Below are 72,089 nucleotides of genomic sequence, written 5' to 3'. Positions count from 1 at the left end.
AGGTTGGTGTGGGTGAATCCTGACTAGTTATGATTTTCGAGTGAACGGCCTGGAAGAGAGTGGTTAAGCCTTTTCTTCTATTCCTGAAGGGGCAGAAGAAGGATCTTCCGATTTCAGTATCAGAAACATCATTCAATAGGCTCCTAGGCTTTACAAGAGAAAATGTGGACTATTTTTCTCTCTGCTTTAAAAGAGATGGGGAAAAACAGGTATCCATCGGGTAGATTATACAACGTTGGCGAAACTAGTCTAAGAATCGTGCAGAGAAAAGTTGCCCCTGTCATTGGAAGAAAGTGAAAGCGACAACTTTCAGCCACTCCTCTGCCGAGAGGGGTTCACTTGTGACCGCTGTCCCCCACGTGTGTGTTACAGGAAATGTTGTCCCGCCGATGACGATATTCCCTTGTAAGAAGCTCAGTAGTCTGCAAATGACAGGTGCTGCACCTCGGTCCATTATTGAGTTTCATCCCTCTGTGTGGATTCAAAGCGAGCTCTTCATTGATTGGTTTCAACATTTCCAGTCAAAGGCGAAGCCAACACCAGAATCACCGGTGCTTCTAATTCTTGGTGGGCATTATAGCTATTCCAGAAATGTGGATGTTACATACGAAAAGCATGTCAGCATATTCCGTCTGCCCCCTTATACCTGCCACAAGATGCAGCCGCTGGATAGAATTTTCATGAGTCGTTTGAAAGCCTATTGCTCTTAGCGGGTACGCGTATGGATGAGAACACTGCCGAACTCTTTGGGAAGGCCTACAGCAAGTACTACACAGAAGATATGGCCGTAAATACGTTCTGGGTAACTGCAATATACCCGTTAAACCCTCATATTTTCACGGATGCAGATTTCATTGCCAACAGTGAAGGGACAATTGAGGATTGACGTAGCGATCCAGGCAATGAATCATCGGCACGAGCTGTCGCACCTAAAAATGGAAAGGCTGATATCGAAGTCTAGGCGGGACCATCTTCCACCTCATCTGAAATTACACCTTGGAAAATCTAGCGCGTTCCACAAATACGAGTAAATCAGAGGCCAAGCACGAAGGGAAGAAAAGCAAGTCCTTCAGCATTCTTAACCTTGTCTCCATACAGTAGATCTCTTGGAGCAGCAACGACAGCAACATATAAACTGTAGAAGAGGAAGGAGTGGCCACCAAAGCATACGAATAAAGAATCATCTGATTCTGAGGATGACATTTTTCGTGTGTGCAATGTCATGTTGACCCTCAGTGTACCGGACAACAGCGCATCCAGCAATGAAGATGTCAAAAATGGTTCAAATGGCTCTGAGCACTATGGGACTCAACTTCTGAGGTCATTAGTCCCCTAGAACTTAGAACTAGTTAAACCTAACTAACCTAAGGACATCACACACATCCATACCCGAGGCAGGATTCGAACCTGCGACCGTAGCGGTCTCGCGGTTCCAGACTGCAGCGCCTAGAACCGCACCGCCACTTCGGCCGGCAATGAAGATGTCGATGGCCTCTTTTGTTCAGGTACATTTTCTCACGACAAGACAGGGGAAGAAAGGGTAATGTCTAATGCGTGAAATGTGGGCTCACAATGAATGTGCAGGCTACGATATAGCATATGAGTGTCACCTCTACAGATGAAATCACTTAGAGTATGGAGTTTAATAGCCGAACATGATATATTTTTTTGTTTTTGTGTTTTATAATTGACACACAGAGTGGTTACGGTTACTACAAGTCACACCACAAGTTGGGGAACGGGGCCAAATTTCTAATAGTTTACTGTCGAGTTGAGATTTTCACAAATGTTTTATTCGTTTCTTACGGAAACTAGCAGTACCGCAATAAACAGTCTTTTAAACACGCCGCTAACGGCAATCAAGTAATTTATAGCAATACAACAATTTAAATTAAAAAAAAACATGCAGAAGCTAGCAGTACGGCAATAAACTACCTTTTAAAACACGCCGCTAACGCCAATCAAAGTAATTTATAGCAATACAACAATTTAAAAAACTTTAAAGAACATTAGTAAACAGGCTACTAAAGTAAATACAGAACTTGGTTAATAAAGTACGGTGAGGTAGTGAAGCTACCAATACCGCCATTTAAAAAATTAAACAGGTCTCAGCCAACACACGATTATTGGCAATAAAAGGAATTTACGAACTTGGAGGAATTTTAAAAAAATTTTAAACGAAACTGTCCTGGAATATCATTAGAACATAACAGGTATGACGGACCCGTGTAAGGCGGCCGCAAATCACCCACTCAGTGATGCTCAGGCTCGACAGAATACTGACCAATTTAAATACGCCCGTAAACACAATTGCCACTCTAAGGCTGGTCACTGCACCGACTTTTAGCCAGCGAAAACTTGTTATAACATGGCTTAACTTGCTGACAGAATTAGAGCTAACCTGGTGCAAGGAAACATTACACCACACAGTCCTGAATGAGTGACCACATGATCAACCAAGAAGAAGCATGAATTTACTCATAACACACGACAGAATAGCGAAACAATTAAACTTCCAAAACTACACCTCCCATCGGACAGTAACGAGAGGAGGAGGAAAGATCACTGTCTTCACTTACACCGGTGCCAGGGACAGGAAACCCGGTCGCCGGAGGCCACAAGGCAGAAGATACGCTGGTTACACAAATTTTTACTTTATGATTAGACCTTCCACGAACGTAACTTGCAATTATGCTCCAACAGGCAGTACACGACCTCCGATGGCAAGGATCCACACATCCGACCGTGCACGCTCGCCAGCGTACCCAACACGCCACGGTCACGCGACAACACGCTCTGTCACCGGAGTTCACGTCTTCTCTGCAACGTTGACTGGTATTGACCGCCCCTTCAAGTTAGGTGTCTCCTTTTAAACTCCAGTGTTAGAACGGAGGATTTAAAGAAGCTTGTTAACGTCCCACCAAGGCGAAATGAACAGCAACTACTCGATGGGCGATTCTGTATACAACCAACACGCGGGGAGCTCTTCCGTCGACCCGCTCGTTACACACACACGACATACATCACGTGGCGACTCGGTACAACCGACCACGCCTGCTTCGCGCTGCAGAGCCACACTGCCCTCCCGTGTCCACCACACTCTCTCTGCGCTACAACCGGTCAAAGATCTCACTTCCTCCATAGTAGTTTCCCGGAAGCAAAAACGCAGATATCGGTAGCAGAGGGAAAAGACAACCAAGCAGCCACTTAATGACAGACAGCATATAAAGCAAACATGTCAGGGGAAGAAAAGGAAAACCAATGCAATCTAAACACAAGGTGTAGCACGAGTCGATACACGGCTCAATAATGTTTTCTTTGATAACGAATTGATAGATTTTTGTATTTTGTGCTTTAATCATAACACACTTGAAAAGAATGAACTCTTTCTTATTTATATCACATAATCTGAAGTCAAAAATGTCAAGTCTAATTTAGAAATCTTCCTAACGTATGCATTCCTAATTATAGGAAGTATTGAAACGCATCTCATAGCATGTTCTACAGATATTTTGTTTGCATAATATGAAAAAAAATGAGAAATTTATGATCAGAAAACATTTGTACCTTCCCTCTTTGTGTGCCGTTCTGTCGGTGCGTTATCACATACCTTCCTGCGCCACTCTTCTAGTAGTGTATTTTGTTTACTGTGTTTTGTTTAGTTGTAGCGGATTAGTATCACATTCTATCGTGTATCTTCTTTTCTCAAGCCGGCCGCTGTGACCGAGCGGTTCTAGGCGCTTCAATCCGGAAGCGTGCTGCTGCTACGGTCGCAGGCTCGAATTCTGCCTCTGCCATGGATGTGTGTGATGTCCTTAGGTTAGTTAGCTTTAAGTAGTTCTAAGTCTAGGGGACTGCTGACCTCAGATGTTAAGTCCCATAGTAGTTAGAGCCATTTGAACCACTTTCTTTTCTCCCATATTGCTGACACACTAGGGTATTGCCTTTCCTATGCATTTGTGTTTAGATCACGAACTACGCTGCAGTTTATCCATAAACGTAGTGTTTATCATTTTTTCCCCTGATGTGACTTTCTGCCTGTCGGGAAGAAAGTGATTAATGAATGAAATTATAACTGCGTATCTGCCTTACACTCCCTATCCTGATCGCTTCTGAAACTGTTAATCTTCTAGGCCCAGATGAGAAAACAGGGGTTTAATATTGAAATCCTCTTAAAAATGCAATGGCTCATTACACTGATGGCCTATTTTAATTACCCGATTGCATAGGAACTAAGGTTCATTCTTGCACACAATCTAAAATTTTCAGTTCTTTCGGAATATTATGAGTTCCAATTAGTAAATGTTTTCCACTTTTCGTAATTGCTTTCAAATAAAGTTAAATGCTTCATAGAATGTTAACCAATAAATTAAAGTTCAAGTTCTACAAACACTTGTCTTTAAACAATACAAATATTGCGCCTCGTTTGTGCATAACTATCTTTAGCAGCTCGAGTAATTCAAATTCAATTTCAATTCGGTCAAAGCCGTCCTGCCGCAAAACTAACGATCGACGTCAGTCTATCAAGAATAAAACACAATCACTGACTGCACGCAATTTGATTTTTTTACATTTTTTGTTTCTTATTCTGCAGTAGTGACAGGCCGACGTTCTTTGGCTGCCGGAATATTGTCGCTCCGCTATCGTTGCTCAAAAAGCCGATTGCCACCTAATTTCATGTTCCCCAGCACCTCTGGATACTGCGTAGCGTAGTCATAATAAATAATTTCTGGAACACAATTTTACAAATATTGTCGCTCGTAAGTTCCCCACTTGTAGTTTCGCCTGTATGTTCTTTAGCATTATTTAATTCAATCTCCTATCTGAATGATTCGTCCGAGGATTACATTGACGTACTGACGATCGTCACAGGCGAACCGTCGCGATGTCCGTATTCCATTTTGATTGTACGAGCTCATAGCGTTAATGTAAGTGTCCAAATAACGTCGCTGCTAAGACTAAGACAAATGAAAACGCGGACAAAATAACACAGTTGCTATAGTCAACTTCTCGCGTTAACCGTAAGTGCTAATAACAACAACCGTTACATCTGATTAAATTGTGAATAATGTTGATTTCCTTCTATCAGTGAGGCAATATGAAAACCAGATGACAACGAAAAGCTTTGCCAGAAACAGCAAACAAGCTCTGCGGGTCAAAGCCCTATGGACTTATCTGCCACAAAGGTGAGGGAGCAGATTACGGCACAGCCAAGACAAACCATTCATCATGACTGCCTCAAGACGGCAAGAAGTCAGCTTGCCGAAATGTCACACCATTTGAACGACACCATCCGGATGAACAGAGCACATCAAAAAATGTTCTTCAGTTAGATGAGATCTTTAGTACAGCCGAGATCTCTTATTGAAAAAGGTTGCCTTCCCGTGTGCGACTCCGCTTGATACCCCCTGTTCTATGACCGACCTGCGTAATCTTGCTTCTTGGCTCCACTAATACTTCGTCCACTACAGTGTCGTTCTAGGTATGGCGTCAAGCAGTTGGTAAGTCTCCTCTCTTCTACTCTTCATTACCACAGTGTTTACTTTGTTTATTGTTTGGTTACATTCCATCCAAAGTATGCCCTCTGTTCTTCCCAAGATGTCTTATGGGCCTTCCTTACATCCGAGCAGAGTCGTTTCTTCTCAGCGAACCATAGAGCTCACCTCTACATCTAAATCTAAATGAGTACTTCGCAATCCATATTCACATTGGCAGTTGGTTAACAGATCCGTTCTCAGACTACTTGACTGTCCACTCTCGAATGATGATGATGAGGTCCCATACTACGAGGAGCGTTGGGGACGATGAGAGAGACCCGCATCGCTGAACTAGGCAAGGTCCTAGTGGAGATGGTTTGCCATTGCCTTCCTCCAACCGTAATGGGGATGAATGATGATGATGATGAAGATGACAGAACAACAGCCAGTCATCTCGAGGCAGGAAAAATCCCTGGCCCGCAGGGAATCGACCCAGGATCCAGTGCGCGGGAAGCGAGAACGCTACCGCAAGACTGCGAGCTGAGCAAGTCGGGAAAATGAACGCGTAAATCTTTCCGTGCGTGTTCTGATTTCTCTTGTTTTATTCTGATAATTAATCCTCCCTCTGCAGGGGGCAGTCAACAAAATATTTTCGCAATCTGTGGAGAAATTGACTAAATTTTTTGGAAAAGATCCAGTCACATCTAAATAGCCTTTGTTTTAATGACTGACATTCCAACTCGCATATCATATCCGTAACATCTTCATCTCAATTTCTCGACAGTACAAAATGAGCTGCTCTTCTGCGTGAGGTTCTTTTGTCCGGTTTTGATATAATCTCTTATTTTCCAACTGTAATATACTTAGTTTCTGAAGAAAAATAAACGTATTTGAACGCAGGAAATTATGAATCTATGGCATATTTTAAGAAGACGGCATAAGTAGGACAAGGAAGAGGAGGTACAAATGTTCTTTCACGAACTCGCCCCACCCCCCTTATTTTAAATTGTTACACGATACTCTATTAACATTCGGACGCCACGCGGGATTAGCCGAGCGGTCTCAGGCGCTGCAGTCATGGACTGTGCGACTGGTCCCGGCGGAGGTTCGAAACCTCCCTCGGGTATGGGTGTGTGTGTTTGTCCTTAGGATAATTTAGGTTAAGTAGTGTGTCAGCTTAGCGTCTGATGACCTTAGCAGTTAATTCCCATAAGATTAAAAAAATATATATATATTCGGACGGGTATTGGCTTTATATATTTTCAAGAAAAAATATACAGATTTTCTATTAAAATATGCGGCGACAAGTAAAATTCTGTGTTGTGGAAATGTGCGTGTACGTTTTCTTTCTCTCAGTCAGTTTTAAAGTAGATATCAGGGTATTTAAACCATTAAACAAATTGTTTGTTCCACATCCAACCCTTCCCTTTATATATTATTTCAAACAAAAATTGTTTACGTAACAATGGGATGTTTTGATTTTTTCGTCGCAGTCAGTTTTAAGAGGAAAAGGGAAAGTGGTATTTATGGAATCTGAATAGTCCAAAACTTTGCAAACTTGCCCGTTCACAGTTTAAAACTATGAAAATACTGTTATTGAAACTACTACCCCCACAGATCCAGTAAGTGGCAGCGTCTCTCCTCTATTCTTACATTAATTATCCCAGCCGACTAACCCATTCATTTTAAGTGACTTCGTTTCCCAGCTTATGTTTCGTTGGCAGAAAAAATAAACAAGGCTGCACCTCAGAAAGAGGGGGGAAGAGGAGAGGGGGAGATAATGGACAGAGAGAAGGAGAAAGTTTGGAAATCTGCTGTAAGGTCTTATGGGGCCAAACTGCTGTGGTCATCGGTCCCTAAGCTTACAGACTATTTAATGTAACTGAAACTAACTTAACCGAAGGACGACACACACACACCCATGCCCGAGCGAGGACTCGAACCTCCGACGGGAGAAGCCGCTCAAACCGTGACAAGACGCTCGAGACCGCGCGGCTACCTCGCGTGGCTCAGATAGAAGGGAAGGAGGAAATGGACAGAGAGATGAGGAGAAGGATATTTGGATGTATAGTCTATACAGTTCGTATACATATATAGCAATTGCGAAGCTTTGTCGGTTTCGCTAACATAATACATGTTGGTGTCGTTTGTTAGCGACTTATGTATGTCAATTTTTGTCAGTGTACAAAACAACAGTTGCTATTAGGTTAGTAAGTAAACAAATTTTGTGGCTTTGGTACGACATCCAGCCACTATGTAATCTTTAAAGAGTCTAAGAGGGCTCTTCACATTGTCCACCTAAGCCTTTATGTAGAGCAGGAACAGCAGGAGGCGTATAACACTTCCTTAGACAACGCTGGTTATCACTTGTAGTTGACTCGTTGACTTCCCGTCATTTACTAGGAAATGTGTCATTTCCGACGCAAAACTGAGAGGATATTATAGAGGCTCGCAGTTTCATAAAAAACCGCTTGTGATGAAAGGTGTCAGAAGCCTCATGGAAATCTATAAGTATGGAATCAACTTTAGATCCTCTGCCGATAGCACTCTTGTCAGTACTTCGTGTGAATAATAAGCCAAATATGTTTCACAACAACAGTTTTTTCTGAAACTTTCTGCCTAGGTGTCAGTAAAAGGTTTCCATCGGGGTGCTTCATAATGTAGCATTTCTACACTTGTATTTCTCTTCCTAAATTGTCTTTCGTTTCCTTCATTCTCTCTTCGACGAACACGTTGAACAACAGTGGCGATAATCTGTTTACAGGGCTGTCGTACACGCTTCTTAACACGCTCAAGCTGACAAAATGCGCCGTGTTGCGTTTAACGACCAGCCAGCGAGGGAGTCGTATTCCAGCCGGCAGGTGGCGGCCTTCTAAATGAACTTAAATCAGAGCGTAATGCACAGAGAGCGGCAGTCGACGCGAAATTAAAACTGATCACGGAACTTCCGAGGGAGTAACTACCTGCTGTGCAGGGTGGGGGGGTGAGTGGTGGGGGGCGAGGGGGGGGGGGGGGTAGATGCAGCCCCTGCATGGCAGAGGCAGGTGGGGAAGGTGGGGTGGGGGGAACGCTACAGAATAAATTACAAGTTAGGCGCCGGGCCCCGCAAACTTGCTTCATTTTACATTCTGGTCAGCGACCAGTGGGCTGGGATGTGGGTTAGCTCCCGTTTATTCCCCGCGGAGTAGTTACGGAGAGCAAGCCCGCCTGGGGCCACGAGGACACCATCCGGTCAGTGGCCGTGTTACTCCGCCTTCCACAGATACTTGCTCTTCTGTGCTTACCATTTGTTCGCAACTAGACCACGAACTTCCACTCGCCACTTCGTTTGCAAGTTATTTGGTAGGTGCATAAATTGGTAGCGTTTTTGTTTTGAATGTTGGCATCGCTGGTGCCATAGGTTTATTTATCGATTCTCATTTTTTATTAGTAGTTCACTGTTGCTAATTCAGTCTGCAAGTTGTCATTTTGTCATTTGGAGATAGTGACTGGAGCTGTGGATGCTAGGAAGTAAAGTACCAAGTGGAGCTATCGAAACATTTCCGACATATTCTTCTGTTTGAGTTCAGTAGAGAGGTAACATCAGCAAACATTTGCGCCGTGCATGGGGAGAATGTCACTGGACAGAACACGGCAAAAAAATGGTTTTCTCGTTTTAACGAGGATCGTTTTGACTCTTCACGTTAAGGAAGACCTCCGGGGTTTCTGGAGATCGTTTATACACACTAATCAACAGCGATCCACGTCAGTGTATTGAAAAACTGGCAAATGTCATGAACTGTGATCATTCCACCATCGTATGAGTTACACGAATTCAAACAGTAGATGCTTCTGGCTTCCAAATACTGGAAAACAAAGCTCCAAGAAATGTGGACCAATATCTCTCAAGCGTTAGTTACGCACGATAGCAGAATGAATAATTCTCCTATTACAGCACAAAAAAATTGAGTATGTCTTGTGCAGAGATAGAGACGTAAACCAAGGGAACTAGCTTCCCTGTTTGTCTGGCAGCTTCAAAGATATTTAAGTCAAATAATCTTGACATATTCATGCTTTGTTCAAGTGTTCAAATGTGTGTGAAATCTTATGGGACTTAACTGCTAAGGTCATCAGTCCCTAAGCTTACACACTACTTAACCTAAACTATCCTAAAGACAAACACACACACCCATGCCCGAGGGAGGACACGAACCTCCGCCGGGACCAGCCACACAGTCCATGACTGCAGCGCCCTAGACCGCTCGGCTAATCCCCCGCGGCTATTCATACTTTTTTACTTGTAAGTATTAGTACCCATGGCATGCAACATGCTGCAACATGTCACGTAAAGTAACGTGATACATGATGTCGTGTCACATAACATAACACATGCCATCATGTAATCCCACATGGCAATCTTCGTGTCATACAATATGACACAAAGTGTCAGTAAAGCTTTGTTCCTCCAGGAAACAGTTTTAGCTGTTAAATGTATGCCCTTCACCCATATATTATATATCGTTTACTATGACCAGCAAATCTTCTGAATTTTGGGCGCAGGATGAGGAACTTTAGCCTATAAACTGCAAGACGACGGTGTGCCAACGCCTTTCTGCTATGAGAGCTCACTACGCTCGGGAACTAATGCTAACTCACAAATAAACGCGAATATGTCAAGATGTTTAGATTTAAATGTCATTGAAGCTGCCAGACAAGGCGAAGAGCTAGTTCCCTTCTTTGACAGTCCTAACATTGCCCAGGACAAAATCGCCTTTTTTTGCTTTGATAGCAGCATTTTTCATTCTAGTTCCCAATTTTAACTATAATTTTGACATTAGACCGCCATAACTTGCCAACCGAAGTAGATATCTGTTGATTCGGGCAACGAATTTCCTGGTATAGGTTGTTGATTGTCTATCGAACAATGCTGCTTATATCGCAGCAACTGATAAACCCTTCACAAAATAACAGGACGACCATTAATTACAGCTATTTGTCTAATTTCTTACAAAATTTAAACCTATTCGCACACGATTGAAACGTAGGAGTGGCACGCGTAAAAAATCTCAAGTAAAACGTGTTTTCTGCACATAAAATTTTTAGAAGCGAGTTTTCAGTCGTGTAGTAAGAAAGCTTGTTTTTATTTATTTGTTTCACTTTAAACCGTTTCCCCATATTCAGTTCACGTAAGAACGAATTTTACGAGCTACATCTAACTATACTTTAAACAATGGTATCTCGACAACGGATAAAGACTATTAGACGCAAAGCGCAAAGTTCGTACAAGTTTGAAGTACAGTAGTAGTGCGCTCCAAAAACCTACCAAAAGCGGGTTTCGTGCATGTTTTTGAACTAACATCCGAACGATGTTGAGCTTTGATTACAGTCCAATTAAAAGCTTTTGCAAAAGGAATTAATCGATTCTCACAATCTGCCTGGGCACCAGCTTCGGTCCTTCGAGCAAACCTTTGATAATATACTGAAATATAGCAACAGCAAGAGAGATGTTCGAATGGACGTGCGAATGGCTGCTGGTCAGAGCTAAGCCAATACCTTTTTACCCTGTCTTCCGAGCTAAAATAAGAATCGAATACCAAAAACCGCTATTCTGCACGCGGGATTTTCGGACATGTTTGTTACAGCGCTTCCACGCTGGAACAATTCGAAACAATTGGTTACTCAGCTGACTCATTCAGACTGTCGACCACCAACTCATTTTGAAACGAGAAAGCCTCATACCAAGTAAGAGCTAGGTTTATGAAAACAGACACATCACAAGAGTAAACTTCATTGACATCAGTGCTGCGTACGCGTAACCATCGCATTCTCTTACATAAAGTATTTGCTAAAAATGGCTCTGAGCACTATGGGACTTAACATCTATGGTCATCAGTCCCCTAGAACTTAGAACTACTTAAACCTAACTAACCTAAGGACAGCACACAACACCCAGCCATCACGAGGCAGAGAAAATCCCTGACCCCGCCGGGAATCGAACCCGGGAACCCGGTAAAGTATTTGCTCTCAAGAAGTATCCAGAACGTACCACGCTGATATCATCACTGTTCCAGAATGGCAGGTATTTGTTGGTTTTCAAGCGCAACGAAGTAAGTGGAGAATCCATTAAAATGGTCTGCCTCGAGGAAGCGTTTGGCGTCCTTTCTGTTTAATACTTATACAAGTGAGAAGCCAATTTCTTACAACACAAGAAATTTTATTTATGCCGACGACGTTGCCCTGGCCTGTCGCGTTCAATCTCTCTAACAGACAGAACTCAGTCTTACTGGTGCTGTGAAAGAACTAGGCACATACTGTAAGACTAACCACCTAAAGCCCAATCCACCGAAAACTCTGTGCTTTCAATCTCAAGAGTAGGTAGGCCGCAAGAAAATTGAATGTGTCCTGGAATGGCACTCTCTCGGAACATTACTTCAATCCGAAGTACTTAGGGGTGACACTGGACCGCTCCCTCACTATTGAAACACGTAGGTTGTGTGGCGGCGATGGCGAGGCATTGCAGAGTCTCTGACCAGAGAGCCATTTATCGTGGCTAGTCTGCGCTTGACCGCGCGAGAGTTGCGAGCGGTACTCTGTCAGTACTAGTCGTGCAGTACAGTTGTGAGCAGTGCAGTCTGTCGGTAGCAGTAGGCCAGAGTGGTCGGTCCGCAGTAGTAGTCGAGTACAGTTGTGTGTGAGGAGTCGGCGGGCGTCGACATGGCACTCTGGTCAAGATTCAGGATGAGGTATATTATTTTTAAATGCGCTCAGCTAATAATGTAAATTAACTGTAACTAATTTGTGCAATAATCGCCCCAATAATAATTTTGGTTTTCAAAGCAATATTTTTAACAAAAGAACTATTCAATTGAACGAACGATTTCCTTCCATTTCCTTTAAAGAAAAGTTTCAATTAAATTTAAAAAAAAAATATTAAAAAAATAATACTTGCAATGCATTTCCCCCACGCCGTGGCCAACAATAAGAGCAGAACTTTGACATGCAGTTTCGAATGAGGTAAGAAATTAATTATGATTTTTTGCACAGAGCCAAAGACCGATATTTTGGTTTAATTGAGTTTACATTGTCAATGAAGTCTCATTAGCATTGAATTGTTTTTTCATCATTTTCGTGACAGCTTACACCTCGAATCAGATTGCGATTCTCATTTTTATTGTCATTAAATTTAATTGCTAGGGAGGTTACGCTTGGCTCCATTTCTATTAAATATTGTCTTTTAATTTTTTGTGGGGAGGTTACACTTGGCGACACCCAGTCCAGGATCGTATTTCGTTGAGAATCTTTTGAAAAACAGTCAGATATCTGCTCTTATTTGCTTAGATATAATTAGGATTTGGCGTAACGCTTTTACTAATATTGTGACTTTCTTTCTACAGGTCAACGGCAATTCGTTGCTCTGTTGTATTTGTGTGTTGTTTTTGCATTGTGCTTATTTGTTTTGTGAATAATTGTGACTATTGAAAAATGCCGCGAAAGACTATGAATAGTGTATCGCGAGGTATTATGAATGAAATTACCGACTCAAACAACTTTACCGATAGGACTTGTGACACGCAGTGTCATGATGACAATCCTGCGTTCACTGACAATCAGTGCATTCCAACCAATAATGATGACTTTTACCTTAATAATGAACAAACGAACTCAATTGTCTCTTCTGTTAATTTGACGACAATTGATGACGCGGGACGCTCTATTGTAATGAGCGCTGTCCAGCTTAACACACCCGGTTCGGAAAATTCAAGTGATGTACAGACAAATTTTTCTAATGAAAGTGATCAGGATACTCAAAGTAGGACGGATCTATTTAATTCCGAAACAATGACTGATAGTGTACATTCGACTGACAAATCTTTTTGTAAATTACAGAATGACCAAATGGTTACAGAAAGTGAGATAATTCCAGATCCACCACTAAACAGCACAGATAATAGAGTACATAATGTTACATTGGGTCAAATTATGGCAATAGTGCTACAAAATAGTAAAAAACTAGACAATACTGATGAAAAATTCAAACAACTTAGTGAACAGAACAAACAAGATATCGAAAATCTCAAACAACACTTAAATGATAAATTAGACAACAGTTCCAAATAGCTAAATAATAAATTAGACAACAGTTCCAAACAGCTAAATGATAAATTAGACAACAGTTCCAAAAAGCTAAATGATAAATTAGACAACAGTTCCAAACAGCTAAATGATAAATTAGACAACAGTTCCAGACAGCTTAGTGAACAATTTAGAGACGTTGCCGCATAATGTCATGACACTAAGGAACAGTTACGCGAGGAAATTGAGGCTTATTCAAGAAAAAGTAGCGAAGAAATTAAGTCTGTTGCTCAGGAATTAACAGCTGCAACAGAAGCACTCAGAGACGAAATTAGCGGAGGCGCTAAACAATGCTCTGAAAAAGCTACACAATTACGGGACGAGTTTAAAGCAATGACGGTAGAACTTTCGCGCACAATGGACGCAAAGATAGACGCGAAATTCGACCAACAGAACACTCAGATTGACGAACGCTTTAATCACCATATACAAAACAGTGATACGCGTTTCCGTAAATTTATTCAGGATCAAAACAAAGTAAAACGACAAGTAATGGAAACAATCACAGCACAGAGACAAGAAGACAAACGTAAAATGTTTGCGAAGGCAAAAACGTATGTAGACAATAATATTGCGACAGTGTCCGACGAAATTAATAGCATCAAACAGTCGAACATAGAATTACGTGACGAAATTTCGGATCTTAAATCGAAAACAGACACATACACAACCGATTTTCAAACAGTGACCGACAGACTCGAACAATTAGAACTAACACAGGATTCAGATGTCGTCAAAACGGACGTTAAAAAACTGAATTAAACTACGCGTAAATTGCAAAAACAGATTAATGCCTCTGACACTAAAACTAATGAGCAGGTAAAAATACTGACTGAAAAATGTGATGAATTGGCCAGTCGTATTGATGTTATAGAAAGTAGTAATGACAACAAATCAGACGATACTTAACCGGTTTCATTTAATCAAACACCTGAATTTCAAAATTTACAGCAGACAATTAATGAGATCGATTCGTCTAATAACACGTTACGTAGAAAGTTATCGAGTTTACAGCAAGAAGTAACAGAGATGAAAAATATTTCAGTTGATAACACATCACAGCAGACGCCACTTTACGAACATTTGTCAGACTTACGCAGTGCGTATAATTTGAGCAATTTACAGCAACTACGCGACTTAAAATCCGAAAAGCCACGCGACTTAAAATCTGAAAAGCTACGCAACTTGAAATCCGAAATGACACAGACGAACAGATTCACACACAAACCTGAACGTGTTATCAAATTCAGTGACGAGAACATTGATTATAAGCAATTTGCATTTGTAAGAAAATGTAAGGAATTTAATAATGGCAGAACACAGATACACGATTTGCACTGTATACGACAATTTATTTTTGTACTTTCACCGCTATTACCTGTAATGGAGAAACTAGCTTTGAACCTGAGGCGACAATTTTCTATTGTATTTTCATCAGCATTACCTATTATGCAGAAACTGGAATTAGCAAGAATACAGCGATTTACTTTTGGAATTTTACCGCTATTGCTTGCAACGCAAAGCTAAAATTTATTTGCAGTGCGTAAAGACCTCAGGGGATTCATTACGCTTTAATGAATATGTGCCGTAGCGAGCATAGGGCCCCGAGCTGTAGTAGTGCTATTTCATCTTTAGTTTTCTGCACTGCTGGCTTCTCTTCTACTATCCTTTATATCTATCAAAACTGCTCTTTAACTATTGCTCTATGTAGAATTACGAAAAATGACTAAAGAAAACCCGATAAGACAAATTTTTACGGAATGTGACAATTTTCATTAGGCACTCGAGAAATGACAACTACCGCCGTAATTTTAATTACAGATAAAATCGTAATCATCAGTATGTATAAAATTTTGAGCAACAATAGATGTTTTTCACTACAATAGCATGAAAGTCAGCCGCTTAGCATACCTAACCAACAATGCAGTCTACAAGGTCAACCAAACTTTAATGTTCCGCCGCGTGCACGTATAGTCCCTGATCCAACAAATAGTAACGCACGGCAGCAAAGGAAACAACTACGTATAGAAAACACAGTATTTCAATTCCTATCGCAATGCACCGTATAGGAATGACTATTACGACAGACGTAAAAATAATGAGCACAATTATCAGCGTACATTTAATAACAGTCTATCTTATCAGCAGCAAGAACATTAGCAACAACAAATAATCATGAATGAACCAGGCAATAGGTGTCATCTATAGCGTAACACGTCAGTAAGAAATAACAGAGCAATTCAAATAGTCGAAATGCCACAGCATCCTCCCGTAAATAATAGCACGTACGACAGAATTTGACCAGACACAGTACAGGTTGCATATTCCAGTAACGTAAGCAATAATTTAGACACGCAGAATCTTGTTCACGAAAATGTTATTAATTTTGACGCCATCCGACACACGTTTGCATTAAAGACAGAATCACGACGTACGTAGACGACATTCTCATTGCAAAAACTAACTGGTCTGAACACAATATGATTCTTGAACAACTGTTGCAAACTTTTCATGCTCAAGGACTCACAGTTAATCTCAGTAAATCGCACTTTGGCAAAACTTCCATAAAATTTCTTGGACACGTAATTTCAGCAGAAGGCATTGCGTCAGATCCGGAAAAACTTCAAGCTCTACGTGACATTACTATTCTTACGACAAAAAAAACAATTACGCAGTTTTTCGGGCTTAATTAACTTTTTTCGTAAATTTATTCATCACTCCGCTTTAGACACTCCTTGATTATGCCAATTAACAGGTAAAAACACTATTTGGTCTTGGGATAAGCAAGCACATTCTGAATTTGTGAACCTGAAACATGCTTTGTTGAATGCACCACTTTTATCGCACCCAGACCTTACCAGAAATTTTTCCATTGCCACCGACAGTTCTAACACCGCTTTAGGCGTACATATTTTTCAGGAAATAGAAGAAGATGGCTCTACAGTAATTAAAAACATCGCATTTGCAAGCCGCATTCTGTCACCTGCTGAACGAAATTATTCCGTTACAGAATTGGAAACATTATGTGTTGTATGGGCTTTTACGAGATTTCGGCACTTTCTTTATGGCAGACACACCACCGTTTACACAGACCACAGAGCGATACAATTTTTACTTTCGGCTAAATTCACTCACGACAGATTAAGCAGATGGAAACTTTATTTACAGGAATTTAATTTTACAATAGTTCACATTCCCGGCACACAAAATGTTATTGCTGACGCACTATCTCGTTCTCTGAGCAACAATCAGCAAGACGTAGCAACCAACTTCTGCAAAGCAAATTTCAGTGTCATGTACATTCAACAAGTTGCATTTGAAAATTTTATTTCGTCGTCATTACAGGACATAGCACAAGAACAAAATAAAGACAACGTGTGGAAAGAAATTAAACACCTTTGGCAAGATAGGAATAATGTTACGATTAGAAACCATTACACTGTACGCAATGACATTCTGTTTCGCCGCTCTCATCCTGACAGCAACAACTGGTTATAACGCATTCCTGACGAACTGGTTAACAAATTAATCTGGTACACTCATTTAAGTTACGCACATTACGGATCAAGAAAATGTTTTCTTATACTGAGACAGAACTGTTATTTTACCAACATGGAGAAACGTATACGACGAGTTTTAGCGTCTTGTAAAATTTGCCAGAAAGCTAAGTCAGACACCACTTCACATATTCCTCCTTTATATCCCATTATACCTGTTAAATTAAGACATATGGCCGCAGTAGACATTTTTGGTCCGATTCCGAGAACTAACAGCGGTTTTTGCTACATCTTTGTCGCTGTTGAACTCACTTCAAAATTTGTTACTTTCACTCCGTTACGCAAAGCTACTGCTAAAGCCGTTTCGAAAGCATTTGTAAAACATTTTCTATTTCATGTAGGGCATGTGTTGAAAGTAATTTCTGACAATGGATCACAATTTCGTTCTGCTACATGGACACGTATGTTACGAGCTAGAAACATTTCTCCGATTTATATATCCAAGTACCATGCTTCTTCGAACCCCTGTGAAAGATTAATGAAAGAAATTGGTAAACTGTGTAGAATATACTGCCACAAAAGACATATTGATTGGGACACACACATATTCTCATTCCAAGATGTAATTAATTCCCTTCCAAATGAATCCACTATGCTATCTCCGTCTGTTATACTGAAAAACGTTGAACCACCAAACAAAATTAAAGAATTAGTAAACTTCCCTAAATGTCGTCGCCTACGTCACCATGAAATAATTAACATTGCGCTGAACAACATCAAACGTGCCGCAGAGCGCCGGAGAAGACAGCAAAAACAGGTTTGTACACGCCGCGACTTTCACGTTGGACAGAAGATATTAGTGCGTACACATTATTTATCCAGCAGAATAAAAGGTAAGTGCAGTAAATTTGAACTTCTATACGCAGGACCATATCGGATTCGCAGCATTCCTCATCCCAATGTGGTACACGTCGAAACTTTGAGAACCAGAAAATCGAAAGGCAACCACCATTGGTCAAATATTAAACCCTTTATTGAATGAAGACACTGTATGATTCAACACACTATGATGCCATTTACTAATGAAATTATATTCACATGACTAATTATTGATGATTATCGTATTTTTCTTGGCAAGTGCCCGGCAAGGTAAAGTTAGCAGGCCGCTTTTCCCGTCGTTACACATCAGACCGTGCATATTTTTCCAGATGAACTTACGTATTTTATGAATAATTATGCAATTCTATGTAATGACGTACTAATTTTATCAAATTCTCTCTCCATTAAAGTCTTTAATTCTCGCCTCTATTAACTACACTACATACAAGCTGAACACAACGAACGTCACATTTTGTCTTTTTATGTACGATTGTTTTCATGTTTTGTTTATATGCACTGTGAAATAGTTAAGGTATAACACACCAGTTGATTTTGACATTCTTTTTGCCCTATGACATCTCAAGATCGTGACTGTTTTACGTTTTTTGCTGCTGCATTGTATTATTCTGTGTACATTTTTGCATCTGAACACTGTCAATGTCTTTGACATATTACGTTTTCTGTCATGTTATGCTGTATGGTTAATTATGTCACCATAAACCAGTCATTATTTAGTGGGTATATGATTTGAATGCAAGACATTAATCTTTGTTCATCAATTTCAGAAAGAAATGATGCGTGTAAGAAATAAATTCAACAGAAATGGGAATTTCACCTACGGAATAAACGAAAGAAGATGCAATAACTTTATGAGGAAGAGTAGATGGATCAGGATTAACAAGCATTAACAAGAATATACTATACTCATCTTTCAAAATACAAGGTGATTGATGCAGGCTGTCAGACAGAACTACACATCTTAGTTTTAGTGATGAAATATGCTAGAGATAAGGAATAGTTGTGTAATGAGTAATGAAGTGATTTTTTGCAGATGATAATGAATGCTGATGAATAATGATGAAGTATATGCTACTATGAATAATGAAGTTTTTCTTTACAGGTGATGATGATAATGGAGTTTTGATGATTGGATAATGAAGTTTTCTTTGCAGATGAGGATAATGTTGAAGTTATATTTATGCTATGTAGTTATTTAAGTATTTGTTGCAGTTCGTTTTGACAGCAGGTGTTATATTGCATAGTATAATGACTGAAGGTTTTGGAAAGGACAGCTATGAAACACATTTTTATACACATTTCACTACCTGTTAATTCGAAGTTCACTACTTTTCAGCATAAAATGCATTTCTCTTTTTTCAGCTTAATAATCCATTTTTATATATTTTTTGCAGGAGAAATTATTTATGAGATTAATGTACTATAAGCATTTGTTCATTAAATCTATGAATGTGGTTACATTTACTCTACTTGTTTCATAATCTTGCCACAGCTGACTTATGACAGATGACGTTACACATTTTCATTTATACCAACAAACCAGAAACAAATTTTTTTCTTCTTGCTTTCCCTTATAATTACCCAAAGCAATGCATTGCTAGCACAATAACAAAAAAACTGTATTACCAGTCCCAAATAATGTTACTAGTTTAAGAGAATTCTCAATAATACTGATCAGCTCTGAATAGTATGTCACTTCAGTAATGACTTCTTAATGATACAAAAAAAAATATAAAAAACAATAATAATGCTCTGTAACTGGCTAATAACTGCCACTGTTTATTGTAATGAGACTACTTATAATGCCCATGATTGTTAATGCTGTGACTGCAATTAACTGATTTTTAATAATGACTTCTTAATGATCTGAATAATACTGAATGATGAACAATGTTTTATACTAGTCAATACTTGCTGGCCACTGAGTGCCAATAATTAATGTCACTAAATGAATTATATTATTAATTATGCCATTAATTAGCTCCTGTTTTCAATGATGTTTTTTCATGTTTTGGTAAATGGCCAATGAGTGCCAATAATTTGTATCACTCAAAGTATTATGTTAATGCTAGGCCAATAATTGGCTCTCCTTTTCAATGAAGACTTCTGATGAACATTATTCTGTCATACTAAATATGCTTTGTAACTGGCCAAGGACTGCCACTGTTTATTGTAATACGATTACCCATGATGCCAATAATTTAATTTTATGAACATTATTCTGTAATACTACATACTTGGTACAGAAATGTTCAATAACTGGGCTATGAATGCCGCAAACTACTACTGTAATTCTCAATAAAGCCTATTATATGACTTAATGTACTTCACCTTATGAGCTAACTACCCTTAGTTACTGCAATATCCATTTGTCCTGTCCATCCTCATGATCATGGAGCACTATATTTGGTTTTGCACTAATTCTACGTTGGTGTGCCCTCTAAGAGCGTGGTGTTGACACGACATGCTGTCCACCACCGTGAGCGATGAAGACGTAATTATGGTCCCACTGTTTGGTGTACCTAATGTACTGCCAAAATGAAAACATGGAATATTACTACGACAGTTCAGTGTCTTGGCTACGCTGATAAATTCTGATGGGAAAAGAACTTCAAATTGTATCACTTGGTGTTGTACTTCTGTGGAAAGATATGGACTTTCAGAACAGCTGTGTGCAATCTAAAGTGCTACAACCATGATGCAATCCTTCCCTTTCCTATCCTAATAGTGAAAATCATTTTTTGCTAACATCATTTATGTTCATGAGCTATACATTTTTTTCGATTTGCTGGACTCCAGTGCGAGTACACTTATGTCACTTGTCAATATGATTTTTTTGCCATTATGTTTATTTGTTGTGAAAATGCTAAAGACATTTTTTCGATTTGTTCTGAAGTACAGTATATGTGCACTCTTGTCTTTTATATTGTTTATACATTTTTATTTTGATGATATGTTCTGAACTACAGTGCATGTACACTTATGTGTTAATATGTTTTCTACTGAACTTCAGTGCCTGGGCACTTTTCTCATTTTTCAATATGATTTGTACTCATTCCATATGTTCAATACTTCAGTGCGTATGCACTTATGTCATTTGTTACTCATTGTATATACATTTCGTCATTTGCTGATATGTTCTCAACTGCAGTGCATGTGCACTCATGTCACTTGTCAACATGATTTTTTGCCATTCTGTTTATTTGTTCTGAAAATGCTAAAGAATTTTATCAGTGCTCGTGCACTTTGTTATCTGTCAAATAATTTGTATATACAGTTTTCTGATTTGCTACTTTGTACTCATATCTTGTCTTTGTCTGAAATGTTTTGTACTCGGTGCATGTGCACAACATTTAATTCATGTATCTAAATATTCTGTAAATTGTGCAAGTTGATTAATTAAAGAAAAATTTTGCCGCGCTTGGCAAGTCCAAATGACTCACCATCGCTGCCAAATTCCCCCCCCCCCCCCCCCCCCCCCAGTGGAGGGTTATGAAACACGTAGGTTGTGTGGCGGCGATGGCGAGGCATTGCAGAGTCTCTGACCAGAGAGCCATTTATCGTGGCTAGTCTGCGCTTGACCGCGCGAGAGTTGCGAGCGGTACTCTGTCAGTACTAGTCGTGCAGTACAGTTGTGAGCAGTGCAGTCTGTCGGTAGCAGTAGGCCAGAGTGGTCGGTCCGCAGTAGTAGTCGAGTACAGTTGTGTGTGAGGAGTCGGCGGGCGTCGACATGGCACTCTGGTCAAGATTCAGGATGAGGTATATTATTTTTAAATGTGCTCAGCTAATAATGTAAATTAACTGTAACTAATTTGTGCAATAATCACCCCAATAATAATTTTGGTTTTCAAAGCAATATTTTTAACAAAAGAACTATTCAATTGAACGAACGATTTCCTTCCATTTCCTTTAAAGAAAAGTTTCAATTAAACTTAAAAAAAAATATTAAAAAAATAATACTTGCAATGCATTTCCCCCAAGCCGTGGCCAACAATAAGAGCAGAACTTTGACATGCAGTTTCGAATGAGGTAAGAAATTAATTATGATTTTTTGCACAGGGCCAAAGACCGATATTTTGGTTTAATTGAGTTTACATTGTCAATGAAGTCTCATTAGCATTGAATTGTTTTTTCATCATTTTCGTGACAGCTTACACCTTGAGTCAGATTGCGATTCTCATTTTTATTGTCATTAAATTTAATTGTTAGGGAGGTTACGCTTGGCTCCATTTCTATTAAATATTGTCTTTTAAATTTTTTGTGGGGAGATTACACTATCAAACAATACTGCTCCAAAGGAAAACAAAAGCGTAACGCTTGGAATAGTATAATGAGAAAGTGAAGAGTCACAAACAGGCGAGATAAGCCAGAAGTTCTGGAACTACTGAGTTAACTATCTGCTACGTGCAGGAGGTTATGGCTAAATAGCTCTGAGCACTATGGGACTTAACATCTGTGGTCATCAGTCCCCTAGAACTTAGAACTACTTAAAACTAGCTAACCTAAGGACATCACACACATCCATGCCCGAGGCAGGATTCGAACCTGCGACCGTAGCGGTCACGCGGTTCCAGACTGAAGCGCCTAGAACCGCACGGTCACTCGGGCCGGCTGCAGCGGGTTATGTCTGCTTCGTTTGGTATAAATATTTCATGACAAAACTGCGTGCCCTGCACTGAACGGATCTTGCAGTCTGATCACAGAGAACGAGCTAATAGCAAAATATCCATCCATGGAAAGAAAAGATCTCTCGTCAATTTATCCGGAATAGTCAGTTTAGAAGCAGGCAATCGTAGTGTAGACAAGGTTACCGCTAAAGAAATCCGTGTGGGACCTGTAAAAGTATTGTCTCAAACAAAGCCTCCAAAAAGTAATTTAAATGTGGGTGAGAGTAATGCCTTACAACGCCTGAATGAGGTCGATAGTGTTGTCATTCTCCCCGCTGACAAGGGAAATGCAATGGTTGTTTTGAATGTGACCAACTGTTATAGTAAGATAAACGGCTTATTAGACCCGCAAATATATAGGAAACTAAGTAAAGACCCCACTGACAAAGTTCTTAGAACTGTTACGCGGTTGATAAAGAAGTCCTCTATCGAACAAAGTGTTCAGAGAAGTCTTAAATTCAGTTGCGCTAGCACCAAGACTATATAAATTGCGGAAAGTGCACAGAGAACATGTTCCTCTAAGGCCCATCGTGTGTGCTACTGGATCGCTCACCTATTCGATTGCCAAATTCTTGACAACATTATTACGACCGTATGAGGGCCGATCAGATTCGTATATCACGAGTTCGGCACATTTTGTCAGTAAATTAAATGATATAGTTGTACAGCCAGAGGACATATTAGTTAGCTTTGGTGTGGTGTCGCTATTCACTATAGTTCCACTCAGGGAAGTGTTGCAACAGCTAGGTCGGATTTTTCCTCCGGATGTTGCAGTACTGTTTAAATATTGCCTCACAACCACGTATTTCAAATGGAACGAAGAGTTCTACGAATAGACGGATGGTATCGTTACGGGTAGCCACTTAAGCCCGGTAATAGCGAACTTCTTTATGAAGAAATTCGAGGAGCAGGCATTGGAATCTGCGCACAAGAAACCGAATATTTGGTTATGTTATGTGAGTGATACGTTTGTTTTGTGCGGCATGGGAGGGAGGGCCGGCCGGAGCGGTCTGGAACCGCGCCACCGCTTCGGTCGCAGATTCGAATCCAGCCTTGGGCATGGATGTGTGTGATATCCTTAGGTTAGTTAGGTTTAAGGGGCTCCGGAAAGGCTCAAAATCATGAAAAGTTCAATTTTTACTTTTTTGCGTTTTCTGAATCTCCAGACTATTACCTTTTAATAGATATATAATTTATTCAATTCCGAAGACTACAACTATTTTTAAATTTTTTTTGAAATGTGTTCTACATGGGCGTGACCCACTGTGGCGCTGTTAAACTGCTGTCAAATGGTGTTATTATTAACGTCCGTGTTCATCAGGTACATTTTAGTGATGTGAGATAAAGTATGTGTTGTGGCTAACCTGTGATGGTTCGATATATATCGCTGGTGTGATTGTTGATTGTTTCATGTTTATTTACTCTGTCGTTATCTCGAAAATATTCGTAATTAATTCTGTTTCTTGAGTCTCTGTTTTGTTGAAGTATAATAATGAGTAAAAGTAAAGTTATTAGAAATCCTCTGAAGGCTTTTAAGAAAAGGAGAAATGTTGGAAAGCCAAAGGTATGTGTTATTACTGCAAACAATAAAGACGATAACCAAGTGAGTGAACCTAACCTCTCAAGTACACCTGCCCATAGCAGTCAAAGTGGGAAAGAAAATACTTCACAGAAGAAGCTTGGTTCAATGAGTGAAAACTATGAATGTTTTATGGGCGAATCGGATGTGAATGAAATATTTGATATGTCGGTTCTCAAAGGAATTTTTTCAAACTGTGTAAGACATATTCATTGTAGTGAAGTTGGTCTGGAACTCTCCATAATAAAGCACGTAGGACTTGCTAGTGAAATACAACTGAAATGTGATAAGTGTTCATACATGACCACCTTTTGGAACAGTGTTGCAGTAACTGCAACTGAAGAAAATGGTAGCAAAATCTACGAACACAACATTAGATTTGTTTATTCCTTGCGTTCAGTTGGTAAGGGTGCTACTGCAGGTGCAATTTTCTGTGGCATCATGAATCTTCCAAATCCCCCAACCAAGTTTACAACCTGTAATAAATTAATAGAAGATGTCTGTATAGAATCTATGAAGAACGCTGTGGAAGAGGCAGTAATGGAAAATAATGGTAACAGAGATTTGACTGCAGCGTTCGATGGTACCTGGCATAAACGGGGAAACACATCTCTTCATGGTGTAGTATCTGCCACCAGTATGTATACAGGGAAAGTTTTAGATGTAGCAGTAATATCAAAGTATTGTAGATGTCCACAAAAATATAAAGGTACACATGAAAATAATTGCAAAGCTAACCATAGTGGCAGTAGTGGAGGAATGGAAGTGGCTGGTGTTGCCAGTATATTCCAGCGTTCTGAGGCGTGTGATAAAGTGCGATATGTTAATTACTTTGGTGACGGTGATTCTAAAAGTTTCAAACATGTTCAAGGACTGAAGCCCTATGGTGATGATGTTGTAGTGCAGAAATTTGAGTGTATTGGACACGTACAGAGGCGAATGGGAACAAGACTTCGGCGACTGAAAGCTTCGTACAAAAAACAAAAGCTCAGTGATGGTAAAGGGTTGGATGGGAAGGAAAGGTTAACTGACAGTGTAATTGACAAAATACAGAACTATTATGGAATGGCTATTAGGCAAAATACACAAAGTGTCGACGAACTGAAGAAGGCTGTTTGGGCTCTTTTTTTTCATACTTCTTCAACCGATGAAAATCCCCAACATAGCTTGTGTCCCAAAGAAGAAGACAGTTGGTGTAAATATAACAAAGGATTGCTAATTGGTGAAGTGTACACTCATAAGCATAGTCTGCCTCATGCAATAATGGAGGTGATAAAACCTATTTTCAGAGACTTAGCAGCACCTGAACTGTTGAAAAAGTGTATTCACGGAAAAACTCAAAACCCCAATGAAAGTGTAAATAGTGTTATACAGTCGAGAATCCCCAAGACTGTATTTGTTGGAATAGAAACACTTCACTTTGGTGTGTATGATGCTGTTGCGACTTTCAATGATGGCAACATTGTAAGGTGCAAGGTATTTAGAAATATGGGAATGAAGATAGGTTCTAACATGATACGAGCGATGCTTGCTTTAGACAAGGAACGCCTTCGGGCTGCAGACAGGGCTGTAAAGAGTCTAGAAATACAAGCAAGAGTAAACAGGAGGAGGAACAAGAGGAAGCTAGAGGAGGAGTTTGCAGAGGATGAAGATAATCCATCCTATGGACCTGGAATGCACTAAAAAGTTAATCCAATCTTTGTCGCTCGATTCCCAAAACTTTTATTTTCTCATACTAATTACATGTTTTCTAAGGATCTTCCAAACATATTTGTTTCAAACATTCAGTAAATGTTACACAGTACCTTCTGCATAATTCAACACAGCCTTTTTCCAAAAAACTGTATTTTTTTGAATATATAAATAAAAAATTGCAAAAAAATGTTGTGAATTTTCATTACAATTGAAAAAAAATCATCTTTAATAACTGAACTAAAATTTTGTAAAATCCCTGTGTTAAGTTGTAGCCCATATTCGAATAAATAATCTGTAAAAAGTTCAACTTCCTACCTCAAATACTTTGTGAGGAAAGATGTAATTTATAAGCGTTATTTTAACATTGCAAGTATAGGGCGTTCCGGAGCCCCTTAAGTAGTTCTAAGTTCAAGGGGACTGATGACCTCAGAAGTTAAGTCCCATAGTGCTCAGAGCCATTTGAACCATGGGAGGGAGGAACTGGATCGTTTTCGCAAACATCTGAACGGGATCAATCCGAAGATTCAGTTTACCAAGGAGGAGGTGGCAGGATGAAGATTAAATTTTCTTGATGTGCTAGTTTTCAAGAAAGAAGATGGGAGCTTCGGCCACACGGTTTACCAAAAACTCACGCACACAGACTGTTACTTACGCCGGGATTCGAACCACCTCCAAAAGCAAAAGTGAGGCATAATAAAGCAAGCAGAGAGCAAGGAAAATCTGTGAACCAAAGCTGCTTGACGCAGAATTAAAATATCTCAACAGTGCATCGCTCAAGAATGGTTATTCGTTCGCTGAGGTGAAAAGGGAGTGAAATCTAAAGTTTTCCTGCCATTCATTAAGGACTTAACTGACCGCACTGGAAAAATCTTGAAAAAACGGGACATCGCGGTAATTTCCATACCCACAAGGAAGATAAAAGATCACCAAAATTCGGCGAATGATGCTCGCCAACCGCTAGAAAAAGCTGGAATTTATTAGGATTCCGTGTAGTTGTGAGGAGGTATGCGTGGGTACTACAAAAAGAACTGTCAAAAAATGACTCGAAGAGCACAAGGGCAATTGCAGAAGAGGGGATACTCACAGATCGGCTGTTGCGTAAGATGCTTTACAGCCAGGAGACCACCATATTCATTTTGATAGGACTCGAGTACTGGCAGCCACAAGCGGATACAACGAAAGCCTGTGCAGAGGCCATAGAGATTGTGATACACCCCAGGGATTTCAATAGAAAGGAAGATGGCTTAAAGTGAATGAAATTTGAATTCCGGTGCTAAAGAAGATGTGTACCTGTCTTCCACCATGGGACGATCGTAACAGCGGACGACGCCAGTCAACAACGGCCAATTGCGACCGCGTATTTAGAACATGTGATGTCACGCCACGGCGCGGAAGCTCGCGAAAGCGAAATTTTGTTGTAGTAGTAGTGGTCCAGGGTGTGAATCGGACATTCAACGAAGCTACGATCCCCCTTGAAAATGTCCTCCGCAGATGGTGATGAAACGACGGGTTTTAAAGTGAAATTCTTTCAACCACGGCTTAATAGCCCGGAATATTTTATTAATTGTGACAAGTCCGGGCGTGAAAGTTTACATTTTACAGTAAAAAAATAGAATAGGGAAGAATGAGTGGAGAATAGAGGCTTTAATTTCTGAGTGGAGAAATCTTTTTGTGCTTTTCCTTTTACCGCTCACGGTCTGTTTTTAACTTTCCTGAGTTGAGAACGGAGTTTCCCCGTTCTTGATATTAAAGGAATACTGCGTTTCTGGGCCTCACATTTCGTTTTGAACTTATTTCTTTGTTCCACCTTAGAGAACTGTAAACTCGCTCTCTGAAAGGAATCTGATATTTTAAAACGTATTAGCTAAAGTTGTGAGGGAATAGGCCGAACTTGCGTGCTCCAGTTTACACAGCCTACGTGCGATCTCAGCTTATTTGTGGGTACGCAGCAAATAGGTTTACAAGGCGCTGTAGTCAAGACACATTTGACGTGGTATGACATGAAGGACTTAGGTTGGCCACCGGAGCCCTTAGTCACAGCAACGTACGGAGCTTTTGCGCTGAGGCCGTCAAGCCGCCGGGTAGCATCAGCCGAGAACTCCTCACAGAGCGACAAGCCTCCAAATCGATATATACGAAGCAGACAACTGCACACCTTACCACTGCTCGTTCAGCAAGAATTTTTATTAATCGACAGAGAGCAGCGAGACGGTATGGGATTTGCGGGAAAGATTGCCTTTCAGAGAAGGATGGACTGAAATCGAATTTTTCCGTCAACATTGGAACATATTTTCATCAGGGCTCTTACGTAGGAAGAGAAATATTTATATCCAACAAAATCTAAGAATCACACTGCCCCAAATTTCTCTTAGTGGCCTAAAAGCACTGCAATAAATGTACACACTGGAGGCAATGATATAAACAATTCAGAACATACTGCTTCTCCTTCACCATCGAAGAAAACGTATTTAATTTTACTAGTTCCCATGTTAGTGAGAATTTGGGGAATTTAGCAACAAATTTATACAGCTAAGAAAATAATACAAACAATTCAGGACAAATTGTTTTCTCCACAGCAGCAAGAATATCACATGGTAATTTGAGGAAATGAGGGAGCAGCCAAGGAGTTCTGCTGTAACATAAGGTGGCTTGGCACAGTGTGGTATTTTCCTGCGGGCTGTCTTAACTGTTGAGATGGAGAGCCATACAATTCTGGGATGGAGAGTGGTCGATTGAGAGCATCAGTAAATTGCGGTTGGTCAAACCAATTATCTGTACACGATGGTTTCTCCGGCGGGATGAAATAACCTTGTGTCCACGAATAGGGCACTGTCCCCTGACAGATGACTTCTTCACACTCCCATACTCCAGCGAGAGGACCCCTTCCAGCTGTAATTCCTGTGGCATGCAAATCGCTGCAAGCAGCATTTTAACTGAGTGCATATTCTATTTGCAGAGTAGAAGCAAACTCACGTGTAGATCTACCCTGTATTTCGTTTGTCTCGATTCCGGTTTAAGCTCTCAGACCGTATATCTCAGTGTGTAACGAAATGGCTATCTTATCTTCGTGTGCATGTCTTAGGGCGTTTTTATTTTTTAATTATAAGTGTAGTTCTACAATTCTGTAAATTTAGTTCACACTCGTAACACAAGATTATAGGACAGGCATTAAAAATTTTGGTGTCCATTAAAATTATAACTGTAGAAAGGATAACGGTAATGAAATTTTGCTTTTTGTGCGTGTACATTACTATAACAAGAATACTTGATTAAATTTATGGATATGCATAAATGAGTATTCAGTACAAATAGCTGTTAGCAATGGCAACAAAAACAGCTTCCATCTGGCTTCGCATCGAGTCAAAATGAGCTTGTGTGACATACATAGGAGTGTTATTCTGTGCCAGTTCGGCTCTTTACCGGAGTTCATCAGTCGTAGTGGATGGCGAATGATGAGGCACCCATCCTTCGGCAACCCATCGCCACATGTTTTCAATGGGAGAGAGTCGGCCGGAGTGGCCGAGCGGTTCTAGGCGCTACAGTCTGGAACCGCGCGACCGCTACGGTCGCAGGTTCGAATCCTGCCTCGGGCATGGATGTGTGTGATGTCCTTAGGTTAGATAGGTTTAAGTAATTCTAAGTTCTAGGGGACTGATGACCTTAGAAGTTAAGTCCCGTAGTGCTCAGAGCCATTTGAACCATTTTTCAATGGGAGAGAGACGGTGACGTACTGGCTAGGCCAACAGTCAGACACTGTGCTGATTCAATATAAAGCTGATTTCCTCCACTGTTAAAAAAAACTAATGTAATTTAGTAATAGACAATTTATGGGAACCTTTCTCGTGGAGAGCAGCGATTTTTCTTAGTACTTATAATGAACATAAAAAACCTCGACCGTAAGAAACCTTTATTTTTGTGGTTACGGGTTTCGGTCAGTTGCTGACCATCTTCAGACTTCATACCATATTGAGCAACTAACGTTCGTGGAGCTCGTAATGCCTGCACAGTTCACCGCCACCGCCTACCAATATGGTACGAGGTCTAACTATGGTCAGCAGCTGACCGAAAGCGGTAACCACAAAAATAATAAATAAAGGTTTCTTGCTGTCGAGTTTGTCTATGTTCATTTAAAACTAAGAATAGACGTTGTATGTAATGTTGTTTCAGAGTAACCTGTATCTTGGGTATGCATATGACAGCACGCCCTACTTAATATTTACCAAAACGCAACGCAAAAAAGCGGGATTTTTGTGGGGCTCATACCTCGTGTTGTGTTGGTGATAGAAACGTAAGATCAAATGTTTTGGATACCCCTTGAGCCATCGACCATTTTGTATACCTAACAGAATGATCGTATTAATGTTACTACCCAACAGTACGGGGTCAAAGAATGAAAATTACACATGTTCTGTTGCTTAAGTAAATGGAGCAAATGGGATGGTTCTTTTTGCATTTGATGTGGTCTGTGGTGGGCCTTAAGCTGCTTATGGATGCACCATCAGTTCATGGTCGGTTCCTTCCAAAACCCCCAAAAACATTTTTAGCAGTTTTTCGTATGTAAACCGAGGCATGGGTTCCATGGCGATATATAGTCTCTGAATCCGCATCCGCTATCGATAAAAACACCAAAATCATGGTTTTTGGATACCTGAACCTAGCAGCCGAATCAAAGAGGGTATGCACAGCAAATGGGTTTAATTTTTCCTGTAGACTCCTAGGATCCCGATCTCAGACACCATAGAAAATTTTCTTCATATCTTTATCTGTTCCGAGATACAGAGGTTCAAATTGACCCTACTTGTACACGTAAAAAGAGCACGTAAAATCCAGTGTGACAATGACGTAGTTTATAAAGTAACGTAACATGGATAAATATGATGTAACGTGTCTCCGTTGTAATCAGAATGGTTCTGGGAACCCCATACCATAACACTGAAGCACATGCACAACTTTTGTGCACGTAAAAACCGATCTGTGGTGTAAAATCAGTTTTGCATTATTTCATTTTCATGTAAGTAAACTATCAAAGTTTTACTGACCCATAAAGTTCTTTTCGTATGAGTGACACGCACTGCTGTAGGAGGGAAAGGAAGGGAACCATCGGAAAATACTCCTATCGGACCACAAAAATGCGAATATGTTTCCATTTATTTAAAGGACTCTGAAAAGTGGGGTACAAGCTGCCTCATTCTACCTTCCTCTGCATCTTTCAAAAAATTTTCACATATTTTGGCATTCGATAATACTCGCGATCTTTTATGCTGAGAGAAGAGGAGGCAGGACCATTGGGAAAGAGACAAAAGATAATAAATACTAGACCAAAGTAGAGAGTGGTTGTGATATAGAGAGCGAGAGACACCATGGTTGTGTAAGAGAATGAGAGTGGAATTTATTGACAGTGACATTAAAGGAGACAGTGGCAGTGGGAGAGGAATACAGGGAAGTGGGTGAGAGATATTGACAGTGTGACATACTATGAAAATGAGAACGACGAAGAGAGAGATAGTGACAGTGAGAAGAGGCAGCAGCAGTGAGAATGAATGAATGAAATAGTAGCAGTAAGAGAAGGCAAGAAGGAGACTGACGGTGAAAGGTAACTGTAGTAGTAAGACAGAATGAAGGACGCTGAGGCTGTGAGATAGGAGACAGTGACAGAGAGACACAAAGAGATGACAGTGAGTTCGGATGAATGAACAAGTGAGAGTGGGCAAGTGGGAATGAATGGGTACGAGCGATTTACAACGATGGACTAGTAGGTGTGAGCAAGTTACAGATGGGTGGAGAGGGATGGGGTGGGGGGGGGGGCGGAGTGAGAGGTGAGTTGCATTTAAAAAGAGCATGAATATGTTTATATGCCAAAATTTATGGTAAAATTTTTAAAGGTGTCGAATGAGGCAGCTGGTACACCACTTTTCAGTCAGAGTGTCTTGAGAAGGAGCATATTCGCCTTTTTTGTGTTTCGCTTCTGCACTTTTCCGCTAGTTGATTATTTTTTATTGGTCTTTATGTATACATCAGCTTAGATGTAAAGAAAATGTTACATAAAAGGTGGTTTCCCCACATTTCTATAAAGTGTATATGCAAAAGCGACTGTTTTGGTGCGACAGGGGAAATGTAATCTTTGGAGATTATATTAGGATGGAAGTGACAAGTGGTAACCAACAGTTGAAGAAGGGAAGTGTAAAGACAGACACACGGGACGTGTCGCTTTATTGGTGGAAACGAGCAATAATTTTGAGGAAAGCAGACAGTTCCTTTGTAATAATATTCGGAAGTCGTAACTAGGAGAAGAAGTTTACAATACAGAGAGAGTGATAGCAGTCTGAGAGTGCAGAGGTGAGTGAAATGTAAAAGGTGATCGTCAGTTATCATAACGGTGCTGTTGCAACAAATCTCTAAATGTTGATAATAGGAACGGGTCTTGGAATTAGCTACAGTAAACAGGAGACCAAGGGAGAAGATCGCAAGACTCGCGACTGAAGATTTGATAAATGGACCGGTGCAGAAGACACTGGAGCTCAGGATTTACAGGACGTCGGAGAGAAGTGGATCGCAGGTGATTTTCAACAGATGAATGGGAGACTGTGTACGAAGGAGATAACTGGGTTATTTCATCTAACAGACTGAGCACAATGAAAGGAAGTACAGCGATGGTGTCTTTTTACAAATTTGCGTGTGAAAAGGAGGAATGCGAACAGAAAACTGTTGTTAAAACCATTAACTATGAAGACGAAGGAAAATGTAAGTTTAAGAGTTAGATACTAAAAAGAGGAACACACTAATTAAAGACATGGTTACATGAGCTTCATTGTTGTGCTCAAAAACTGTGTTCACTTATCATCCTATTAGAACACCATTTGTAATGAGTTTTAAGAACCGTTAGCAATCAAGAAAGTCCACCAAAGCAGCACTTAGAGTTCTGCATTTTGTAATGCGATTATTAATCAAGTTGATCATTGCCATCTTTGTATGTTCGTGATGCATCGAAGACCGCTACCGTTATGGCGAAGCCAGATATTGGCAGTAGCTTAAGCCACAGGTGAGACTGAAATAAATCACGGTGATTCCACAATCTAACATGTGATGACACAGCCTTGGTTGCAGCTATTGTTTTAGACATCATCAGTGGCTGTTTACGTCGAAACTAAACATTATATAGCAGACTTCATGTAAAGATAAATAACAGTAAGTAACACAATCCAAATTCGTTACTTCAGAACAAATGGGTCTGAGCACTATGGAACTCAACGTCTGAGGTCATCAGTCCCCTAGAACTTAGAACTACTTAAACCTAACTAACCTAAGGACATCACACACTTCAGAACAATAATAATAAATCTAGATATATTGTATATTTTACTCAAATGCAGAATTTTCTCACAGTCAAATGTTTTGCCCCACAATTTAAGTTAAGCAGTGGAGTGAGCTTCGTTGACTGCAACGTATTCAATGAAATGTTGTGATTTGGTTCCACCGCATTTGATAGCGTTAACCTGTGTCGATTGAGATCTGTTCTTATATTTCTCATGGAAATATATATATTTACGAAATTGAACACGGTAGAAAACGATTTTATGCGATATCGTAGTAATCTCACGAAAAACATTGCATGAAACAGTTTTTAACCGGTTATGATATTTATGTATAGATAATTCAGTAGGTTCCATTGATAGTTCCATTGTGCAGTATTGTACCCATTGGCGTTATTTTACTGTAGTACACGTTCTGATTTCGAAACACGTTTGTATCGTCGAGAAGAAGTTAATGTGACTGAATTTGTGGCAATCGCTGGGAGTCTGTACAATAGGGACCCATACATTTCTCGAAAGAAAAACCGCACAAATTTGTTTTTAGCACAGCTTTGAATTTGGGAAGGTCTTGAATGCACAATTATTTATTAAGCTGTACGTGTTTCAAAATTTCATCATCAGACTGAATCTGTGGAACAGAGTGTACGAAGAATGATAGGAAATACGTACATACTAACATAAGCTTGGATCTGAGTGTCCAATATACAGAATTTTCAATTAATGTGTTACTTACGTTTAAACAACATTTAGTAAAAAGTTCATTAAAGCGAACATTTAAACTAAGTAAAGTACAGAGCTCATTTTACATACGGATTTTCGACAGTGCTGTTATTATTCGAAGAGACCAGTGCCAAAATGACTGTGGCCATTTAGTTGTCAAAGTAGGTGGCACTAACGCTGACCATATAAATGAAGTCAAAGAATAGCTGTACAGAGAAACTACACGTTACGGTGAACCACTTGTCAGAACATCGTGAACAGCTTGGCAAATATACATTGATGCTGCTTTTCTGCTGGAGATACTCACATTGACATTAGGCAAAATTTACATTCTCTGAAATGTCCTTCGGTAGGTAATGTCGTACACGACATAACAGAGATAGTCGTTACTCAATTAGCAAAACAGAGGACGTGACTACAACCATTATTTGGTGCAGTACAACGTTAACATAAAATCAATACAGATCACAAATAAAAGAAGTTGTGAAAGAATAAGTTTACAATTGTCACAAACTAAAATGTTACAGGAGTACGACAAACTGTCGTCATTTTAGAATACTTGAACAAATAATAAATGACATTAGGCAGAATTATTTAGGTATGTTCTTTCTAGAATTACAAGGATTTCTTAGTTTTCCAAAAAAACTTCATGTTATTGTATTACACCCTCACAACAGTCCACCAGTTATCAGGGTACATTCATCATAAACTAAAATGTTACAAGAATATGGCCAACTGTAGTCGTATAACAATAATAGAACGTATTACAGATGACATGCAACAGATTCATTTACATAAACCTAGATTAGTGACTAATATCTGAATTAAAATGGAAACTAGTTATGGTTGAGGACGTAAGGTTAGGGTCATTAGTTGTCAAAAACTGATGTCTATGCATGCGTAATGATGATATTGTTGAAATAGTGTTTCGGAATTAATGGACTGTGCACGTAGTTATATGTACAAAAATGCCAAATTGTATGTAACAAAGTAAACTCTGTGATATGGTACTGAACCCCAAAGGTTTAACAGTCGCAGGTTTAACAACAGCGTATATTCAAGACTGAAAGTTAAATTTATCGCGCCCATAACGTGAAACTCACGGTGTGGAAACATACGCTTGTTCCGATAAAACTGTAAAGTCAGATGAGTACCATGACGTACTAATGTTAGCGGAAGGCAAAGTACCGACGCTACACGCAGCGTCTGTGATTAATGCGGCAGGTACAATGCGGTGAAGGCTTGCGAGAGCAGTGGGTCCATCTCTTGCGGTGGAGTGAATGTATAGAGGAAACTTGGAGAAGTAGCCACATTAGATAGGCACATGAAAATGGTGGCACCCTCTATCAGGGTGTGCAGACAACTAACGTACGTTCAGCAGCAATGTTTGCATCGTATCTAACCTACGCAGACTAGATTATTACGGCTAACAATAGGGTTAAGTTCGAGATACTTTTCGTATAGCGTCTTCATATAAATCTAAGAACCAGTGCCTACTGAAAAACTCCTGCTCATTAAGTAACGAATGCGGTTTACATGTTCGATTTGGATATACTTCGAATTCTTCCAAAATGTGGATGACGACAAGGAGCGCCGTGCTAAACTTCAGGCTCCTCAGATATCAGCAACAAGGTATGTTTGTTCGGTTTCAAATGCTGTCCCGGGGTACTAGTTCTGAGTATCTAGTAATAAAATCCCTCCCAGTCTCACCAATATAGAAATTATCGCAATCATCACAACCTGTCTTATATACACCTGGTTAGTTAAAAGTACCACTCTTATTGTGTGCAACGTCATGCCTTAGTCGCATGTGCAAATTAGCTCCAGTTTTAAACGAAATATTGACATTAGCCTTTTCAAAATTTTCGCAACTTTGTCATGCGGGGACCATTGTAGCTCACACTAAAAACAAGCTCTTTATTCTCTTTTTTTACTGCTGTGAATTTCTTCTTCTGTACACTTTACGCATACCTTTAGCTTTATACTTATTTACAACACCTACTTGAACAATCACGTGCAGCTCCTTATCCCTTGCTTCCTGACTTAATAGCTAATCTCAAAATTCTGTGTAAGTGGAACGAAAATACGCCGGTTGGACTGTATGTACGTTTATGAATTATAATATCGGTGCAAGTAGATTTACAGACTACTCAGGAAAGAAGATTATTGTCTTTCCTAGTAATAGAGAGATCGAAATAATTTAATGAATCATTTACCTCCACTTCAAAAGTAAATTTAATTTTAGGGTACACGGTATTAAAACGGGCACATAAAACACAAGTATCCTCATCAAATCCTTCATATAATAGTAATAATAATAATATGCCATCCACATAACAATGATATGATTTAATTTTTTGTAAGAACTGTGAATGGGATTCAAAAAAGGAGCGTTGTAAGTAACTGACAAAGATCTCTGCCAGGGTACCAGCAAGTGAACTACCCATAACAAAGCCATTTGACGGTGAATAGAATTTACCATTACAGCAACCTCAGTAAGGAAAAGTATTTTTTGTTTTTGTTTTTGTGTGGTTGGTTGAAATACATCGTCTCGTCTTCCTGTCTTGGTGGAAGGTAATAATGTTCTCTCCTACAATGACGTCATTCCAAGCAAATCATTGAAGGTGTGGCCGTGGGACTTGGAGTCCCATACCACCCTCCGACGGTTGAAGTTCAACGTGCAGCCAATAGGTAACACAATTACATTAGAAACCAACATTGGTGGCTTGGCTTATGGCGGTCGACACATATCGAGTGGTCATTTCAACAGACTCCTCATTAGTTGCCGTAACAGGGCTATCATTAGCCATGGTCCGAATCTGATAAGGATGGTGAGAGGAAAAGGGTGGCAGTGCCAGTGCCGGGGAGTCGTGGGTCAATGTTTTATAAGCTAGCGACCGTCTCGCGCAGGGCATCCACTTCGCCATAGAGATGCCTTGCCTTCTCTCGAAGTCTTCCGAGCTACCATGTTCGTTTCCTCGTGGAGCATATCATGAATTAATTAATCCTTTCCAATTTTATCACGAGTTTCATTAACTAATGTACATGCGTAAAAGTTAACAATGTAAAGCGAAGCTAAATGGTTACCAACTGGGACTTCTAGGGCTTTGATTTTGTTCATAAATCCATAGGAATTTTTTACACAAAACGTCTTTGGAAAATTGTAACCTCCCTTTAATTTTTTGTTTAACAACCTATTAAGTTTGTAATTAGGACTGGAACTATTATTACAGATTCGCTCCGCCGCCAAAAATGGATCCACTTTTCTCGCAGGCCATCACGGCAATGTACCTGCCTCGCTGTGCAGCTGCGTTAACAACAGACGCTGCGTATTGCAGCGTTACTTTGCATACCGCTACCATAAGTACTTCGTGCTATTAATTAGATGTATTTTGCAATTTAATCACAACACGCGCATGCTCCCGCGCCATGGATTTCTTATTATGAGCACAATAAATTTACTTCTAGTCTTGAATATAGTTACATTACATGTACGCTACATTGTGGTTAACCAATGAATCCGCTTGTCTACAGGGAATTTATTGCTACCGAATTCGGAAGCCATCTCTTATACTTCCAACGTTCCAATACCACACACCATGCTGCCAGCCTCCTACAACAGACATTACCAAATGCTATAGCTCATCTCTTTTCGACGAAAACTATCTACCCACACCGCCCCACACTCTCTCCACGTGCTCTTCTACTCCTCCGTGAATGAGGCCGCCTTTACTGATCTTTTGTACAGACCCATGACGGAGACACACTTGCACGCCACTGACAATCGCAATGACTCGTCCGAAGTCTGTTGAGTGCAAAGAAACGCCGTGTTTGGCGCCAAACATGTACAAACATCGCCGGCCGCTGTGACCGAGCGGTTCTTAGCGCTTCAGTCTGGAACCACGCAACTGTTACGGTCGCCGCTTCGAATCCTGCCTCGGGCATGGATGTGTGTGATGCCCTTAGGTTAATTAGGTTCAAGTAGTTCTAAGTTGTAGGGGAATGATTACCTTAGATGTTAAGTCCCATAAAGCTCAGAGCCATTTGAACCGTTTGAGCCACAAACATACACGTGACACTGCCCATAAAGTCTTCCAGGTACTGGAAGACTTTCTATCGCCGTACTGGCAACAGCCTTGTCCCTCCTACCCCTCCTGCAACATAATCACCTTCTCCCTGACAACCTAAGCAAAGCAAACCACTTTGAATCCTACCTCCCTGACACCTTCACCATTCCTGACTACCCCGCACTTCGATTACTCATTACTCCTTACAGTCCATGAACGTACAAATGCGTCCCCCCTGTTCCTCACCCCTAGCTTCCAGTACCTGAAAAACATCCCAGAGACAGAACTCAATACTCAATTAACGACACAAGACGTTCAAGAGATATTCCATATCAAACACAACACTGCTCCCGGTCATGACTGCGTAACCTACAGGCAGCTGAAAGATTACCTCCTGTCCTTCCTCAAAATCCTAGCTATCCTTTTTTAATATAATCCTTCTACAGGTTTCTGTTCTGAGCTGTGGAAAACCTGTCGAATTCTCCTCTTCCTCAAACCCAATTAACCTGCAACTGACACATCCTTCTACCGTCCCATGAGCCTCACCTATGTGTTTAGCAAGGTTTTTGAGTTCATCCTATCCCGCCACTTTTATAAATAGCTACAGTGACACTTACCAATCCCTGTCCACCAATGTGCCTTCTCCTATCCCACCAAATCAACAACCACAAATCCCCCATTTTTGTCTCTCTTGTACTGGAAAAAGCATATCACGACATATGGCATTCCATCCTCCTCTTTAAGCTCCAGACCTATCAAACTCCCATCAATTATGTTCTTCTTATCGCATCCTTTCTCTCTAACTGTCCCTCTTATGCTGCTGTCAACAACTCCCGTATCTCTTATCCCACTGCAACTGTGCCCCAAAGTTCCATCCTCTCTCCTGTATATCTTCTACAACGCCGATATACGCCGTCTTCTCCTGCTCGTCTCCTCCAGTACGCCGATGGCACTACGTTCTTCGCCGTCCACCCTACCCTCTCGAAATCCCAACAATCCCTGCAGCTTCATCTCAGTTCACCTCCTGGTGTAATCATTGCTCCTCAATATCAACACTACCAAAACAAGGCAATAGTTATAGGCCGAACCGCCCAGGGCTTGCGTCATCTTGATTTTTACCTTACCATTTACTACCGTCCTATCTCTTTATGCAGCACACTAAAATACCCCGGACTAGCAATTGATCGCCGACTAACGTGGAAGCCCCATCTACTAACCATTCAACGGAAAGCCCACGTAAACTAAAATTACTAGAACTACTAAAAGGCCGAACATGGCGATTACATCCTTTCACAATCCACGACACCTATAAATCCCTGCTCCTACCCATCCTCTGCTACGCAAATTTGCCATGGACTTTTACTCCTCCCTCCCTTTATCGTGCCATACAGACCCACGAACACCATGCATTTCGCGTAGCTTTCGCATCCGCATACTCTCCCACACCCGTTTATAAAATTCGCCCGTCTATTCTTCCATTTTAAACACCTTTGCTTATCCTATGTTACGCGAAAACTGACGCTATCTGCCCGCTCATTGCTCTTGGCACTCGACCGCGCCTCTACTACCACATTCCCCCCAGCTACCCCTCCACAATCTCCACATCCTCTTCCAACGAAACATTAAGCACTTTCCCTTACCAAACCATGGAACCTGCCCTGGTACATACCTCTCTCTTTCCTTGTGCCTGTGTCCCGCACTTGCGCAGGGTCGTCATGGTTACCGTGTGATTTAGCAAGGTTAACTGAAGGGGTGGCCAGATACCCTTCCTGTCGCCACCCCGGTGGATGAAATGATGAGGAAGACAACACAACACGATGACGAGGAAGAGGACAAAACAACACCCAGTCCCTGAGCGGTGAAGGATCCACGACGCAGCCGGGAATCGATCACGGGCCCCATGGCGCGGCAGTCCGTCTCGCTGACCACTCAGCTATCGGGGCGGACTGCCCTGGTACGTACCCATCCTATCAAACCTAAATGAACTCACCCCACATTCCCCACTTAGGACTCCGTTCCTCTACACTCTTCTCCACCTACATCGTAATATTTGGTGCTGAACGGCATCTCTCTTTACTCTCCCGAATTTCTCCAAAGCATCTGCCGACACGAACACGCTCTTACGCGCTATCCCAGCTGCTACATTCCCATGACACTCCTCTTCCTGGCGGTCTAGGCCTACTAATTATTTCACTCATCTATGTCTCTATGTTAGTTAGGCAAGACACTGGCCTTTTACTATTCAGCTTATGCAACTGCTCCTCTGTCTTTTATCTTTTGTCAAACATTCAGTTACCATTTCATGTGTGTCACTCGTTTAATTAATCAATAAATTCGCCTTTTATATTTTGAATGTATAATTGAAACTACGTCCTTTTATTATGTCACTCATTCCATCAACTGCTGTGTTCCATTTTAAAATATGTTTTAAACTTTTTACTCTCATGTGGTTCAAGAGCGGTGACTTGGATCCGCTGACAGCCGACTCTCCGCACATATGGGGCGAGGGGAATGAAATAACAATGAAGAAAAACAACTAATGAATCCGCCCATACTGTGCGAGGGGAGTAAAATGAAATTAAAGCAGAAAGGAAAACCTAATGAATGCTGAACGTCTTTCGTTCACTACCATTTCAAACAACTTATTTTGTTGCATATAGTTCTCCATTTCTGTAATGTTGTATGCACAAACGAAAGCAATTAATTCCAAAGAAAATATGATCACGATTTCAGCAGTACGCATGCTTCTACATTAATTTTTGAACAATAATGATACTAACTCTGCATTCTCAACCACAACATGGTAAGACCTTCTTTGATGTCCCCACGTACCTACCTCAAGCTAAGCTGTTACACAGCCCAATATTATACCATTATGCTCTTTTAATAAAAAAGGATATTTTAATTGTAATACTAACTTCTACTTTAATTCATATTTTTGCCACTCAACTAGACTTACCTGAATGTTTCTGTTGCATGTCAATCTATTATATGTTCTACTATACCGTAATATGACTACAGTTGGCCATACTCTTGTAACATTTTAGTTTATGGTGGCTGCACCCTGATGACTTGTGGACTGTTGTTAGGGTCTAATACAATAACACGAAGTTTTCAAAAAAATGAAAAAATAATTTTAATTATAATAATTGCTTGAATTTATTTCAAGTTCTTTCATTCATCTTGGTTTACCTAAGTAATTCAGTTGTACGTCATTTACTGTACGTTCGACTATTGTGATACGACTACAGATGGTCATATTCTTGTAACATTTTAGTTTGTGAAGGCTATAAAATAATTATTTCACAACTTGTATTATATTTTATTTGTTATGTATATTGGTTTTATATTTACATTATGCAACACCTGTTAATGATTGCAAAACACGTGCTCTGGTTTGCTTATTACTGACTATCTTAGTTTCATCGACCACGATGTTACCTTTGTCAAGTTGTTCACGATGTTCTGACAAGTAGATCATTATACTGTATAGTTTCTTTGTAAAGTTACTCTTTTGTTCTTTCTGTGGAAACCTTAACGCCACCTACCGGCCTTCGTTTACATCTTAGATACAGTAATCGCCACAATCAGTTTGGCACTGTTTCTCTTAGAATACAGAACGGCACTGACAAATATGCCTTTAGTGACCTTCTCACTAAAGTTTTTGAAATTTAAGTACGATACTAACTGAAAATTCTGTGTATGGTTCTCAAGATGTGCATTTATGTGGATATGTACATATTTGCTACTGTTAATTTCTTTGCACGCTTTATTCCACAGCTTCAGTCAGATATTGAAATTTTAGAATGCTTGATGATGATGAGGTCACATAATCCGTGGAGCATAGAGAACGATGAGGGAGACCCGCACCGCCGTACTAGGCAAGGTCCTAGTGGAGGTGGTTTGCCATTGCCTTCCTCCGACCGTAATGAGGATGGATGACGATGATGAAGACGACACAACACCCAGTCATCTCGAGGCAGGGAAAACCCCTGCCCCCGCCGGGAATCGAACCGAGGAAGCCGTTCGCGGGAAGCGAGAACGCTACCGCAAGACCATGAGCTGCGGAATTCTTAACGCTTAATAAAGAACTGTGAAATCAAAACTTTTCCATATCTGAAAGTGGGTGAAAACTGAATGGTCACCTGCCGCTGGCGTGGATGTAGTCTTCTTCACTTAATGGAAAGTTGCTTTTATTAGCAATCACCATGGTACTGGTTTATAGAATTCTACATCCCCTTCTCTGCTGAGCTTTATCTCAAATTTTCCAGCCATTTTATATACTGTGGGGCACAGTTGCAACATCGTTTAAAAATATTTTACCCACCTCCCCGCACGCCATATTATTTACAGTCATGTTTGCGTAATTTTTGTGAGCCAGTTCCCACTGTCAAGGTATTTCAAGGTGCGGTTGTATGCGGTTTTCTATGTGGTAGTGAACTTACTCCTCCGCCACAGCTGAAGCAGCTAAAGTTTGCTTTTTTATGAAAACTGCAGGAAAACTCGCGGACTTTGTGAACGTAGCGGGTCGCAGAAATCCGCTCGTGTATGCCCAGCAGTAGAGCCGGAATCGTCGGTTCTGAGAACGGCGAGTAACGACCTGAACATCATTTTTCCACTAACGCACAGGCTGTTCCAGAATCCGGTGAAAATATCCGTGCGCCTTCGTTGAAATCCGCAAGTGAGTGGCCTGCTATTAAAATAGTCTCTGCGTTGGCAGTAGGTGGTGCCCCAGACATAGTGGCACTGCCTGTGTCGACACCTCTCTTGCTGCAACCAAGTCCATTTCTTGACTCACGGTACGTGATGTTGCTGTATGATCGTCAATGGCTGAGCGAACTATATGTCTACATCTTTGGTTGGAATTTAAAGGTACTGTTCACCACGTGCTAGAGAAATATGTGCCTAGCAAAAATATAGGGAAGCTAAAGGATCCACCTTGGTTCAACGAACATATTAGGAAGTTACTGAGAAAGCAGAAAAGTTTGCACAGTCGTTTTAAACATAGTCACTGCCCCGCTGACAAACAGATATTATCCGAAATGAATGCAGCTGTCAAAATGTCAATGAGAGATTCTTTTAGCGAATTTGAAAGTAATATTTTATCTGCAGACTCTAAAAATAGCCCCAAAAAAATTTTGGTCGTACGCTTCAAATAATTCAATACCTTCTCTTGCTAACAGTACGGGTAATGTAACGAATGAAGGTAAACAGAAGGCCGAAATTCTAAACCTAGCTTTCAAAAACTCGTTTACGGTAGAAGACTGCAGCACCATTCCCCCTTTCAATTGTCGAACAAACGCAAGGATGGCTGACATAGTATTTAGTGTATCTGGGATTGTAAAACAGTTAAGTTCCTTAGACGCCAGGAAGGTATCCGGCCAAGACAGTATCCTCGTAAGATTTTATCTTGACTACGCTACAAATATAGCACCATTCTTATCCATCATCTATCAGAGATCATTGGAACAGCGGAAAAGTTCCACGGGACTGGAAAAAGGCCAGGTCACGGCAATCTATAAAAAGGGTAGAAAGTCGGATGCACATAATTACCAGCCAATTTCACTGACATTGGTTTGTTGTAGAGTCATGGAACATATTTTGTGTTTAGACATAATCTTTACAGACTCTGAGAGGCTCATCTGCAGAAACCAACACCGTTTTAGGAAACAGCGGTCATGCGAGACACTGCTGGCCCTCATGTGCATGATATACAACGGGCTATGGATACCGGCTCCCAGGTTGATGCCATATTCCTCGACTTTCGAATAGCGTTCGACTCATTACCGCACTGTCGCTTGCTCCAAAAAGTCCGCGCTTACGATCTATTCGATGACATATGCTGTTGGATAGAAAGTTTTCTAACAGACAGAGAGCAGTATGTCGCCCTGAATGGGGAGGCTTCAAAAGAAACAAGCGTAACATCAGGTATGCCCCAGGGCAGCGAAATAGGTCCGCTGCTTTTTACGATTTACATAAACGATCTGGGTAATGGTATTCACAGCGGCATTAGACTGTTTGCCGATGTGCTGTAGTCTACAGGAAAGTAGTATCAAACGAAAGTTGTGAACAAATCAAAGAGGATTTGCAGAAAATAAATGCATGTTGTAATGACTAGCAGTTATCTCTCAATATTAGTAAGTGTAACCTACTGCGTATAACAAAGCGAAAATCCCCGTTAATTTAATACTACGAAATAAATGCCCAGTCTTTGGAAGCGGTAACATCCGTCAAATATCTGGGTGTGACTTTACGAAATGATCTGAAATGGAATGATCAGATTACACAAGTAACGGGTAAGTCAAACTCTAGATTGCGGTTTATTGGTAGAATCCTGAAGCGATGCAGTCCTTCAACAAAGGAAATTGCTTACAATACTTTAGTTCGTCCTGTGTCAGAGTATTGTTCGTCTGTATGGGACCCTTACCAGTTGGGTCTGATTCAAGAGATTGAGAAAGTCCAAAGAAGAGCGGCTAGATTCGTCACTGGTACACTTAGCCATCTCGAGAGCGTTACATATCTTATAGAAAGTTTGAAGTGGGACACACTTGCAGATAGACGACGTGCTAAACGGAAGGGCCTGCTCACTAAATTCCAAAATCGCCGAGGATGTAGAGCATATATTATTACCACCAACTTTCAAATCGCGCAGTGATCACCATTCAAAGATAAGGGAAATTAGAGCTCGTACTGAGGCGTTCGGACACTCGTTTTTATCCCGTGCGATCCGCGAGTGGAAAAAAGGGGGAGAAATGTGACTTTGGCGCGAATAGTGTCATACGCCACACACCACTCGGTTGCTAGCGGAGTATATATGTAGACATGTAGATGTAGATGTAGAAACGCGTTAGACGCGTGCGGCGGTTGAGATACTTCATGATTTTGAGGTTTTTCTTTCTTTATTGCATTAGTTCCATCTGCTTGGTCCAATGGAGGATGCACGCTGCGAGAAGCACGAAGGGGATGGCGAGATTATGATTGCTGCAAGACGTTGGCTCCGAGGGGAATAATATAGCGTATTGGGATTCTAAATAAAAACATCCAGCTTCACAAAATTTTCACGAAGTTTTTTTTCTTCATTACTTATTAAACAGGCCTCGAAGATTTTGTGCAGAACATATGGACAACTGAAATCCAAAGGTAGTGCAGCTTATGATACTGGATGGGGTCGCCGTCCGGGCACGAACTTCGAGTGTGGTATCGATAGCTACGATGCCACGGCGTAGGTGCAAGTTCATAGGTTGGCACTACGACATCGACACCGACGACAGCGCGCTATAGCAGGCGCTTCAGCTCTACGAGTGCCGCTGCAGATTCTTCCCTTTTCATCAAGAGCAGACGGCCTGGAAAGATCTCTTCAACCTCAGAGGATGTTGGCTTGCTATTGAGACTATGTGCTACTTACGACGGGTCTGAGGCTTCGCACCTGTGCAAAGTTATGTAGTCACTTGATATTGTGATATAGTAAAACCATTTCTAAGAGCAGTACCGAGAGATTTTCGCCTTTTCCTGCTCCTACTCTCTTCCTGCATTCGGCCAACTTTTCAGTTTTCAGGAGCAGACCCACGCACCGCCTTCCAGGCGAGATACAAAATCGAGCTGCCAAGTATTGGAAACAGCACCCCGCTGTTTACCCCAGTATTCCATTTTTGGAGGTGGTCGGAGCTTCTTTTCCATTTCCAGTGTCGGTCTTCAGTAACCAGTACCTTCCTCGTTTTCTTTTACCGAAACTGAAATATGAATGAACATAAACACCTGTAGGGATAGTGTTACTATAAACGCTGTGACTGAGAAATATGTCGACCACTGGGTCTAAAGAGTAATATAGACGACCAACATCAATAATTTATATTCATAAGTCGTGATTCGAGGAACTTAACATACAGGGCGTTTCAAAAATATTCATCGGACTTCACAAGACTATAGCTTTTACCAGATAATTTCATGTCGAGTACCCACTAGTAGGCAACCAGGCTCCCGCGGTCTCTGATGGGCAGAAGCCGGCAAGCATCTGTCGCACGAACTGTTTAACCGCTTTGCTGCAGATTTCTTGAGTATATTTTAAGTTCTACGAAACAGGAAGTGATCGTCTCGTCTCCCAGTGGGATGAATGTCTTAACGCGTGAGATTTTTACTGTTGTGGTGGTTGCTGGATTTCCATTTGACTGTTCCTTATGGATAAAGAATCCGAGAGATAGGGGGCAGTTTTTGACGACATTACAGTGCACAGGATACTGTCGTCGTTGAGTGACTTTAGGAAGATGCAGGATTATTTGGACAGAATTTCTGTTTGATGTCATTCATGACACCATGCTCTAAATGTAGAAATTGTAAGTTCGTGCAGATGAGTAAAAAAAAGTATCCAGTAACGTTCGACACAATCACATCTATTAAATGTCTAAGTATAACGTTGTAAATCTGTATGAAATGGAACGAGCACATACGTTTGGTAGTACAGAAGGTGAATAATGGACTTTTGTTTATTGGGAGATTCTAGGAAGTGTAGATCATCTAAAAATGAGACCACGTATCACTTGCGTGATATATTCTTGAGTACTGCTCGAGTGTTTGGAATCCCCACCAGGTCATGTTAAAGGGAGACGGTGAAGTAATTGAGAGGTGTACCGCTATGTTTGTTATCGGTAGGTTTGATCAAGACTCGAGTATTATAGAGACACTCTGTTAACTCGGAGTCACTGGAGGAAAGACGACGATCTTTTTGAGAAACACAATTGACAGAGTTTAGAGAACTGACATTTTCGGTTGACTGCAAACCCATTCACTCCGCCAAAGTACATTTCGCGTAAGCATCGGAAATACAAAAAACAGAAATGAGGGTCGAGTGGAGACATACATACTGTCGTTTAACCCTCGATTTGCGACTGGAACAGGAAAGGGAATTACCAACAGTGGTACAAGGTATCCTCGACCATGCACTGTATGCTGGATCGTGAACTACGTGTGTAGGTTTTGATGTAGATGCCAAGCAACCAGGCTGCAGTCTATGTGATCATTCCGTCCCGCTCAACCGCCTTGCAAGCATGGGTGCGTAAGTGACGTACACAGAACGCCAGCAGTTAGGCTGCATGACGGGTAGCCTAACTGCTTGTGACTGACAACAGATGAGCTGACAGTCACTCGTGGGCTACCATGCCCCTTAGGGCAGTGCTGGAATTGTCTGTTCTATGTGAACGAGGACAGAAATTTTGGATGATTAATAACTTACGCACCAAAACTAAAAGTTTACCTTGTAAGCTGCCAGTTAATGTGGTTGCCGGAAAGGCTCTCCCTAGTTTGCTTACTCACTCGTTGATTTCCCAATGATTGTTAAGTGAAGATGACGGTTATGCGCCAACAAAATGCTCTCCGAGGGTTTATGTGGTTTTCTCATTCGAAGCAAGCTTCTTCGGGATGGTAGGTACGCAACTGTATAGTACTGATGAAATTTGATAACTTTTTATTTTGTCTGTCTCAATTGCATTAGTACACAATTTTGTTGAAACGGTTACCGGATTCTGGCTGACGCGCCCATTCTCAAATAACACGCCTTGTTATTAACAATGAGTAGTCATACAATAAGGTGACAAAGAAGATATTCGTGTTCCTTTGGCACCAAGCTGTATCACTAGTTACTGTTAATAACAGTGTGTGATTTGACACTGGACATGACAGACCGAATCCGATACCAGTCCAGAAAAATTGTATATTCATGTAACTGAGACGGACAAAATAAAAAAAATAAAACTATCGGAATTCCTCTATATGTGATTTGCGATTTTACCAAAGAAATTATTTACGGACTGGTATATTTTTTCAAATAGATGTTTACAGAATCAGTTACGTAGGACCTTTAAAATCCGGATTTTTTTGTCCTAAATTATGGGAACTTGTGAGAAATTTAATTTTTCATCAGTATGGAACACCACTGCACTGGCATCTGTTCCTAAGGGCATTACTGAAAGATAAGCTACCTAAACCGTGGCTCTCACGCAAAATCGTCCTCCAAGGTCGAATTATCTCACGGTAAATGATTATTTTTGTGAGCGTTTGATACAGTCTCCTTCTATGTTCCTCCCCTGCCAGCTTTTCGTGAACTGCGACGTTGCATAGCAACTGGCAGTGTTTGCTACAGACATGGTCGCAAAAGTATGGGGTGAGTCTGGTTACTGACTGGATGTTCGTTATTTGTCTGGTGCAGAATTCCTTTGAATGTTTGTGGCAGGTAAATGAAACTTTCATCCTAAACGTGAGAGTAACAAGAAACCCAAGACCGGACACGCATTAACATAAAATATATACATTGAAGGTTCCTAGTCGGGTGGTTAAATTGTGAATTAATGCCTGCCCAAGGCCAGCTTATACTTCCAGGGGAAGTGGACTCATTTCTCCCTTGTTGGTGAAGCCAAATCGTAGTAATACAAGATGATTTCAATGCTTGTTGCTGTTACTGAATAACAAGTTGAACTAAATCATACTGATACGAGACGAACGAATGGAATACTCGTTGCTTTCATAAAATGAGTAATTACTCGTGTTCTTCATACGCGAACTGAATTATCGGGTGACCTGCGATATTTCGGCAAACAGATATGTTGCCGTATTCAGGTAATCCATGGTAGCCGCTTCACCGATCCTTTTGCCGTCCTGTATACTGTATGCTGGTCGTTACCCCCTCAAACACTACGCTCCTATTCCCCACCCCCGTGCGACCACCGCAGTAGGTGGTGATGATGAGATGATGATAGCGGAAGCGGTGCTTGGCTTTAACACGCTTCCGCGTGTCCGCGATATTGCTGTTGGATGCGAACCTCACTGTAGGGAACGCTTTTCTGTTCTAGGCTCAATGCAGGGTTCCACGCCTGACTTAATTGTAGGCCGGTATCTTTATTAATTAGACCTTCTTGTACTCTAATTTGAACGGCGACTTTAATCACGCAGTCACAAAGGGAAAAATCACCTAAGTATTAATTAAATTATAGTCAGCCACAGCTGATTTTCTGGTCTGTTGTGATTCGGTGTGGCGTCTGTTTTTATAGCTTCCCAAATGGTTCAAAGGGCTCTGAGCACTATGGGACTTAACATCTGAGGTCATCACACCCCTAGAACTTAGAACACCTTAAACCTAACTAACATAAGGCCATCACACACATCCATGCCCGAGGCAGGATGGAACCTGTGACCGTAACAGTCGCACGGTTCCAGACTGAAGCGCCTAGAACAGCTCGGTCACAGCGGTCGGCTTACAGCACCTCCCTTCTACCGCGTGTGCACCTTTCCCAGTATTTGCTATGCTGCACTGGCAAGAAATTTTGTAGACATTCTGGTTCCCTTCACTGAGCCTGGTAATGATAAGGTTTTACGGGCTGGACGAAATACACATTCAACATTATGTCCCTCCCAGATCTTGTCGATTTTTCTGTAAGTATTGTCAACGAACGTGATGCAGTCTAGTGATCTGTGTTCTTCTTTTTCTACCTGCTGTTGTATAGCTACAGCCTTCCTTAACGCACATCTTCTCTGCTTGCTGCTGTTCCCATTGCGTTGTCTCGACGTGTCTGGAGGTGCTTCAGCTCAGCTGGGAGGCTATTGTTGTTGCAGATGGTTCGCGCCCTGCGAAGAAGTGTACGTAAAACGGCTTCGCGTTGGTGAATACTGGAGGCATGCACATACGGATCAATCTGTGTAGTCTGTGCAGGTTTACTGTACACAGTGTCGCAGCTTGCTGTCTTGTTTCCGTTGCACTAGTACGACAAGAAATTGGAGGGCACCATCCTTTTCCAGCTCCATGGTAAACTGTATGTTGCGGTGCAGCGAATTCACGTGATGGCGAAATTCACTTAAGCTGTCCCATCCATGTGACCAGGCGACAAACGTGTTATCAACGTAACGACAGAAACAGGTTAGTTTCTGTTGGGCTTTTTCCAGGGCCTTTTCCTCGAAATTGTCCGTGAGTAAATTCACCACGATCGGCGACTGGGGACATCCTGTGACGACGCCGTCCGTCTGTAAATAATAATTTCCACCAAACAGGAAATACACTGAAGTGTGCACAAACTATAAAAAATCTCGTCAGGCTTGTGTTGAATTTATTGCTTATCAATGTCATGAAGTCCTTCAGTGGTACCCTGGTGAAGAGGGACACTACAACGAAACTCACTAATGGGTCAGTGTGACTCAGTCGCAGTTGTCCTAAATGTTGTACAAAATGAATGGAATTGCGGATGTGATGTTCGCATTGCTCCATACATGGACTCAGGACGGTAGTCATGTGTTTGGCCAAGCCGTTTGTTGCTGCAGATATAGTGCTAACTATGGGCGCAGTGGAATGTCTCTTTGTCGACCTTTGGTAGCTCACACAGTCATCGCGGTGCAGCAGCTCCTGGTCGAAGTTACTTACACATCAGAGATACTGCGAAGAAGTTCGATGGTTTTTCTCTAGAGGGGACTTGTCGCTTCACATTTTATCTTCCTGTACGCTGCATCGTCGAGAAGTCCATAAATTTTCTCTCTATATTCCTAGCGCAGGAGCAGTACCGTAGCGTTCCCTTTATCAGCAGGTTGGACGAGCAACTCATGATCGTCACGTAGCTATTGGATGGCAGGTCTTTCTGTCTTTGAAATGTAGCTCTTCGGTGTTGCAGCTGTGGTGAGCGTGCGTCACGTTTTGCGGCGTATTTCCTAGGACTCATTTCCTGTTAGAACTTAGATGGTCGGTTCCATGTTATTTATCACATCTGCAATTGGTAGTAATGAAAAAGTCGGGGCAGAGTTGAGTACTTTCCCGAGAACCGACATTGCTACAACGTTGATGGCTGTTCTTCATGTAAAGTTGGTCACAGTTAAGTTGTTTTCGCGCTGCGAGACAGTCATACTTAGAGGTCTATTTGCTTGTAGACTTTCTTCGTGTACTGTCATATGGGCACAAGGGACAGCGCGCCAAGAAAATCTACAACCAAACGTACCTCAAAGTATGACCTTCTTGCACCACGTCAGAAAATTATGCAAGAACTTCTATACATAAGTCCACAGGTAATTGGCAGACATATTGCTGCACTAGCGCCCTCTTGTGACCGACTTGAGTTCAGACCACGCAGCATTATGATCAGTTTTCACTTGACTATAGTACACAGCAGCTGAAGAGACACAATGTACCCATATGTCAATATTGTCAACATTTTGTTAGCATGAAGATTCTTTATATTTTGAAAATTTTGGTAACATTTCCACATAGACTTTGGCAGATTCATTGTGACCAATATCTATTTTGACGCTTTGTATATACTTCCTTGAAGCCCTTGAAAATGATGTAATATCGAAACGCCTAAGGCAATTTTAACCCCCCCCCCCCCCCCCCACCCACCCAAAAAAAACTGTGAATGAGACAAGTGAAGTTCTCGAGTGTAAAACTGGCGCTTGTGCAGACTATCAAGAATGTTAAATAATTATTTCGTCCGTCTCCTAAAACCTTGGCTCAGTGAAGGATGATCTAGCCCTTCACAAATCAGGAGGCGTACCAAATCGCAAATCGTTGCCAGTTGGGCAAAACATACACTGAGAAAACTAAGCACGTTAGAAGGAAGGTGCCGTGAACATAGAAACCACACTAAATACTCCAAACAAAAAAATCACCCGAAGCCGACCATAACATAAAAACTGCCCATTCTATGGACTACAGCAACACCGAAATACTTAGGCAATCTGTCTCGTTCTGGAACTGCGTGATTACAGATGCCACTGAGTTCGGGTCCGACATGGTAAAGATAGTGGCCTACAGTCTTGAGGCGCGGAACCTTGCACTGAGCGTAGAGAAATGAAAGCATTCCCGTGAAATGAGGTCAGCATACGACAGCGATAGCGTGTACGGACACCGTGCTGTACCGGGGCCGGCCACCGCTGCCACTGCCACCGCCACCACCCACTGCGGCGGCCGCCCAGGGAGCGGAGTGATCGAGTGGTAACGTCCAGCACATATAGGGCGCCGACAGGAGCGGAGCAGCAATTATCGGGGACTACCAGAAGATGGCAGCAAATCTGTTCGCCGAAATATCGTGGAGTATTACGACCGGCCGCACTCCCGAGAATACTACGAATGCTTGACCACTGTGCACAAGGACAACTCTTACACAGACATCTTAAACAACTGGGTACATTATATATATATATATATATATATCTTAATGGATCTCCTTGTTAGACATATTAAAGGATCTTGAAATTTAAGTGAAGTTGAAACGGAACCAGTTATTCCGCCTTTTTACCTTATCACGAGGGCGTAATAATATTGTTGTATCAATGATGTAAACTGTGATTCTATTGTTCAAATAACTTACGGGTTTGCTGCCGGGTGACGTCGTCGAACACCGCCGATAGTTCGACAGGAGCGCACCCTGCCATTCTCAAGGTACAAATGCAAGGAAGAAAAAATGTGGAAGCAAATTTAATACCTCGGTTCACAGAGGAGAACAAGGAAGACACCACACACAAAACAAGTGTCAACACAACCAAAGATAACCAACATCAGAAACATCGATAGTTACTATTAATCAAGAGGTGAGGTAGCACTAATTCTGTCCCTCTGTTTTTTGATGAGAGACAGAGCCGGATTCCAAGCAGTATTCAAACAAAATCCACCATCTCTGTTAATAAGGCTGTTTGATAGTATCAACCTTATTAACGGAGAAGGTGGATTTTGTTTAAATGCTGCTTGGAATCCGGCTCTGTCTCTCATGAAAAAACAGAGGGACAGAATTAGTGCCACCTCACCTGTTGATTAATAGTAACTATCGATGTTTCTGATGTTGGTTATCTTTGGTTGTGATGACACTTGTTCTGTGTGTGGTGTCTTCCCTGTTCTCCTCTGTGAACCGAGGTACTAAATTTGCTTGCACAATTTTTTCTTCCTTGCATTTGTGCCTTGAGAATGGCAGGGTGTGCTCCTGTCGAAATATCGGCGATGTTTGATGACCTCACCCGGCAGAAAATCCGTAAGTTATTTGAACATTCGATTCGCCGGGAAAAGTTAAGGTCTCACATTGTGATTCTATTATCTTTCATTGTATTCTGTAAAATGCTGTTGAAAGAAGGGACATCATTGTGTACGATGGTCACTCCAAAAGAAATGCACACGATATTTTGTAAAATCCATCTTTTATTCTACTTGTTTGAAAGTTTTACAGTGTGTAGATGCATCCTTTAGGAACAATATTTTCATTTCTCCACATAATTTCCATCCCTATCAACTGCCTTACGCCATCTTGGAACCAGCGCCTGTATACCCGCATAGTAAAATTCTGTACAAACCTGTTCGAGCCACCGTTTGGCAGCATGCACAAGGGAGTCATCATCTTCAAACCTTGTTCCACGAAGAGCAAAAATGGTTCAAATGGCTCTGAGCACTATGGGACTAAACTGCTGAGGTCATCAGTCCCCTAGAACTTAGAACTACTTAAATCTAACTAACCTAAGGACATCACACACATCCATGCCCGAGGCAGGATTCGACCCTGCGACCGTAGCGGTCGCGCGGCTCCAGACTGTAGCGTCTAGAACCGCTCGACCACTGCGGCCTGCCCACGAAGAGAGTCTTTCAGTTTCCCAAAGAGATGATAGTCACATGGAGCCAGGGCAGGACTGTAAGGCGAGTGTTTCAGCGGTGTCCATCCGAGTTTTGTGATCGCTTCCATGGTTTTTTGACTGACATGTTGCCTTGCATTGTCGTGCAACAGCAAAACATCCTGCTTTTGCCGATTTGCTCGAACACAACTCAGTCGAGCTTAAGTTTCTTCAGTGTCGTCACATATCCATCAGAATTTATGGTGGTTCTACTTGGCATGATGTCCACAAGCAAGAGTCCTTCGGAATCGAAAAACAACGTAGTCATAACTTTTCTAGCAGAAGGTGTGGTTTTGACTTTTTTTTTCGAGGATGAATTTGATTTGCATGATGCCACTCCATTGATTTCCTCTTCGTCTCTGGTGAAAAATGATGGAGCCATATTTCATCACCTGTCACAATTCTTCCAAGAAATTCATCTCCACCATTCTCGTACTGTTCCAAAAGTTCACTGCATACCGTTTTTCTTGTTTCTTTGCGTGCCACTGTCAACATCCTGGGAACCCACCTGGCACAAACCTCTTTTAACGCCAACACTTTCACTGTTCTGCATACACTTTTCCCCTATCCTAACGTAGCGTGACAATTCCTTCACTGTGATGCGTCTGTCAACAGTCACCAATTCGTTAACTCTCTGCACATTGGAGTGTGTGCAGTACGAGGCCTGCCGCTGCGAGGACAATCTTCAATATTGCCGTGCCCGCTTCCATCACGTAACCTGCTTGCCCACCGACTATCTGTACTGCGATCGACAGCAACATCTCCACACACATTTTTCAACCTCTTGTGGATGTTTCCCACTGTCTCGTTTTCACAGCACAGGAATTCTATGACAGCACGTTGCTTCCGACGAACGTCAATTGTAGCAGCCAAGCTGTAACGGCGCCACTCACGCTTGTTTGAAAATAATCGGGAAGGATTTACATACACACTGTAAAACTTTCACACATGCAGAATGAAAACTATATTTTTTACAAAAATAGTGTGCATTTATTTTGGAGTGACCCGCGTATCTTTATTATAAATCATATTAAGCACTTTCTATCCTCCTCGCTCTATGTTTCTATGTATTATTAAATTTTGAGTTGTCATGTGTCGAATGGCCTCGCCGCACTGGTAAACACCCTTTCCCGTTAGGTCACTGAAGTTAAGCGATGTTGGGCTTGGCTATCACTTGCATGGGTCACCGTCCGAGTGCTGTCAGTGTGCTGCAGGCAAGTGGGGTGCACACAGCCCTTGTGAGGCCAACTGAGAAGTGACTTGAATGAAAAGTACTGACTCAGGTCACTACAACTGACAACGATGGGTCAGCGGTGTGCTGACCACATGCCCCTCCATACCTGCATACAGCGACGCCTATCAGCAGAGGATGACACGGAGGTCGGTCGGTACCATTGGGTCTTACGAGGCCCAATGTGAGAAGATCGTCTGCTGGATGATGGAGTATCAAAGACAGGTTACCTACTGGATTTCTGATGCTAACCTAAATGCTTGTGTCATTTAAGTCATAGATGCATCTGTCACCATCTAGACTGAAGGGGTTCCCCTGCCCTTCAGGGAATGCAGAACGACCGTTGGGAGTGGTCACCAACTTCTGGTTATTCGATTCTGGGGCTGCACAGGCTGAGTACCGAGCCAGTGATGGTCTCCACCATACGAAGTTTCGAAGCCAATAGGGATGAGGTATACTGAGTTGTCATGCTGTGTCTAATTTATTCTCTTACAGGCGACTGGCAGTTAATCTTTCGTTACGACCACCATTTGTAGTAATTTTCAATATTAAACTCCCTAATTAGGGTTTTCGGTTTCAGGTACAAGAATGGAACTTCTCGCCATCCGTTGCAACGAAGTCAATCTTTTGGTGCCATAAGAAAAATTGGTCTTAGATGAGCTCTAAATTCAATTCACTTTATTACTACGATTATAGTTTGATAAATATTTGAGATTTTTAGTGGTAGATTGGGAATGTGGTCATACCTTGAATAACATAGATGTGTAGGTATTTAGGAAAAACGTGTGAGCCACGTGATATATTTAAGAAATGTCAGCGACTGAAATAAATTGCTGTGTGACTGACTTTTCTACAGTCGGTATTGTATCCAAACTATCCTCTTAGGCAGCCCCAGAGGGAGAATTGACAGCCAATATAATAATTTTAATGTGAATAGGTAAATCGTATGAAATTTTGAATTTCATATAGCGCATGGACGATCACTGAGGGTGAATAAAGCGTGGAACAAATGGATCGTTCTTGAGGAATTTGAGTTGCGGCTTTTGCAAGTGACGATCCTGCTACAGTCCAAGAGCGTGTCATTAGAATGGTGAGTTTTATTGAGAAGAATGACTGCCATCTACCAAACTGGCGATGACCGTATACAACTGCGAGATGTTACATGCTCACGTACACGAAAACTCTGCAAAGAGAAAAACCTCCAGTATTACATATGATGATTTGGACCATCACCCCCACCACTTTAACTGTCCCTAAATTGAATGTAAACATATAGTGAACATAACACAGGTAGTACAACCATTTGGTGTCATAAAAAATATGGATCGTGTGAGAGTGTGTGGTTTAGATGGCTGACCTCCTCGGTTACCTCCCGCGCATTGTACGTTGTACTAGGATGAAACTTACCTCTTAAATAATTAATTACGTCGGGCTGTCCCCCTACATTATTGATCCTGGTACTGAATCGAGGAAAGTAGCGAGAGAAATGTAAGGATTATACCACAGTCTGACTATGATCTGCAAGAAGTTAAGTTACGCAAACCAAGTATAGTTGAATTAATAAAAAGGCAACTAAAAGCAAGTGAGTTTATTTGCTCTCTGTGTTTCATAAAATTGGAAGAAATTGACACAGGGCAAAATTACGTAAATGTGTAGCTAAACTGGCCAACAAACACGCAAACACTGTGAGAGGTACCAAAATTTACTTGGAAGACTACATGGATAGTAATGTACCAAGATGCTTATCTGTGCAGCTCGTAAATTCAAAGTTAAAGAATCCAAAACTACAGTTTACAGTAAACACTACTCAACAGCCATTTTGCATCGGGGATGTGATACACCGACTAGTACGTATTTTGGTGTGTAGAATTCGAATATACCTTTCAAAATTTTCTAAAACGCGTACCATTTTGAGTTTTTAAAGGTTCTCTTTATTTTTCGTATTTAGTATTTTGCTTTTTGGTCTTCTTCTGTTTTGATGTTTAATTGTTTGTTTTCCATTTGCAGAGGAGACGTAGGAGATCTACAAATCGTCAGTAAATGGTTGGAGTGGTAACATAGTGGTGTGAAAGAGTTCCTCAGTGAATGTTTCCTGTGAAAGATACTGCAAACATTTTGTGTTTATAACTTACACTAAGAAAAATGGCAACTAGTAAATCTAGTTGCTGTCTAATCCACCCCTACATCTTTCGTTATGTGTGTGGGAAATTCACTCCAAAATCTCGAAGAAAACCAATCACTGATTTGGTTCAGAAGGCATATAAATTGTATTTTGATTGTCCTGTTGGTGATCAAGATAAAAATTTTGCGCCTCATAATGCCTGCATAACCTGTATTACAACCTTAACCGAGTGGCTGAAAGGAAAACCCCGAGCCGTGCCTTTCGCTGTTCCGATGGTATGGGGTGAGCCTAATGACCATTATTCAGACTGTTCAGGACATTCAAGTAAAACTAGACATAAAATAAAAATGTATCTTCAGTAAATTTGCCTGTACCCCATGATAACTGGTTGCCTGTTCCTGTCTGTCAGTTGAAACCTACGGAACCAGACACCATGTCAAGTGTGAGAAAGTATTGAACATATAGAAGAGTACTGCCCTCAATATCATGACACTTCACCTCAGCTCTTTCATCAAAATGAATAGAAGGATTTTGTTCGCGATCTAAAGCTTTCGAAACAGCATGGTGAACTCTTGTGGTCGAGACTGCAACAACGGAACCTTCTAGCTCCAGGGACAAAAATTTTCTGTTTCAGATCAAGAGGTGCTTCCTTCGCTCAATATTTCGATATGCAGAATTCAATGTGCGTATGTAGAGATGTCAATGGTCTGATGATGCAGCTAGGTGTAAAACATAATCCACAGGAGTGGCAAATGTTTATTGACTCGAGTAAAACCAGCTTGAAAGCAGTACTACTGCATAATGACAATGCATTTCCATCGGTAGATTTGGCTTACGCAGTAGACATGAAACAAACTTACGAAATCATGGCATTGATGCTAGGGGCAATCAAATATAAGGATCATGAATGGCAGCTTTACTGTGATTTAAAAGTTATTGCACTCCTTACAGCTTTACAGGCTGTATTCACAAAATACTGCTGCTTTTTGTGCCTTTGGGGCAGGCGTGACACAAAGAACCACTATACAGTCAAAGAATGGCGTATACAGAAGTCATATGTTCCTGGAAACGTAAATGTGAACAGTACCCCATTGGTTGAGCCCGATAAAATCATTTTGCCTCTCCCTCATATCAAATTGGGCCTTATCAAGAACTTTGTAAAGACTCTGGATAAGGAAGGTGATGTCTTCAATTTCTTAAAAGAAAAGTTTGCCAAATTAAGTGAGGCAAAGCTGAAAGAGGGTATAAGAAAATTTCTGAAAGATCCAACCATTGATAACAAACTCACAAATATCTAATTAGCTGCTTGGTCTTCTTTTAAAGCAAATGTTAAGGGCTTTTTGGGTAACAGAAAAGACAAAAACTATATTACCATTGTGAACGATTGTTGGATGAGTGCACTACAGGCCATTAAACTTACTACACCAAGAAAAAATGCAGATGATAAACGGGTTTTCCTTGGACAAATACATTATACTAGAACTGACATGTGATTACATTTTCACCCAGCTTGGGTGCACAGATCCTGAGAAATCAGTACCCAGAACAACCACCTCTGGCCGTAATACCGGCCGTGATATGCCTGGCATTGAGTCAAACGGAGCTTGGATGGCGTGTACAGGTACTGCTGCCCATGCAGCTTCAACACGATACCACAGTTCATCAAGAGTAGTGACTGGCGTATTGTAACGAGCCAGTTACTCGCACACCATTGACCAGACGTTTTCAATTGGTGAGAGATCTGGAGAATGTGCTGGCCAGGGCAGCAGTCGAACATTTTCTGTATCCAGAAAGACACATACAGGACCTGCAACATGCGGTCGTGCATTATCCTGTTGAAATGTAGGGATTTGCAGGGATCGAATGAAGAGTAGAGCCATGGGTCCTGACACATCTGAAATGTAACGTCCACTGTTCAAAGTTACGTCAATGCGAACAAGAGGTGACCGAGAGGTGTAACCAATGGCACCCCATACGATCACGCCGGATGATACGCAAGTATGGCGATGACGAATACACGCATCCCATGTGCGTTCACCGCGGTGTCGCCAACCACGGATGTGACCATCGTGATGCTGTAAACAGAACCTGGATTCATCCCAAAAAATGACATTTTGCCATTGTGCATCCAGGTTCGTCGTTGAGTACACCATCGCAGGCGCTCTTGTCTGTGATGCAGCGTCAAGGGTAACCGCAGCCATGGTCTCCGAGCTGATAGTCCATGCTGCTACAAACGTCGTCGAACTGTTCGTGCAAATGGTTATTATCTTGCAAACGTCCCCATCTGTTGACGCAGGGATCGAGACGTGGCTGCACGATCCGTTACAACCATGCGGATAAGATGCCTATCATCTCGACTGCTAGTGATACGAGGCTGTTGGGAACGAGCACGGCGTTCCGTATTACCCTCCTGAACTCACCGATTCCATATTTTGCTCACAGTCTTTGGATCTCGACCAACGCGAGCAGCAATGTCGCGATAATATACACCATAATCGCGATAGGGTACAATCCGACCTTTATCAAAGTCGGAAGCGTGATGGTACGCATTTCTCCTCCTTACACGAGGCATCACAACTACGTTTCACCAGGAAACGCCGGTCAACTGCTGTTTGTATATGAGAAATCGGTTGGAAACTTTCCTCGTGTCAGCACGTTGTAGGTGTCGCCACCGGCGCCAACCTTGTGTGAATCCTCTGAAAAGCTAATCATTTGCATCTCACAGCATCTTCTTCTGGTCGGTTAAATTTTGCGGCTGTTGCACGTCATCTTCGTGGTGTAGCAATTTTAATGGCCAGTAGTGTACAAGAACATGGGGTGCAGAATGTGGTTTGAAATTCACTTGTTACTTCTCACCTTGAATTCCTTCCAGAAAATTTGGGAGCTAAAAGCGATGAGCGTGGTCCATCAGGATGACCAAATGTAGCGGGAAGGTTTCCAGGAGGTGCTGTATTAAAACTCATCGAGAACTTTCCAAATGATATATTTGTTTCCACTACAGTGCTCTATTCACCTCGGTCTGCGTTACTGGGCCCCTAAGTGCTGAGGAAGCACCCCAGTGGCCTGTGCAATGCAACGCTGTGTCGTGCCAGCATTGTACGCCAGCTGTATATTTCCGTTTATGTCAGGATGGCTGCGCCAGCAGCCGACTCAGCGGCCACCGCCCTCGTTGTTTCTGCGCTGCTCCGCCAGCCCCACTGCCGCTTCTTTGCTCGCTGGCATAGCTGAGAAAACGGTGGCAATGGTGTCCGAATCTGCGGCCCTCGCCTTGAAAGTCTCCAATGTGTATCAGGAGCCGAGACGTCTGCCCCCGTTAGTGAGCTAAAGAGTGGTCCGCCCTTTCTGGCTGCGGACCCCTCATTGACCTCAGGGGTAGAACCAACAACCTGCTGTGGACTGGGATGCTGGAGCCCCATCTGTTGCTGCGTGTAGCCCGGTGGTGTGATACGCCCCACCGTCCAGGAGAGCTGATACACTTGAATGACTCTCGTTAGAATACAGCACCATTTATATTCGGCTGCGCCCCTCTGTTTCGCTAATGCACCGCTTCGCATCACATACGCATAACTCTTAGGTTGGCCAGTGGCCATCTTCTGCCTGTGACTTGCGCCATGGAAACTGCTGTGTGCGCCTTCTCCGACAGTTCTACGCCCCTGTGGCCTCTACGTGCCTTCGCAACTGCTGGTATGCGTAACGTACTGCAATCCTGCCCGCACATGGCTGTAACTCGTGTGCTTCGAAATATTGCACCAAATCTAACTTTCCTATCTTAAACTGTGGTGCTACAATGGTGAACGCTTTCACCAAGACATTCTTACCATGGAACACCGCTACCAAGGCCACTGGAACCCTTAGATTATGGGTGACTACTGCTGGGGTCTTGTTAGGGAGAGTGATGAAACAGCAAACAAAAGAAGGGATCGATCGTCGGATTTTTCAAAAACCAAACACGATTAAAGCTGAAAATATCTTATGTACTAATTTGGTCCTTTTATTCGCATCATGTCCATATATACATACAAAACAGTATTGATTTCAAAAGTTCCGAAAGTGTATTTTTGTTTGAGTTAATTGTGTCAATTTTCGCTATTGCCATTTTTCATTTGCGTTGTATATAGGAAATGCGACGTCATAGAGAAAAACTGATTTAACCAGTGTATTCAGCACGCCCAAAATTAGGTAAATCCACCCATTTACAAACCAGATGCAGAAAAAAAGTTTAAATTAGTTAACTAGTGAAATCAAATCGGCGCACGGTAGCTGCTCAGACTATGGGTCTTGCTACCGCAGTTAGCGATCTTACACGTCCTTAATTGTGTGACGAACAACTCCAGGTCGTCAGAATGAGGCGATACCTCAAAATCATCTCTAAAGACGGTAGACGGCCGCCGATTGTTTCTAACTGATTTGCTCCTTAACAACTCCCAATTGTAAAACACTGTGCATAGAAGCGTGAGTACATCCTGCTGCCAAAGTGACTGTCAAGAGTTGCTGCTAAATTCATGAAAAATCAGTGGTAAGCACAAATAACGTCCCTACTTTTCGGTACAATACGCACATTTTTAAAGATGAAGTTGGTACTCGATCGATACAGTGCCTTCACAACTTGTCAGCCTTACATGGTAAGAACACGTCTTGAGTGACCTAATACTATTGGTAAACTAAATTTTTGGAGCGTACGAAACTGTCTCTTCCATGCTGGTTCGATAATGCCGCGATGTTTTGCTCTTTCTTGTGCAGAAAGACAAATATGGCGTGTCCAATTATCCTCTGGGGACTGTAGGGTGGTCGCAGTATTCACTAATCACAGGGAGAGCAGGCGCAAGGCGGCTTTCGAAAGTGATGGAACAGCTCGCTACCTGACTTTTACAAAAACTGCCTGCATCTCCAGAGGAGGAGCTTTTCACCTAATGATATTCAAAGTGTAAGTAGGCTGTTTAGGTTTTTTTATTGGTAACGCCACGTAGCGCTCTGTATGAAAATCACTGGCTGTGCTGTGTGCAGTCTGTGGCTAGTTTGCATTGTTGTCTGCCATTGTAGTGTTGGGGAGCTGGATGTGAACAGCGCATACAGTTGCGCAGTTGGAGGTGAGCCACCAGCAGTAGTGGATGTGGGGAGAGAGATGGCGGAGTTTTGAGAGCGGATGATCTGGACGTGTGTCTATCAGAAACAGTACATTTGTAAGACTGGATGCCACGAACTGATATATATACATTATGAATTTTGAACACTATTAAGGTAAATACATTGTTTGTTCTCTATCAAAATCTTTCATTTGCTATCTATGCCTATCAGTAGTTAGTGCCTTCAGTAGTTTGAATCTTTTATTTAGCTGGCAGTACTGGCGCTCGCTGTATTGCAGTAGTTCGAGTAACGAAGATTTTTGTGAGGTAAGTGATTTGTGAAAGGTAAAGTTTACTGTCAGTCAGGGCCATTCTTTTGTAGGGATTATTGGAAGTCAGATTGCGTTGTGCTAAAAATATTGTGTGTCAGTTTAAGCAGTCACTTATAATTTTTCTAAGGGGACGTTTCAAAAGATTGGCTTCTGTTTATAGAAGAGGCCATATAATTTCTGACGGTACAGCACCCCAGCGTAAAACGCACAAGGTTACGTTTCCCAGTACATAGCTCCACTATTCTCACAAAAGTAATACAAAATAGTGGCGAAAAATAATTTAATATCACATAGCAATACGTGACAGTAACGTCAAATACAATTTTGAAGTCGATGGTTCTTTTGAAAATGAAAACCTGATAGTCATATGCATGGTTTGAAATTCACCCCAAGTTTCTGTCTTCATAAACGTAGGAGATATAGTCTTCTGAAGTTGGATGCGGCTTTTTGAAATACCCAGTATTTCATAAACAACGTACAACGGGAGATTGGTTCAAATGGCTCTGAACACTATGGGACTTCTGCCGCGCGGGATTAGCCGAGCGGTCTCGGGCGCTGCAGTCGTGGACTGTGCAGCTGGTCCCGGCGGAGGTTCGAGTCCTCCCTCGGGCATGGGTGTGGGTGTTTCTTCTTAGGATAATTTAGGTTAAGTAGTGTGTAAGCTTAAGGACTGATGACCTTAGCAGTTAAGTCCCATAAGATTTCACACACATTTGAACATTTGAACTTAACTTCTGAGGTCATCAGTCCCTTAGAACTTAGAACTACTTAAACCTAAGTAGCCTAAGGACATCACGCACATCCGTGCCCGAGGCAGGATTCGAACCTGTGACCGCAGCGGTCGCGCGGTTCCAGACTGTAGCGCCTAGAACCGCTCGGCCACACCGGCCGGCCACCACGGGAGAATCCTACATCCTACTCCGTAGAGACTTTTTGTGGTGAGTGAATTTCAGTGATTAAGGAACTGAACTCGCCTTTGGGACGGATTCAAGTTCCAGTACAGTCAACCATATAAACAATGTCCATTGTTTTCTTGAATCAAACAACGCCGACGTTGATGCGATATCCTTAAAATGGATTTGACAGAGATCCAGCTCCATGCTTGTCCTATCAGAGATTGTGCTCTAACGATCCTCTCACCGACAAGATGTTAAACCCTAATCCTCTCTCTTTCTTCCATATTAGACTTTGCGAGAAAAGAGCACTGGGACAAACCAAGATCTGTTACTATCTTTGTTACGCTTGAATATATAAATAGCTGATTTAAAAAGACAGCCTCATTCTATATTAAAAATTGTTGAAAATGGCATGTTCGATTTGCAGAAAATTACTGCATTAAAGCTGTAATTTTTCTTCCTTTTTGGTCATCTGCTCCTGAATGACTGACAATGCCGACGTCATTGGCTCAATGATTTAATTTTTGTTCTGAAGTACTCTGTGACAATGAATGATTTCACACTGCAGTACTTGCGTACAGTAAACGCTCGTTCCTCTTATGTCAAATCTCCCTCTAGGTGCAGATGATTAATTTGTTTTTACTGTTGTTGGAAAAATATCATTAACTTGACGCACTATGTCTGTATTTATCGCTTCTACGAAATTTAAATACAATAGGACAGCGTACGTGTTGTCTTGATATTTTAATTACAGAAACCCAGCTTCACTTACATTGATGAATAAAATATGTAGCGATACGATCTCATATTCACTGTCTCTGAATAGTTACGTCGAAGGTACAATGGCACGAAGCTGCGATAGAGTCGCGAGAATCACACTGATAACCTAATATGCGGCAATCTTAAAAAAAAATAGCGAGTTCTATCATGATATTTACAGCAGAGCTGTAGCCGGTAGAAATGTTAGAGGAAGAGAGACATTGTAATACATCCAACAAATAATTGAGACCGTTTTGTGCTCAGTGCTACGTATTCCTACTTTCTGATGAAAAGACTGGCACAGGTGAAGAATTTTAGGCGTTCTGCAGAAAATGTCAAAAGACTGATAACCCAAATCGTAATGGCACTTATTCTTATTGGTAACTGAGGACAGTGTCCTGAACAACATTACATAGGTATTTAATTCATTTGCTACATAATAATTTTAGCTATTGGGTTAGTATGTTTTCACGTTGAGTAGTATTCCAGGTACATGTGACCAGAGCAAGCCATTAGTATTTATTTTCTCATGGGCATCAGGTCAGATGTTGAAAGGTGTACACATAGTTGCAAAATGGTTAGTCTATACTGACAGTCGTAGGCTATTTACTGGTGCAGTTACAACAGTGCAGAAAACATCAGGTTGTAAATTATGTGATCTGTTTGAAGGAAACGGTTACACGGAGAGAAAAAGCAACTAACATAATGAAGTCTGTACTTATCACGATACCAACGATCACAACATTTGCACTTATACCGCTAACACCCTGTATATAAAGGGTGATTCAGCTGACACTACCGCTCGATTTTATGCAGCCCACGTCGCCTTCAAACAGCACGTGCAAACTATTCATATTCTCTTAATCGCTACGAGAAAATTATTACTCTTGTAAAAAAATAAAAAGAACCTTTTTGTAGGAAATTTGATATAGTTAAATCTTGCACTAAAATACGTTCTCGATAGACTGGGTGGTTGGTTGATTTGGAGGAGTGGACCAAATAGCGAGGTCATCGAGCCCAAGGATTAGGGAAGGATCGGGAAGGAAGTTGGCCGTGCCCTTTCAAAGGAGCCATTCCGGCATTAGCGTGAAGCGATTTAGGGAAATCACGGGAAACCTAAATGAGGATGGACGGACGCGGGTTTGAACCGTCTTCCTCCCGAATGCGAATCCAGTGTGCTAACGACTGCGCCACCCCGCTCGGTACATTATCGCTAGAGGCCACAGTTAACGAGTTATTTTTTTAAAAAAGGGCTTGGAGGTCACTTTTGTATGTTTGTCTTGAATAAATTCGAAAACTTTGACCTCTAGCAAAAACGCATCGCAGTATGGAATTTAACTACATTAAATTTTTCTTACAAAAAAGTCCTGTTCACTTTTTCCTGCCTTGTGGATTGCGCGAAACCTGTGGTGTGAATCATTCTGTGTATATATACTGACAGGATGATTAGAAACAGTCTGAAAAGTTTGTAAGGATGTTGCAGGATAGGCTGTGCTGAGAAATTACTGTTAAAAATATTCGATGCGTTGCGACCTTTCCTAATTAATGTGCACTGAAGTTTGCCAGTCATGCAGCTGCGTGTGTAAATTTAATACATAGAGTGTTTACTCCACGCATACACAGCTTTAGCCGATGCTTTGCCTGTACTTGGTGAGTCGCTGCACTGAGTACAATACAGACTGAATACCTTTTCCGCTAAGCATCTGTACGTTGATAGCTCCCACATGGCATTTTTATTGAATGAAATATCAGTCCTTCTTTGTGACGTCACAAATTACAATGTATCATGGAAATCAGTGTGTCTTCTTCTTGAAAAGCAGACACAGAGCAACATCGAACCCAGGCTATGCTTTAACTTGGATACTTCATAGGCGTATCTCCTTTCCCATAACTCGTAACATTTGATAGTACCAACAGACTAGCACCTCACAATACAGCTCTTGCTGACTGTTTTTTAACTGTTGACCCGTTTGTGCAGTTCGGTGGTCAAGGCTCGACTGAGTGGACATCCTTGGTGCGCACCCACTTCCTGTTACAAACCTTTTATTTCAGCGCCTTTGTGACAGCCTAACTAAGAGGGACTTCCCCTGGTCTTTTTTACCCAGGATAAATTGGTTATGCTACCTATAAATTTACATCAGTAGTTACAAAAAAATCATAATACAGCCATAAAAAGTTTTCAATAATCGATAAGTAACACACTTTTACAAAATTACTTTAGAAGTTTGAGTGAGAAAAGCATAAAGGAAAGATTCTTGGTCGAGTGTAACGAACATGTGACACATGTGGTAGCGTTCTTTACACCATGTCAATCACAACGAGATCAAGTTACTCAATAAACTTGCATTCTTGATACGAGACATGCGGCTGTCACGGGCGGGGGCTCTTTTGCTGTACCTTTACCAGTACTGCTTTTATCGGCTATATTGTGGATACACTATGCCACACGCATTCGAAATGTCGCAGTTTAAATGCTCAAACTGTAATTGCAACACTTGCAAACTTCGTACCGGATCAGGGACCCTACGTGCTTGTTCAACGTAAAAGATGGTTTTCTGGTGAATCGACTACCCTGAAGAAATAAATCTGTTTTTGGATGGTATCCGCCTTGAGAAAACACAAGTTTTTCCTCTTTTACCTAAGCATGTTTCGCTGAAGTTACAGCATCATTAATGGGTTTTTGTATTTTCTTTCTATCAAATAAAGTGAAAAATGTATTTACTATCTGTACATACATAACGTTGAGTTTTCAAGAAGTGTACACAAATCTGAATACAGGCAAGATTTATTAAATGGACCTTGCTGCTACATATTGCGAGTTTGGTGGTTTTTTGTGTTTTGCATTACGTTCGTTTTTCTTTCACAGTTTGCATCGAAAACTTGCGACTGCGAATGTCATAGTTAACATTATTTTATTGCACGTGGCGGGCTGTGTATAGGTATTCGCGGCTGTGCGTGTATCTGTGCGTTTTGTGGGTTAGAGTCCTGTGACAATTCTGTGACAGCAGGAAAAAATAGTTCTGTTTGCTGAGAGCTGTATATTCGTTTATTATTTCTCTTCGTTCACCGAATACACAGCTCTCTACAACGGAACTCTGTTCTCTGACATCAAATAACTGTCACACGACACTAACCCCCCCTCCCCCCTCCCCGAACACAGACACTGTGTAAAATCTCGACTCGTCCCAAGGTAAAAATAAAATATTATGTATTGTACATGTATACCTAAGTAAAAACTTCTAAAACGACCCCAGAAATCCAAGCAAGTGCTATTAGTTTTTTTTCTGCTATTACTCCAGTGTGCTTTCTTTTATTTTTACTCTGATAGAACAATATATCGTTCTTATTGATAAGCTATGTTAACCCTTCTGGTCCAACTTGTAAAGAATGAGATTTTGTATTGTAGTACTTAAGAGGATTACTTTATGATGGCTGTATGGCTTCTTGGAGTTGAGGTAGTCTTGTCTCTGCTGTGATATTGTCTCTCATCATCATTGCACAACGTAGTCTATTAACGTTTCAAGAGTGTCAATGATGTGCAATGGCTGAAAAGTGATTTTATATTTTTTAGTTTATAGACACTCCCCGAAATCCACTACTTAAGTTATCCATTTGCTGGTCACATGATTCGTTCCCGTCTGTACAATGTTCCGTTGCCTAAACCAGATGAGACTGATTTTCACTTGTTTTAGTATAACCATTAGAAACTAATTTGCTGTTTGTCTGATGTTTCATATTGATGTGGCACATTTTGACACAGTGTACTAATCCTTCTTGAGAAAATATATTTTGAGTAATTCTTGTTGGCTGTAAGTTACGTGATGGTTGGTACATTATTGTGGCCACACATATGGCCATGAAAGTATGCTTTCATAGTCAGATCTTTAGCATACTATCACTACGATACCCTTCACCAACCTACTGAATTTTAACAACATGTACTTTGTATTATGTGACTAGTTTTTTCTTATGTCCATGGTGATGATATGTTTCTGAGTCCCTGTCTGTTGGGGCATGTGATACACTGAACTGCTTGTGTATAACTGCTTATGTATAATGTATACTATTGCTACCTTTCTTTTAATCATATTTCAGAGTTTACGGTCACAGTTTTCGCTATTTACATTACTGTAGTTTAATGCATGCTAAACAGACAGTACATTGTGATGAGCATATAACACTTATTGTAAAAAAAGAAATACGTATATAAATGTTTTTGGTATGTGATGCTTGTGATTAAGTGGTCATCCCATTATCCTCCTTTGTAAAAATATTACTTATGACTTTACTGTGTTCGTTGTAATTATGCTCGTTATCTTAAAATTATCTTTGTGTGTCACGGTTCGTATCGAATGAACATCTGTGCGGTTTTGTGGTTCAAATGGCTCTGAGCACTATGCGACTTAACTTCTGAGGTCATCAGTCGCCTAGAACTTAGAACTAATTAAACCTAACTAACCTAAGGGCATCACACACATCCATGCCCGAGGCAGGATTCGAACCTGCGACCGTAGCGGTCGCTCGGTTCCCGACTGTAGCGCCTAGAGTACGGTTTCGTCTTTGAGGCTAGGAGTATTTCGGCTACTCATACTTTTTGCAGACTGCTGTGTCCATTTTCCCGTTGTGTGCACAGATGAATGTTCCTGTTTGGGAAAATTACTGTTTTTCTTTGTTAGTATTCGTGAGTTTGACGGTTTATGCGATTTTATGGCTGAACATGGTTGACATACGACATATATTAGCCAATTTTTCCTAAGTTACGTTTCGTATTTTCGTGTCTTTACTACGTTTTATACATCGAGGTTTTATTATCATGTTTTTTCTTAACGTTGATTCAGGTGCCACATAATTTTCATTAACCGAAACCGATGGCAAATAAATAAATTATTCTAATGAAGCCAAGGGTCATGAGTTTGTTGAAACATTAAGTCATTAGGAGTTGGTGCCTTTCACCTTTAACTCAAAATGCGATACCGTGGTATGAACCTTCTGCCTTCAAAGTCCTGTATTTTAATAGAGACGCGTATCAGCATCTGCGAAGTAGAAAGGGGTCAACGCAGATATGGTACAACCTTCTGTAAAGCCAGGAAAGTACAAGCATAACGCCTCCGCAATACGACAGGGAAAAATAAATTATAGATAAGTAAAAAAAAGCAGTTTTCTGTCATTTAAGTCTTATCCGATGAACAGAATGGTAGCAAAAAGGTATATACAGTTCGTAGTCTGTAAGTGTTGAACGACAGAATGAGGAAACGCCACAGTTACGAGACTAAAGCCCTGTTTACATGATCAGCTTTCTTGCTTGACTAGTCCAGAGAAGGAGTCTACTGCAGCGCTACTGGCATTTAATATCTGTACACTAGTCTCGTCTGTGTCAAGTGGTCATTTTCGTTTGCACTCAGAGCCAAAACCGTCTTTTGTGCGAGCTGTCTGCTATGCAGTTTGGCATCTGAACTTGGAAGGGAGGTTATCCCCTTTTTTCTCGAAACCAGTTTAACCGGATCGTTGAAACAGCTCAAAATAACCGGCCTCTGAAATAACCGATTTTCGGTTTTTTATTCCTGTTACTTCCTTTAAAAAACGTACAGATAGAACAAAGTTCTTAAAATTTTGATTTTTCACTTTCAAGATACACAGAATCAAAATATTAAATTATGTATGCAAATAAATCAAAACTTCGTTTGTCTATCGTTTGCCGCTTTTTTGTAAAAATTATAAGTGGTAGAATACTACAAAAATTAGTAGTATTCTCCTAGTGATTCTAATTTTTTGAAATTCTGCTCAAAAATCATGTTGTAATCAGGAATCATACTACTATTTGGCCATCACGGGAAGTCAGTGTAAGAGAACGAAATCTGAGGTTAAAAAACTGTATTTTTCGCGTCTATTTGTCCATTTTCAAGGGCTACAAACACATAAACAAGGCATGTTATTTGGACAGAGGCAGAAAATCAGCTGCTTTCTATTTTTATTGCAACTACGAATAAACTTAAAAGGAGAGACAGCATTGGTCGTATATTTTTGTTTATTATCGCAAAATCGATTTTCGGTCACTTAGTGACCATCTTCAGTGCTAGAAGTTAAAAATTTTTTCACATTACGATCAGAGAGTATAAAACAGAAAATCACAATTACAGCTGCATATGAACATAACACTTGTTAGGAACATACCTGTAATATTATAATTAGTAAGCACTGGTGTCAATAAGCTTACGGCGATCACATAGACTGAGGTCGCTGTTTACATGCACTTGTTCAGCAGACCTCGGTGTGACGGGGCTTGACACGCCCTCTATGTGACATGTGTCACGTGAAGACATAGTATTACTGGTTTTGCGAGATATTAACACTAAATAACTCTTGTGCATTTGTGAATCGTGCACATAGCAGACGAAGGGGGAAGGAAATATCTAAAATTCATTGGCGTATTGTTTTTTCTAAGAAAAAAACTTATAAAACATAAAACAGATCGATGATAAGTTGTCAGAGTGCAGGACATATAAAAGAGCAAAAGATAATGAAAAAGAATAATAAATGAATAACATGAAATGAGGTGTAACACAGGTTTACAAAAAAAAAAAAAAAAAAAAAACATAATACCCACCATCTGGCGTGGGAAGTTAGAAGTACAACGTTCGTGATTTACGTAAAATGTTACGTTAAGACTAAGGAGTCAAATATATAAAAATTAATAACAGTACGAAACTGCCATTACTTAATACTTAAAATGCCGTGAAACACAGTGTTCATTACAAAAATGTTTGTAGGTGTGGATAAACAATTTCGTTATCATATTTAACCGACATGCTGATGTACGTCTCGTTTGTCCCTTTGGGCAAGCTAGCAGTGTTATAACAGTGATTATAGGCTTCCGCATAAGCACTGGGTCAGAACCCATACATACATGACATCAAATATACACGGTTGCTTACCGTAAACCATAGCCCCATCATTTGGCGTGGGAGGTTAAAAGTACATCGTTCTTGAATTTACGTAAATATTACGTTAAAACTGAGAAGTCAAATATATAAAATAGTAATAGTCCGAAAAAGCCACTAAGCAACAATTCATAAGCCATTAAATAATATTAAAAAATGTTTTGAGGGTGTAGAGTATCAATTTTGTTATCATATTTAACGGCGTGATAATGTACATCTAATTCGTCCCATCACTGGTTGTACGCTTCCGCATAAGCACTGGGTCAGAACCCGTATGTACATTCACAGGTTGATAAAACAGTAATGAAGTTGCTAAGCAACCGGTTTTGAATATTAATAAACTAATTTGATTTTACATACTTATAGTAGTAGTGGGACCCATATAAAATACAAGACGACTTAAGACGTACCTATAATTCTAATTGTGTATTTGAAATACATTTGAAAATATAAGGTGCGAACAGGTAGTATACATCAAACATCGAGAAACCATCATGAGGAAGGACAGGTAATAGTGCCACTTATACAAAAATATACATCGTACTTTAGAGAAATTAAACATAGGCTATGCACGATATCCAGCACTTATTCAAACAGCAAAGGAATTGATAACATACATTAAAAATAATTACGTAAATTGATAACCGGTTCGTATTACTTTGTGTCAACGCCTACGAGATGTCGACTGTAGTAAAATTATGTTCAGTAGGCGTCGATGAGTTCTGCAAATTACGGAACAAAAAAGGAACATCTTTTTTAAAAACCGAAATTACTAATGTTATTAAAACAAACCGAAACATGTGTGTCTACGTGTTGAGATAGTTGGAATAGCGGCCACTGTAAGTGTTCTCGTAGCAACTATGACTGAGGCGTTGTACACTCCTGGAAATGGAAAAAAGAACACATTGACACCGGTGTGTCAGACCCACCATACTTGCTCCGGACACTGCGAGAGGGCTGTACAAGCAATGATCACACGCACGGCACAGCGGACACACCAGGAACCGCGGTGTTGGCCGTCGAATGGCGCTAGCTGCGCAGCATTTGTGCACCGCCGCCGTCAGTGTCAGCCAGTTTGCCGTGGCATACGGAGCTCCATCGCAGTCTTTAACACT

The sequence above is a fragment of the Schistocerca americana genome, chromosome 4, assembly GCF_021461395.2.
Source record: "Schistocerca americana isolate TAMUIC-IGC-003095 chromosome 4, iqSchAmer2.1, whole genome shotgun sequence".
NCBI classification, from domain to species: Eukaryota; Metazoa; Arthropoda; class Insecta; order Orthoptera; family Acrididae; genus Schistocerca; species Schistocerca americana.
The sequence above is the reverse complement of the archived record's forward strand: the minus strand, read 5'-3'. Positions refer to the sequence as shown.